Raw genomic sequence first — 71886 nt, 5'->3', positions numbered from 1 at the left:
AGAAAGCTAAAGGAGCTTCTTACCTAAAGTAGGAAGAGAAATTACATATTCTGGGTCATCTCATTTTAGCAGAGGTTAGTGATATTGTATCCTTATACTATCAGAAACAAGGACCACAGGACATAGCTGTTTGTAATATTAATCACAGCTATTTAAAGCTAAAAGGGCAGTGAAAAAGAATAAGAAAGATGGTGGGAAAGGAAATGGATTAAGGGGGAAATAAAGGAAAGTGGGAGGAGAAAGCAATGAAAGGTATGGAGATTAGATATGTGGGCCTGGTCTACACTGGAAAATTAGGTCAGCATAACTACATAGCCCAGGGATGTTGAAACTCCACATGCTTGAGTGGCCTAGGTAAGCCAACATATGGTAAGTCTTGAGTAGAAAGTGCTAGGTGGACAGAAGAATTCTTCCAGAGACCTAGCTACCACCTCTCGGGGAGATGGATTACCTATGCTGATGGGAGAATCCTTCTCTTCTGTGAGCGTAGGTGGCATCTACACTGAAGTGCTGCAGTGGTGCAGTTGTGCTGCTGTAGCATTTTAAGTGTAGGCAAACCCAAAGTGACTTGAGGAAGCAGGAAGGAAACAAGATAAATACGTAAGGGCATATTTTCAAAGGCATTCAGGTGCCTAAAGATGCACATAGGCATCTAGTGGAATTGCAAAAGCACCTCCCTTTAGGCACCTGAATGCCTTTGAACATTTGTCCCACAATGACTAAAACCAAAGAGAAGTGGAGCAGAGGGAAAGCAAGACAAGAAGAGGAAAGATGGCACCAAAGGAAGGCAGCAGGCTAGAAGATAAATGAGAGAAAAATTAAACCCTTTGTAATTTTAGTTTAAAAGTATAAGACCAGATAGAGTCTGGCTCTTGTGTAGGTGTGCAAAGAATGGGGAGAATACAGGAAGCCTTCCCTTTCCACATGTGGCTTGTATATAGGCCAACCACAATTGCAGTGAGCACAGGAACACCTGTTATCTCCCACAGGTGGCAGGGCAGAGCCCCACCCCAGGTACACCAACTACCAGAGGTGGTTTGTGGTGGTAGAATGGTACTTTTTCTACACTTTCCTAAGGGGTGTAGTAGTGGATGTACTCCTCTTGCCCTGGAAAGATATTGTCAGCTGCCCTTAAAAAAGGTACTGGGATCAGCAACAACAGAGCCCAAAATGTTGATTTAAACAAACTACCACTCTGTATTGGGTTTATGATGTAGGTACTTATTTTAAACACATGCAGATAGTATATATCAGCCTTGGGTGTTTGTCCCTCCTTTTTATAGTTTCAGTCCCTACCTTGAAAGGGATTTCCAGCTGAGACCCAGGAGACAGAGTCTAAATGGAAGGATGTTCTCTGCTGGTTTTCTCACCTGTTTGAACTTCATTTGTTTTCCCTTCCTGCTTGATTATCCTGATTACTGCTTAAATGCAAATTAAGGCAAGCACACATTCCTTCCTCTGTCTAGGACAGACCTGACTTCTGCTTGGGTAGGACTGTGGGGTTTGGAACATATAACATCACACAGGGAAATCTAGCAGATATGGGTAGTGTTAATCCACAGGTAAGCCTGTGTGTGCTTTCCACACATTTTACCAAGACAATACTGGCCAACAAACTAGGGTTTTCAAATGATACTTTACAAGGCATACTTTGTACAAGGATTACTACAACAGTGTGTAGGGGAATATCAGGGTGTATTCGGTTACAATAAGCATCTATGCTGGAGACAAAACCATTATTCCACGTTAAGATGTATTTAAGAACTGCATGAAGTAACACTCTTAGCTAAAAGTACTTTTGAAAGATAGGAAGGTCATGCACTTTAGCTGACAAGGAAATAATTGTTTATAATCGCAAATACTATTAATCAGTATGGATAACTTTCCTTGTTTTCCTAACCACTTGTGCAATTTTAAAGTGACTTTTCTTCTCGAGATCCTGTTTGCCCTCATGGCAAATAAAGAACTATTAATATGAGTCAGCAGTAAAGGATATCTATCAGAGAGTAACTCCTTTGTAGTCACTTCCTTTAGTGTATTATGCACATAAAAAGGCCACTGACCAGTGGTATGGCACAAATGTTCTTTGGGTTAATACAGCAAGTGATAATTTTGAACACAATGAAGACACCGTAATTTACAACACATGTTCTGTTTGCCTAGAGAGATCTGTTTGTGTGGACTGATTGTGAGCAGGCTTATGCACTGATCCTTTTAGCAGATATGGGTAGTGTTAATCCACAGGTAAGCCTATGTGTGCGTAGTAACACCACGCCTAATTCTGGTTCTTCAATCTAGGATAGTTTTCCTGTTTTACTATCAGAAATAATACAGGCCAGAATAGTAATTGAGTCACATGCCTCAGTTTTTCCATTTGTAAAATAATACTTTCCTCTTTTGTAAAAGTGCTTTGTGATCTACAGGTATAGTTGCCAATTTAGGTTGGACGTATTCCTAGAGGTTTCATCACATGAAATAATCTTTAATGAAAGATTAATTTTAATTCCTGGAGACTTCAAAGCAACCCTATCTACAGATGAAAAGCACCATATAAGAGCTAGGTATTTTTAGGGGCAAATCCAGCCCCTACCCCTGTAGCCACAGATATCCACCATCTGCCCCACCCTATCCACCTTCTCCCTTATCTTGAAAATAGAATGGAACAGTTCCACTGCACAGCAAGAGATTGGAGCCCTTTAAATCCCAGCTGGAGCTGCGGTGGGGATTTAGAGGGCCTGAAGCTCCACGGTGGCCAGAGCCCCAGGCCCTTTAATTTGCCCGTGAGCCCTGGGTGCTCCCAGCCACCTCTTCAGCTGGGAGCCCTGGGTTGATTTAAAGGCTCTGGTCCTCCCAGCCACAGCTGTTGCCCCAGGGCCTTTAAATCTTGAGGCCTTGCCTCTTTTGGTTGAGGCCACGCCCCCTCAGGACTCCAGCAGTACCGGTAAGTCACTTTCACCCCTGAATAGGAGTCCCAAGATTTAGCTGTGAGAACAAAATATTCAACTGAAGTTGAAGGATCCAAATAGAATAGTCTACATATAAGTGCATAGCACTGATCCATAAATACTCTACATAGAACAATTTTTTTCAAACAAGCAAAATATAATCAGTATGTCTAATTGTCAGGATATTTTCATACATCTAGATATTGGACTTTAAAGTAGGAACCAACTTTGGACACCAACTTTTATATTAAATTCTTTAGTATTATTTTTCTTACTATTCTCCATGTCACTTGCATTCATGAACTGAGAACCTCACTTTACCTTTAGCTAAATATGGATTATATATCAGTATAATAAAGTCAATGTCAATCCTAAATTCATGCTGAATATGTATGACTTCTTGTTTTATTTTCTTTGTTTAGTCTTGTGCAGTTTTAAATTTTATCTATATACTTATGGTGATATAGTTGCCATTCAAAGAACTATTTTTTTTTTAAAAAGATATAGGGCCTTATCCTACTCTCCTTACTCAGGCCAAAGTCCCATCAATCAAAGTAACTCACCCCAACAGCTATTGTTCTGGCATATCTAGAAGTTGCTAAAGTATCTGACATTAGGAGATCTATGCTACCTTACTTGCAATGTGGCAGACTCACTCCACAGGAGAAGAGTTGGGGAAGTGTTTTTCAAAAGAATTCTACTTGGAATTATTTTAAACATTAATACAGAGTATTTCATAATCTGAATTAAAATAAATGTTATTTTAAGAGGCTTCTGTGCCACACCTTCCAAGTTTTACTTCCTCTTTCGTTCTTAACTATTTGCAACACAGGGACCTTTCTTCTGGCAAAAGAGGGTTGTTCCCTTCAGACTCCATGAATGTCATATGACAGGGATTTCTCAAGAGTTTCTCAAGACTCTTCTTTCACAGCTGAGTGTGTATATATGTGTATTTATTTCAAGTCTTCCTACTGGGACATGACTAATTATTTCTTCCTGGGGTTTGAACTCCAGGCTAACTACTTATTTACAGTCACATTCAGTTAATTTTTTATATCAAGTGTCAGATCATAAAATTCTGAATGACACCATCATAGCCCTTATGGGTGCGAATTCTCAAGAAAGTGAAAGTGTTCTCAGGAGAATAAAAATGTATAGAAAATAGCAAATAGAAGGGGCAAATAATACCACAGAACAAACACATGGCTTGTATTCTAAAAAGTATTAGCAAATCATTTCTTTTTCAGTCATTGCCCAGCTATAGTTATGAGTATATATTAACCACTCTGAGCCAAGTACTTCTCTCATTTATAGTGGTCACTTGATTGGCATTACTGTGGATTTATACAGGTGTAGATGAAAGTCAAAGACCTGATGCTGGGCCCCACTCCAGCCAGGGATCAGTTAGAGTAGCCTGGAAGCTGCTCTAACTTACATTGGAAATCAAACCTACCCCCTTTCCCTCCCACTGTTAGATTATAAAAATGTGAAACTGACTTAAAAGCCATTTACAGCTTACCATTTTCAGTCTTGCAACAAGCAGTCTGGCCAGATCAGAAAATCTGAGCCAGCATGTAACCCTTCTTATTTTTATTATACACATCACTTTTGCATCATTTTCTTGTTTAATACTGTGAAAGGGCACTCACCTTGAGTGCCTTCTTGTGGCTGGGTGTGATATTGCAGTCCTTCTATTGCCCCTGGTGTCTCCTGTAGGCTGTCAGCTGATCTTGGTGGGTCTTCATTGGCTTACCCCCTCCAGCCAAGTCATCAACTTCAAATGAACCCCTTTCATGGTAATTAAAGAGCCCAATTAAAAAACCTATCTGCCCTTGCTAGTGTGTACAGCACTGGCCCTGAGCCCTTTAAATTCAGCCCAGTGTTCAAGCTCCCAAATAAGCTACAGCCCCTTCTTGGGATTTATGCCAATTTACCAGTGGCTGGTTGGGAAATCCAGGCCCACCCACTAATCTGGGTTCCAGCCTGGGGACCTATAAACAATAGCTACTGATAGGGAACCCCCCCTCCCAACCCCACCTTACCCAAGGCCCCAGGCTTTTTTCTGAGAATAAAGTAAGAGTAGGCCCTTAGCTAGAAGCAAGAGTTTTAACTCCTGCTAAACTTGTTTTTCTGTACAAAGGGCACGCTGAGGCAAAAAGATGTGGTTAGGGCCCCAAAAAGAGGAACTAGAATTGGATAAAGGGGAACCAGAAAATCTGTTAAGTTATAACAGCTTTTGGTTTATTATAGTTAAGTTGCTTGCATGAGTGTAAAATATAACTCATGATCATTTGACCAAAGGTACACCAATAGGTATTTTTGGGTACAAGTTCCTCAAAAAGGCTCAAGCAACGTGTAATAGCTTAACTGCAAGTAGGAGAAAAACACCAGGTGTCAATGACCTAACACTTACAAAACTTTCTATAGGGAAGTAGAAAGAGAGCAGACTTGCAATTAGCTCATAAATGATATATTAATAGCAATTGTTTTTAGCAGATGTTTAGAAGATGTCATTGTATTAGCCAAATAAGGTATCATCGGATGTATAAGCTCATACGATAATTTGTGGTTTTCAGCTTTATAAGCACAGGTATCACTGCTGTAAGGCAGAGCGACTTGCCCCTTGCTAGGGGACCTGTCGTCTCTCCGTGCATATGCATGTATTCTCTGATTAATCAATAAAGGAGCCTCAGGCTGTCTGATCAACTCAACAGGGTGGTGATCATTTCCACAACACTACATACTGCTTGATTCAATTCATTGCTGCTGCTTCCCTGGGCCCCTTTCTACCTGGCCGCTTTAGCCTCACTCTTAATTCAGGATTAAGGTTTTTAGGTCCTTTCTCCCAGCAAACCCACCAATGTAAAACCCAGCCAGAAAACTCCAACTAGCCTTCAGGTGCCTTTGGCCAAAGAGGAGCACCCTCCATTTATCTGGGCTAGCAGGGCCCTGATAAGCTGTTAGTAGATCTTCTAGCTCTGGAAGGATCAGATCTCTGGTTTCCAAAATGACTGCTCCAGAGATTCCCTTTTTGGCAAGTTTGGAGGACCCACCTTTGCTATTCTTTTCTTCTCAGCTGGATGCTTCTTGAGATGCAGTATAGGATGGCTGCAGGGCCCCAGCAGGAAGCAACAAAGGCTGAGTACATCTTGTCACATATTTACAGATATACTCAAACAATTGTTTGATCAGTATGTTCTGCTTTGAACTCCGATTCAAACAGAGCCTTGGCTGCTTATTTGCTCCCGAAGAGAGACAATAACTGCATTAAAGTATAAGCCAACTGTTCTTGCAAGAGAAACTGTTTGAGGCCCACGAGGGAACTGAGAGGATGGGATTAGTTTAGCACAGCATGTGAATTGGGCAGAGACTGGACAAAGATTTGTCACAGTCAAGAACAACAAAAAATATACAGCAGATGGAGTGATGCAAGTGTTCAAACAGTAACTGGAGCTCAGAGGTTCAAGTTCACACAGATGAATTGCCATTATTTTAACAGCTCACAAAAAAAAAAAAGAGGGTGGCTGTGCTCAATGACTCATTGAAATACTGTTTGAACTACTCTAGTTAAAGCTCTAACACCACTTCTGTTAAAGTCTCGCACTAACAATTCTACAGTTTAGCACTTTTATGCCTGTGTTTTCTGGTAATTTATTCCTTTTTAGGGACAAATCTTTGGACTGAAATTTCTTATGCTTGTTTTCATTCCAAAAAGTTTGGAAGTTACAGAAGGTTTAAAAGTTACCAGAGTGTGGTAAAACTGTTCTTTACACAGAGTGCAACGCCTACATTGCAATGTCAGTCAAGGCTCATCCTCAGGCTTGAGCCCAACCCACCGCCCTTCCATCTACACACAAATCTCTCAGACTGGGTTCCTAGGACCCTGTGGGGCTGAAGGGTCTGCTCCCATGTCAAGCCATGACCCAAGGTTTGAGCCCTATTTTCTTGCAGTATAGATACGTCCCTGTTTGACATGTGTCCTGGGAGTCAGTCAAAAGTATTCCACAATCACATGGGTCCACTTCCTTTGTCCTCTCTATCCCATCAACTTCCAGTCGACTCAATTGAAAATGGAATCCACTTCCCTTGGCATACACCAGCAGCTCAGTGAGTCAGTATTAACCTTTCCATTGTCTTCTGACCACTGAGCTGCAAACACACCGTTAAAGAGCCTTCTGTGTTTGTAATGGAGACCAAACAGAACAAGCCTTTTGCAAAGCACGCTGCTTCATGCTTATGGGAGCACAGCCAGATTTTGGTGAATCTCTGTAGCAAGGCCAGCAGAACTGTGGACTTTAGCAAAAGTACTAGGAATGACCATATTTACCAGCAGATAATTTGCAAAGATACCAGATTTTTAGCTTTTTGGACTGGTGAGCAGTGAGTGGATTTAAAGACTGACAAGCAAGTAGCAGAAGATGAGGGATCAGAACCACACCTTGGGCAATTTACTGACTGCATGCCCATTTTATAAGGAGTTTGACTGGACGCTGGGCAATCCCCAGCATGGAGTCCACCATGGTGCAGGATGACCTGGTCAGCCAAGATGGTGCCCTGCTGGCCTCTGAATCCAGCAAGGGCACTGGTGGGACACAGGCTCTGAGTGAGGACATAAAGTGACTCTCTTTCTAAAAACCAGTCCCAGAGCATGTGTAACCTGGGTCTGAATGAACGTTCCCCAGACAACTAGCTGGGAGGTGGAGAGACTTCAGGAGCAACCTGTATTCATATGAACACATCTACTCGGCTCATCAGATAGAGCTGTGTTGCTCAAAGTAATCAACTTTGGCTGGTGTTGGGTTACAAATCACTTTAGTACTGAATGTAGGAGTAGTGAAATGCAGTTATCAATATTGTTGTCATTACTGTATGAATAAATGAGAAGAACTGTGCTTACCTTGTCCCAAATGAGGGGGTCACCCTCAGCTGAAAGGACCTAGTTAAGCCAGGGGCTCGAATGCCAGACCCTTGTGAAAGTAAGAGTGGTGGGGACAGTTGTCCCAGCAAGGAGGTGTGGCCTCTCCCTAAGGGTTCCTGGTCTGGTTTAGCCTGTTTCTCCTATGATGGACCCAGACCAGTTATGAACAGCAGAGTAGTCAAAGGGAGAGATACCGGCCACCGGATAAGCAGTCTTCTGTTCCCTGAGTGCCCAGAGCAAGGGCTGCTCCAGGCTAATGAGAACACCTGACTCCAATTAACCTGCTAAGAGTCAGGTGAGGCAGTTAAGCACCTGACTCTAATTAAGGCCCCTCTGATGTTATAAAAGGGCTCACTCCAGTCAGGCTAGAGAAGAGGAAATGTATGTGAGGAACTGGGAGCAAGAGGTGTGCAAGAAGCTGAGTGTGAGTAGGCATACTGCTGGAGGACTGAGAAGTATGAGTGTTATCAGACATCAGGAGAAAGGTCCGGTGGTGAGGACAAAGAAAGTGTTGGGAGGAGGCCATGGGGAAGTAGCCCAGGGAGTTGTAGCTGTCTCACAACTGTACCAGGAGGCACTCTAGACAGCTGCAGTCCACAGGGCCCTGGGCTGGAACCTGGAGTAGAGGGTGGGACCTGGTTCCTCCTCCCGCCCCCCCTCCACTCCTGATCAAACACTAGAGGAATTGACCTGGACTGTGTCTTGTACCAGAGGGGAAGGTCTCTAGGCTGTTTCCTGACCCACAGGGTAAGTCTGTGAGGTCAGAAAATTTTGCCAGTAAGCACAGGATCCACCAAGGTAGAGGAGGAACTTTGTCACACTCCCCACTGTTCAAAGATAGAGCTAAATAGGCTTTATTAGGAGCCTTTTTGTTATGTTAAGTACTCAATGAGAGCTGAAATCAGTTGTGATGGGGCAGTGTTTCTGCCCAGCCTGCTGAGAGCTAAAAATCACTAAGAGACTGACCTACAGAGGTCACAGCAGAGAGGCAGGTGGCAGCAGGAGGAGACTGATGGGTGGCTGGTGGGAGCAACCAGCAAAAGTGGTAAGCAGTCAGGGGGCAGCAAGAAGCAGTGGCTGGCAGGGTGGCCAGGCAGTGAGGAGCAGTGGCTGGCAGGGCAGCCAGCCAGATCAAGTGCTCAGATGGTGGAGCAAGCCAGGTGTCTTCTTCCCTGGGTGGGAGGTGAGCTCACAGATGAGCTTCTGAAACCTGGACCTTCACTGGCAAGGACAACCACTGTGAGTGGGGTATGGTGAGGGAGCAGAGAGGGGCACAGAAAATGAACTTTTGGTTGTAGAATTCAAGAACATGGGGCAGAAGACTCTGCCCAATGCACTCTGGGGTGGGTGCCCTGCTCACAGTTTTAGGTTTATGAATCCTGCTACTGAACAAAAAGGGAAAAAATATATCTGGAACTCGGGCTTTTTGCTAGATCTTAAAAGGAACAATTACAAAAATTAAGCACCCAAAACAGCTTTCTTGGGGGTTCAGCTTAAAGGTTACAAGCAAACAAATGCATCAGGGGTTAGCACAGAGAAGATCCACAAGCCTTAAAAAATAAACAAAACCCTGAAAGCTCTAGCTAAACATTCTGATTTACTTAGGGCATGGCTACACTGGAGAGTTGCAATGCTGGTGATGGGGTTACAGCACTGCAACTCACTCTGTGTCCACACTTGCAAAGCACGGCCAGCGCTGCAACTCCCTGGTTGCAGCGCTGGCTGTACACCTGATCTGCCTGGGGTGTAGCAATTCCAGCGCTGGTGATGCAGCACTGGTCATCAAGTGTGGACACTAAAAGCACTTTTATTGGCCTCCAAGGTATTAGGAGGTATCCTAGCATACCTTTTCAGCCACTCTGCTCATCATTTCACACTCCACTGCCCTGGGCTCAGGTGACCTGCCCTTTAAATGCCCCAGGGAATTTAAAAAAATCCCCTTCCTGTTTGCTCAGCCAGGTGTGGAGTGCAATCAATCAATCAGTGACCATGCCTCCATGCCCCAAACGAGCCCCAGCATGGAACACTTCTGAGCTGCAGGACCTCATCAGTGTTTGGGGTGAGGAAGCTGTGCAATCAAAGCTGCACTCCAGCTGTAGAAATTGATACCTATGGGCAGATATCAAAGTCCTTGCTGCTAAGGGGCCATGAATGGGACGTGTTGCAGTGCAGGGTAAAAGTAAAGGAGCTGCGCAGTGCCTATTGCAAAGCCTGTGAGGGAAACCGCCACTCAGGAGCTGCCCCCACAACCTGCTGTTTTTACAAGGAGCTAGATGTCATACTTGGGTGTGACCCCACTGCCAATCTGAGGAGAGTTCAGAGCAGGGAGAAGTGGGGGAGGGTGTAGAGGAAGCCAAGAGTGAGGCTACTGGGGTGGAGGGAGACATCCCGGAGTCCCGGGAGGCATGCAACCAGGAGCTCTTCTCAAGCCAAGAGGAGGCTAGCCAGTCGCAGCAGCTGGAACTTGTTGGTGAAGAAGAAGCAGAGGAGGGTGTTCCTGGTAAGCACATTTTATTTTTAGGATGGAAATGTTTTGGGAGAGGAGGGTGGGGGTTATGGCTGCCTGCCTAAATGTGGAATAGCCCATTGATTTGGTCTATCACGTCTCTGTAATCGGCCTCGGTAATCTCTTGAAAAGTGCCCACGCTCTGGCTGCAAATGTGCTTGCGCAAGTTTATAGGGAGAGCCACCGTGGTCCTTGTCCCGGTCAGGCTAACTCGTCCATGCCACTGTGCCGTGAGGGGTGGGGGACCATTGCTGCACACAGGCAAGCTGCATAGGGACCAGGGCGGAATCCACATTGCTGTAGAAGACCTTCCCTCTCTTCCCAGGTAACACGCAACAGTGATACCTCTGGCAGTAGAAAATCCTGTTGAAAATGTAGGGATAGTGTTCAGTGCAGGTCCCCAAGTAGCTGCTCTCTGCTTTCCCCAATGCACAGAAACCCCAGTGAGCCCTCAGGCAGTTCCCCTTCCCAGGTGAAGTCGCGGCAGAAACACTCACCCCATTGCTCGCCATGCCTTCGCTGCCGTGGCCTCTCTGTGCTATGTTTGGTATGTGTAAATGATGCTACAAATAGTCTACAAACTCCTTCACTGTGATAATAAACAATGTAGCCTCTGTATTATATGTTTCTATTTCTGTTATTTTAAGTGTCCTTGAATACTCCAGCCCTATCACCGCCTGCGTGAAGACTACAGAACTTGAGGAAAAATCCTAGAAAATCAAAAGAAGATTTGATCAAAGCAGTTATGAATCAGTATGCCAGAGACAGTAAGAGGCTGCAGGACTGGAGAGAAAAAATGCATGAGTGGAGACAAACATAAAGCAGGAGAAAGGAATTGGCTATCAAGAAAAGCACAAAGCAGCTGATAAGCCTCCTGGCTCGCCAAACAGACTGTATGCAGTCTCTCATAGCCATGCAGGCAGATCAGTACCGTGGTAACCCCCACCCCTCCCAAAGCTCTCTCCCTTGTTCCCCAGTGTTTGCACAAAACACCTTTCTCCAGCAGCCTGGATCTTACCACCACCAGCTGCCCCCAACACCTGTACATTCACCTACCAGCCCTGAGAACTACAACTCTTACCCTATGCGCTCAACCCCCATCATGATGCAGCACATTAATCCTGAAGTGCAGCAGGCATTGAACAGCAATCCAAGCAGGACATATTCAAACCTCTGTATGTACAGTCCACCACCCTGCCCTTTTATGTACTGTATTTTGAATAAATGATTTTTTGGCTTTTAAAACACTTTTGTATTGCAGATAGTGAGAAATACTGTACCCCAAGGGAAAAATGGGCACAGCAAAGGCACCAAACATTACTGTTGGCTTTCAGCCTCAAATTGCTCCCTTAAGGCATCCCTAATCCTTGAAGCCCTTTGCTGAGCCTCTCTAGTAGCCCTGCTCTCTGGCTGTGCAAATTCAGCCTCTAGGCGTCCAATCTCGGAGGTCCATTCCTCACTGAACGTTTCACCCTTCCCTTCACAAATATTATGGAGGGTACAGCAAGCGGATATAATAGCGGAGATGCTGCTCTCCCCCAAATCTAGCTTCCCGTAGAGAAACCTCCAACGACCCTTTAAATGGCCAAAAGCACACTCCACAGTCATTCTGCACTAGCTCAGCCTGTAGTTGAACTGGTCCTTGCTCCTGTCAAGCTTCCCTGTATACAGTTTCATGAGCCATGGCATTAAGGGGTAAGCGGGGTCTCCAAGGATCACAGTGGGCATTTCGACATCCCCTACTGTGATCCTGCGGTCTGGGAAAAAAGTCCCGGCCAGCAGCTTCCTGAACAGGGCACTGTTCTGAAAGATGCGTGCATCATGCACCTTTCTAGGCCATCCTGAGTAAATGTCAGTGAAACGCCCACGGTGATCCACAAGCGCTTGGAGAACCACAGAGAAATACCCCTTGTGATTAATGTACTTGGATGTCAGGTGGGGTGGTGCTAGAATAGGAATATGCATCCCATCTATTGCCCCTCCACAGTTAGGGAAACCCATTTGTGCAAAGCCATCCACAATGTCCTGCACGTTCCCCAGAGTCACGGTTCTTCTTAGCAGGGTGTGATTAATGGCCGTGCAAACTTGCATCAACACTATTCCAACGGTCGACTTCCCACTCCAAACTGGTTCGCCACCAATCGGTAGCTGTCTGGAGTTGCCAGCTTCCAGATTGCAATAGCCACCCGCTTCTCCACAGGCAGGGCAGCTCTCAATCTCGTGTCCCTGCGCCACAGGGTAGAGGTGAGCTCAGCACACAGTCCCATGAAAGTGGCTTTTCTCATCCGAAAGTTCTGCAGCCACTGCTCGTCATCCCATGCTTGCAGGACGATGTGATCCCACCACTCAGTGCTCATTTCCCGAGCCCAGAGGCTGCATTCCACGTTGCTGAGCATTTCTGTTACTGCCACAAGCAATTTAGTGTCTTGCACGTCAGGCGAATCAATATCATTGTCTGACTCCTCACTGTCACTTTGGAGCTGAAGGAATAGCTCCACTGCCATACGTGATGTGCTGGCAATATTCATCAGCAAGGTCCTCAGCAGCTCGGGCTCCATTTGTAACAGAAATCACGCTGCAGACTCACAATGGTGCCAAACTGCTTGGAATATGTAGCAAAGCACCACGGGGCGTTGGAAGAGGAAGTGGAAAGACCCGTACCCTTCCGTCCCCTTCCCACAACCCACAGCGCCAAAATGGGACAAGGTGCTCTGTGGGATAGCTGCCCACAATGCACCACTCCCAACAGTGCTGCAAATGCTTCAAATGTGGCCACACTGCAGTGCTGGTAGCTGTCAGTGTGGCCACACTGCAGCGCTGGCCCTACACAGCTGTACGAACACAGTTGTAACTCCCAGCGCTGCACAAATGTAAGTGTAGCCATACCCTTATTGGAGTTTAGATAAGTAGTTCTAAGCATGATCTAATGACTTATAACCATACCTGCCTTAAGCTGCTTATAGCATGGCTGCTCTGTCCCTTCAGCCCATAGAAAACAGAAAAAAGGAAAGTTTCTTTCCACATTTTAAAAAGTTCTACCCTTCCCATTGGCTCTCTTGGTCAGATTCCCACATTTGTAGCATGGCCACATGGTCATCCATACATGCATTTACAGATCATTATGCTATTACCTCATCTTTCAGGGCAGACACAGGCCTCTGAAGGGTGGTCTTGGGATCCCTCCTTTGGTAGACTGAGACACCCCCGCCCCACTCCTGGATGAGGTACTGCTTGTGAGTCACCTAATTAGAATACATAACTGCATCTATTCAAAGAAGAAAAGGTTACTTACTGTAACTCTAGTTCTTTGAGATGTGATGAAGATATGGATTCCACAATCCACCCTCTGTCCCTTCTGCATCGGAATCTCCTCTCATGGTCTTTTGGTGCAAGAATCTGTGTGTGGGGGAGGAGGTTGGGGAGCCGCCACCTCATGTAGCCAGGGGAGGGGCAACAGTCACAAGGTGTGAACGCTGTCCCTCTATGGGTACTGCTAGTCACAAGTTTCCAGCACTGGGCACGCGCACACCTAAGTAAAATACATGTCTGCATCATCTCAAAGACCCACAGTTACCATAAGTAACCATTTCTTCTTTTCTCTCCCCTTTTGTATGTATTTGTCTTGTTTTGTCTACCACGTAATGGGATCTGACTTCAACAAACACCCCCCATCTCAACTAATTTTTTTCCTCTTCCCTCACAAATAAAGACAGTTATTACCATCCCTAATACCATTTAAAAGACTGACAGCTGGGCAGTGGGGATTGTTCCTATGAAACCTCCATATAGTTAAAGGGAAATAGAATAAGGGATATTGTGAAAATTACAAGTGTTTTAGCTGTTTTTATTTTTCCTGTATCTTTAACGACTTTTAAAAAAAATTATTGGTGGTTGTTGCCCTGAGACTAAGCAGGCAGAGGTATCTGTGCTTAAAACCTCAACCTTTTTTAACTGTTTAATATTCCACACTGACAGGGTCATGTTAAAATTTTTGATTGCCTGTGCCCATTTATTCCTCCTGTAACAGGGTTCCTCTCTGATCCTGTCTTCAATTTATCCATAAAAAAGTTTTCTGCAGGCTGAAACTTGTCAATTAGCTTTTTTGTACAAAGAAGTCTGCCAGCTAAAGGTTCTCATCAAACTGGAATGCCATGTCACAATACCTACAGGTCACTGATCTGCAAACCAAGAAGCATTGTCTGTGGGTAAACATCATGCAATTTCTAAATTACTATTCATGCTGCAGTAAATCCTTTCATGACAGATTAATTATTTTAATCAAGCCATTGTGGAGTATTGAATAAATACCTAGTGTGCGCCAAAACAATGATAGATATAATGTGTACTAGAATAAATATTTCTTTGATATATTGCACTAGCAATATATATGTAATTATCTGGGATAAGCAAACAGAGCTGGATAAAATAGGGACTAAGTAAGAACTTTTGAAGTAATTAGCCTTTTGTTTGCTATTTACCGTATATACTCATTCATAAGCCAAATTTTTTTAGTAAAAAAGGGAAGCACCAGAAACGGGGGTCAGCTTATAAACAGGTATAGAGACGGAGAGATGAGACACAGCCCCTCCTCCCAACAGAGGGAGCAAGGAGATAACACAGCCAGCAGAGCCAGAAGGAAAGAGGCAGGGCCAGAGTCTCTCCGCTTCTGGCCACTCTGCTCTCCCCTGAGCCTCCGAAGCAGCTACAGCTCCGCCCCCTGAAGCAGGCTGTGGCCACGCTACCCGGCCCGCTGGAGCACATTGCGGCCGTGCTGCCCTGCCCAGCCCGCTGGAACATGCTGCGACCTTGCCATCTAGTCTGGTCTGCTGGAGCAGGCTGCAGCTGCACTGCCCAGCCTGCCAGAGCAGCTCCAGCCAGGCCAGAGACATCCTCCCCTTGTTCTCCCCAAGGTGGGATCCCAGACCCTGAAGGCAGAGAAGGCGCCTCTGGTGCGTGCACATTTGTAATTACAGTACAAGGTTTAAAAGCAATAGTGTTTAATGTTTGGTTTGCCCTGAAAACTTGTGATGCATTTGTGGCCAGTACAGCTACTGGAAAAGTCTGTTAATGTCACTGGAGGATTCCCGCTCCATCCCCAGACACATCTCCATGAAGCTCTCCTGGAGGTACTCTGAAAGCCTTTGCAGAAGGTTTCTGGGGAGAGCTTCCTTATTTCGTACTCCATGGTAGGACCTTTACGACACCAAGCCAGTAGCAAGTAGTCTGGAATCATTGCAGCACAAAGCATGGCAGTGAATAGTCCTGGGTTTTGGCTGCATTCAAGCAACATTCAGTCTATATCTTTCTCTGTTAGCCTCAGGAGAGTGATATCATTCATGGTCACCTGTTTGAAATAGGGGGATTTTTGTAATGGAACAGTAAAAGGACCCTGTTCACGCTGGGCTGTTTGCGCTTGGCTAAACGGGATCATCCCTGAAAATAGTCACACGGCAGGGAGAGGGGTGAAGGCATCAGCCCAAATAGCCATGCCAGAGGGGTTGGGGGAGGTGTGTGCTGGCATTGCTTGCTATGGGAAAGGAGGATGCTGCAGTTCGAAAACATTCTCACATGTTATGAAAGCGTTAGAAGACAAACCCACATATCCTTTGGTTACCTGGAAACCGAATTCTGTTGCCCAGACATGTGTGATGTGTCACCATACCAGCAGGTGCTCAATATAAAAGGCAAAATGCAACCTTGTACCTAAAGCACATGTGCTGTCTGCTGTGAATTGTTTGATTCTCTGTGAAAAAGCCTCTCTTTTGTTCTCAGAAATGTATCAAATTTTACTCTCCCTTTTTATCCCCCTGTAGACAAGTGGACTCACCTCTGCGGTACCTCCTGCTGGTGATTTCTGGGAATTAGCTTGTTCTGGCTCCAGAGCACCCTCTACAGGCTGGTGATCCACCTGTCCTCTGGCCCCTGTGTCCCTCCCAGACCTGATGCCCTTTTACCTGGGGTGCTTCCCCCTGGCAGTAACACCTCAGTCTTAGGGTCTCCCCTCCCTGGGGAACCCCCACCCACTAGTCCCACCTCACCTCAGTATAAGGCTACTGCCAGTCATCATCTAGTCCCCATGCCCTGGGGCAGACTGCAGTATCAGCTTACTCATCACTGGCAAGGATGGGTTTGAACTTGCTGCCTTGTCCTACCCCTGGGCTGCCCTCTGCAACCCCCAGTACCTGTTGGCCTTATGCTAGGCCACAGCCTGGGGCTTTCCAGGCTGGAGCTCCCCAGCTCCTCTGCCTTTCCCCAGCCCTGCTCCACTCAGGTACTCAGTCTCTAGCTTTCTGCAGCCAGGCCCTTCTCTCCCTACAGGCAGAAGGAGACTGTCCTGAGCTCGTGGCTTCCAGCCTCTTTATACAGGTCAACTGTGGCCTGATTGGGGCATGGCCCAGCTTAGCAGCCCCCAGTCACAACCTTTCCCCACTTCAGGGCAGAAGCAGGGTGTCATAAACAGATAGCTAAGGGTTAATGTCTCTTACACCTGGAAAGAGGTAACCTGAAGCACCTGACCAGAGGACCAATCAGGAAACCAGACTTTTTCAGGTCTGGGTGGAGGGAAGTTTGTGTCTGAGTTCTTTGTCTTGAATCTGTCCCTCTCGGCTATGGGAAGGATTTTTCTGTCTCTTGCTTTCTAATCTTCTGTTTCCCAGTTGTAAGTACAAAAGATCAGATAGTGAGTTATATGTTTTTTTGTATTTTACATGTGTGTAGTTCCTGGAGTGTTTTGAATTGTATTCTTTTTTAATAAGGCTGTTTATTCATATTTCTTTTAAGCAATTGACCCTGTATTTGTCACCTTAATACAGAGAGACCATTTTTTATGTATTTTTCTTTCTTTTTACATAAAGCTTTCTTTTTAAGATCTGTTGGAGTTTTTCTTTAGTGGGGAACTCCAGGGAATTGAGTCTGTGCTCACCAGGGAATTGGTGGGAGGAAGAAGTCAGGGGGAAATCTGTGTGTGTTAGATTTACTAGCCTGACTTTGCATTCCCTCTGGGTGAGGGGGGAAGAGAGATTAGCTCTCGGTACTTCTGTTTTCCAAGGCTGGAAACGGGGAGGGTGGAATCCCTCTGTTTAGATTCACAGAGCTTGTTTCTGTGTATCTCTCCAGGAACACCTGGAGGGGGGAAGGGAAAAGGTTTATTTCCCTTTGTTGTGAGACTCAAGGGATTTGGGTCTTGGGGTCCCCAGGGAAGGTTTGGGGGGACCAGAGTGCCCCAAAACACTAATTTTTTGGGTGGTGGCAGCTTTACCAGGTCCAAGCTGGTAACTAAGCTTGGAGGTTTTCATGCTAACCCCCATATTTTGGACGCTAAGGTCCAAATCTGAGACTAGGTTATGATACAGGGTAACTAGCACTGGCGGTTTACCCCTGTCCCAGACACCTGCTCCTTCTGCAGCGTGAGGGAGACCCTGGCGCACGTCTACTTAGAGTGCGCCAGGTTGCAGCCCCTATACCAGCTCCTCACTAATCTTCTGTTGCGTTTCTGGCTGCACTTTTCCCCTCACCTCCTTCTCTGCTCACTCCCTATCCGTGGCCTCACGAAGTCCCAGGACCTCCTGGTCAGCCTCCTCCTCGCCCTGGCTAAAAAGGCCATCTACACGACCAGGGAGAGGAGGTTGGCCAATGGAGGCTCTGGTGACTGTGGGGCTTGTTTCCGATCCATGGGCGGAGTTCCTTTGGGTGGTGTCCACTGGCTCCCTTGACGCCTTCGAGGAGCAGTGGGCGCTGTCCGGGGTTCTCTGCTCAGTGTCCCCGTCAGGTTCCCTTCTTATGACCCTTTGACTGCACTCCTGTCCCTGTTCTTTTATTAGTTGTCCCCCTTAATCAGTGGGATCTGTGGTCCTGTGGGTCCTCCCCTTAGGCTGCGGGGGGGGATCCTTTAGCAGTGGGCGGGCTTTGCCCGCCCACTTCCCAGACACCCAATAGTACACCCCCCACTGGTGCAAATATTTATATGCTCCCCCTATCATCTCTGTCCCTGAGATTATTGCAGATTAGAAGGTGAAAAAAACACACTTGCGATGACATGTTTTCCAAGCTCATGTAGTCCTCCCGCACTGATAGGAAGCAGCTGAATGCATGGAGGCAGAGTCCAGGAAAGCATTAAGTGAGTGTGATGAGAAGAGGCAGGAGGCAATGCTGAGGCTAATGGAGGAGCAAACGGACATGCTCAGTCATGAAACTGGTTTTCAAAGTCTCTCTTATGTGTATTGTGCTTACCTGTGCTCTTCTAATCACCCTAGTGTCTGGCTGCTCAAAATTGACAGCCAGGCAATTTGCCTCAACCTCCCACCCCACCATAAATGTCTCCCCCTTACTCTCACAGATATTATGGAGAACACAGCAAGCAGTAATAACAATGGGAATATTGGTTGCGCTGAGGTCTAACCTAGTCAGCAAACTATGTCAGCGAGCTTTTAAACGTGCAAAGGCACATTCTACCACCATTCTGCACTTGCTCAGCCTATAGTTGAACTGTTCCTTACTGCTGTCCAGGGTGCCTGTGTATGGCTTCATGAGCCATGGGGGCAAGGGGTAGGCTGGGTCCCCAAGGATAACTACTGGCATATCAACATCCCCAACAGTAATTTTCTGGTCTGGGAAGGAAGTCCCTTCTTGCAGCTGCTCAAAGAGCCTGGAGTTCCTAAAGATGGGAGCGTCATGCACCTTTCCCGGCCATCCCATGTTGATGCTGGTGAAATGTCCCTTGTGATCCACCAGTGCTTGCAGCACCATTGAGAAGTACCCCTTGAGGTTTATGTACTGGTTGGCAAGGTGGTCTGGTGCCAAGATAGGGATATGCGTTCCGCCTATCACCCCACCACAGTTAGGGAAACCCATTGCAGCAAAGCCATCCACTATGACCTGCACATTTCCCAGAGTCACTACCCTTGATAGCAGAACGTCAGTGATGGCATTGGCAACTTGAATCACAGCAGTCTCCACAGTAGATTTGCCGACTCCAAATTGATTCCTGACTGACTGGTAGCAGTCAGGTGTTGCAAGTTTCCACAGGGCTATCGCCACTCGCTTCTCAACTGTCAGGGCAGCTCTCATCTTGGTATTCCTGCGCTTCAGGGCAGGGGAAAACAACTCACAGAGTTCCAGGAAAGTGCATGCATGCGAAAGTTTAGTAGCCACTGGGAATCATCCCATACCTGCAACCCTGTGCTTGTTTTCCAGGCCCAGAATCAGCGTTCCACTGTATCAAACAGCCCCGCTGCTGCCATGATGTCCCAATTGCCACATCCCGTGCTTTCAGGAATGTCTGTGTCCATGTCCTCCTCACAATTGTCCTCGTGCTGCCATCTCTTAGCCAGGTTCTGTACATACTGCAGTATAATGCATGAGGTATTTACAATGCTTGCAACAGCAGCGGTGAGCTGAGAGGGCTCCATGTTTGCCGTGCTATGGCCTCTGCTTGGGTAACCCAGGAAAAAATTTGCTTTCATAGAGGGAGGGAGTGATGGAAGGAGGAAAGGCAAACTGATGACATGTACCCAAAACCACCTGTGACAATGTTTTTGCCCCATCAGGCACTGGGAGCTTAACCCAGAATTCCAATGGGCAGTGGAGACTGCGGGAACTGTGAGGTAGCTTCCCATACTGCACCACTCTGTGAGTCGATGCTAGCCACTGTAGTGAGGACATACTCCACCGAGTTAATGCGCTTAGTGGGGACATACACAATTGACTCTATAAAATCAATTTCTAAAAATTGACTTCTATAAAATCGACCTAATTTCGTAGTGTAGACATACCCTCAGCAGAAGCTGTTTCTTGCACCTCCACCACACTCTTCTCTGATCTACACTTTTCTTCAGGAATGTGCATGGTTACATCCATTTGAGATGGAGATATGGATGCTGCAGTAGCTGCCAGGTCACCTGCACTCTGACTAACTGGAAGATCAGGCATCTCCCCACCACTCACATCCTCACTGGGGCTGTGAACATTTGTGTTATGTATCTCAGGAGAGCTCCTTCCTGCTTAGATTGAAAAGCTTCCTTTGTTTTCTTTCTTTTTCTGAATGCTGCCCCAGAGGGGCGTTTTCATCTTTCATTCATGACTGTTGTTCTGTGCCAGCTATAGTGGCTCTCAACACTCAGTTGAAGGGGACAAATAAGCTGGCTGGTAGCAGGGCCTGAGTGAGGGAAGATATCAGTGTCTTAAGGGCCTAACTGGCTCCTACTACTTCACTTGACTGCCTGTTCTCCTCAAGTGGGTTCAGGGAAGTAGCAGGAAACAGGAAGCTCCCTGAGAAGCTGGTGTTAATCAGTCCAGGCTCCTGGGGGTGCTAGAGAGGTACATAAGAGGCTCCTCCTCCTCTCTCTCCCTGCAGCTCCTGTTACTTTCTGTTATTCTCTTTCACCTTTTCTCCTGCCTGCCTATTATGTCTCTTGTGCTCTCCTTCCTCCAGCACAGCACTCCACCATCTCTGTGCATCTAGAGCAGAGAGAATACATATGCACCAGCAGCAGACACAATTTTCTACACTCTCGGCCCTAGGGGCGCCTCTCCACAGTCTGGCACCTGAGGCAGCCGTCTCAGTTTGCCTCATGGTAAGGCCAGCCCTGGGTTTGGTGGGCGGTTTGTGGATCGCAGTAGAGTCTAAAACTGGGAGTCAGGTGTCTAAGTACCTTTGTAAATCTGGGCCTAAGACACCCTTCTGAAGAGTTCAAGACTACCTAATTTGACTTTTATGACTTTAAGTATGATTGACATTACCTGCAGTATTCTTGATTAAGGTTATATTTTACTCATGGGTATTTTTAATAAAAGTCATGGATAGCTCACAGGCAGTAAACAAAAATTCACGGCCCGTGACCTGTCCATGACTTTTACTATACACCCCGACTAAAACTTTGGCGGGACTCGGGGGACTTGGGAGGGCAGCCTGGGGGCTGCCACAGGTGCTGGGGGAGTGTGGCCCGGGAAGACGCCATGGGTGCTGGGGGTGAGGGATAGTCATGGTCTGGGGGCTGCCGCAGGTGCTGGTGGGGCTGGGGCAGGCTCTCTACCTGGCTCCTGGGAAGCAGAGATCCTAGCTCCATGTGCTGCCTCTGCTCCTCTCCAAGGCCTGTTTCTGCAGCTCCCATTGGCTGGGAACCATGGCCAATGGGAACTGCGGGCCCTGTGCCTGCAGGTGGAGGTAGCACATAAAGCTAGGAGCTGAGGGAAGGAAGTTCCTGTCACTCTTCCGGGGACCCCTCCCAGGTAAGCACTGGTAAGTCTCAGGCCCCCTCAACCCCAGCCCTGAGCTTCCCCCCACCCCACCCCACCCTAAACTCCAGCTGCTGTGGGGCGGGGGGCCTGAGACTGCCCCAGCAGCAGCCTATGCGCCTGGCCCAGGGACTGCGCGAACTGCTCAGGTGGCCCTTGGGCCAGGTTCACTGGCTGCTGCAGAAGTCATGGAGGTCCCAGAAAGTCACGGAATCCATGACTTCCGTGACCTCCATGACAAACACGGAACCTTATGCATGATTCATATTCTGAAATATCACCAATAGATATTTCTGTAAGAACATTAGATTTTGACTGTTAACGAAACCTCACTTAAAGGAAACAGTCTAATTTACATGTTAGTGAAGTTTAGTTATTCTCTGCACTGCAAAGTGTTACCATTTGTATGCCTAATGACATCAGCTCAGAAGCTTTCACAACAGGTTTTCCCCCTACAGTTTCTGGTACATTTACATGTACATTAGTCACTAGTTTGTCTATGAACTAATTCAGCATTTCTCAAATGCGGCCACCATGCCCGCATTTGGCCACCAGTGGCTTTTCTTGCAGCCACAGCCTCTGGGCTGTGATGGAGGGGTGGGGGAGGAGAGAGAGAAGCAGCAGCCCCTCCCCCTCCCTGTTGCTCCTGGATGCACTGCCTTGGTGTTGGCTGCTGGGGCTGCAAGCAGAGGTATGGCCCTGCCCCCTCTGGAGACAGCTGGGGCACAGCACTGTAGGAATGGGCAGCTGGTGAGTTCCCCACCTTCCCAGGGGCAGTGGGGCTCAGGTTTTGGGCTCCACCCCTGGGGTGGCGGGGCAGCAGTGTCTGGCCATTGGTCTTCAGGCTCTAGCCCTGGGCTCTGGCTGCACAGTGGCAGGTTCTAGGCTGTGGCCATGCAGCTTCATCCTCCATCCCCAGTTATGGGGCTGTCTCCCCTGGCTTCCCCACCCCAATGGCTCCTGCTGTCTTCCCTGACTTATTTACTCAGTCCTGGCTTAATTTGTCTCCAGGTTTGCCAGGGCGGTGTAATTATGCTGTGAAAAGTGATATTTGTATGTTTGTTAATATCACTTTTAACAATAGACTTATTAGCTAGCAATAAATAAATTACAATGATTTGGATGTGTATATTTGCATATTTATTTGTTTTTCCTAAAGTTACTCAAGTATTTTAGGAAAAAATGTGAGAGCAGCCACCAGCAAGAGTTGGTGGCCACACTCTGAGGCCACCAAAAAATCTGTCCTGAACTAACTTCTGATTCTGAGGCAGTAGCTCTACCTTGTGATGGTAAATAGTAACTGCATCCCTTGCACTTTAGAAGTCCTATCCTGTACCACTGAAGTGGTTGTGAAATTTGCCATCAGTGGCAACAGAAGCAGGACCTATGTGCCAAAGTAGCTTTATTGGAGTTGTGTCCATTATTCCGTTTCTGCATTTGGCTTTGTCTGTAAGTCTTTGGCTCTTTGTTATACATTTGTGGCCTGATTCAGCAGTCACAGCCTTATACAATTGTCTCTCCAGCTGTGAGAGTTTGTTTTTAACAGTATATCCATACAAATGAGTGGAACATCAAAGGGATAGGTGCATCCAGCTGCAATGGAGGAGTGAACTGAAAATTTTATTTTGAAGTTAATTCTCCCCTATTAAGTGAAATAATTATTCTAAATGCTAGTCCAGATGGTCTGCAAATCTTTTCTACCCTTTTGAAAGAGTACTATGGAATTAAATAGGCATGAAACCAATATTTTTCTACAGAAGTTACTCTAAAGATTTGTAGAATATGAGAATTCTTCAGGTTTTTTTAATTATCTAATAGAAAAATAGACTTCAGATATGGACTGGAAAATAGACTACTACATCCTATACAGTGGTTAAAATAAAATAAACGAAAAGTCATACAGAAGAGTCTTTTTTTATTAACTTCTGTAGGACTTTTCCATAAAGATAAACTCTTAATTAGAGGCTACCATTATTCTGTTAGAGTTTACACTCTCTCATTTCTCTTTATTCTAGGCCCTTGTCCACACTAGAGCCAGATGATATGCTTCGACCAGGCATGCAACACACACTGTATCACCTGCACATCTAAGCTCTGAGATAGCTCTTGTTTACATTATAGAAATTTGGGGAATAAACAAAAGGGGGGGAGACAGTTGCAAGAGGGGTAGTCTTATCATGTATCTGTTAACTAGTGTTTTCTCTTTGACACACTTCAGGCTAGGCAGGTTTTGTCCCACTATTACTGGCTTTAGTTCAGTCCCACCAGTGTTCACATATGCAGCCAATGTTTTAAGTATCATGACCTCTAACTGTCACAGAACTTAAAATTGAACATTGAATGCTACCACCAGGTTCCAAAGAAGGGAAATGATTAAATAGGCAAATATTATAGCAGTTCTAGATGGCAGACATTGCCACCATTTACACCAAAGGCAGAAGTCTATCCTTGTGACTATAACATTTTATTTTTCTGGGTATCAACCATTTCCCCCAGTTGAAGAGATTTCTGTTAGATTTCTTTTAAGCAAAGGAAAGACATCGAAGAAAACTTATCATACCCTCATGAAATATATTTATATAAATATTCCCATTGAAACCGTAGTGGAGTGGCTCTAGGAGAGAGGAGGACTCCAGCCTACTCTGCTGGCTGAAGTCCCAGTCTACAACCTTAAAGTTCAGATAGTTCTCCAGGTTTCTTTCTCCAAATGTTTTCCTCTTTGAAACTAAAATACAGCACAGTAGCCTTCCTACAGGCATACACTTTGGAAGCTCTCCCTTTCCCCAAACAAAATAAAGCAAGGCTAATAGCAAGCAAACACAGCTTTTTTCCCCTCAGAACAGTATAAAGTACAACCTAAATACCCAAACTAAAACAAATAGTCGCAATCCAGAGTAGGCTTGCAGTTAGGTCAGCGGTGTTACTTTGGTCAGACACAAACCTCTCCCTTAGTCCAGTCATTCCACATAATGCCTAGTAGCCGATTTCCTCTTCCTTATAAATGTTTCATGAAAACTGATAGACCCCAAAGTCTTTCTGGCCCTTGTGGTTAACGCATAACCTCCCACTGTGGAGCTCTCAAGCTATGTGACCCAGCAACCCTCTTGCCCCATCAGATACCATCTTCATCCTAATTATTTGATTACTGCCATCATGCTGTAAAACAAAAACTTCCTTTAAATTTTAAGACTTCTCCAGGCAGGGATTTTGCTGCCTTTTAGGGTTGTCAACTTTCTAATTGCAGAAATCCGAACATCCTTGCCCTGGCACCTCTCCGCCCCTTCTCTGAGGCCTCACCCCTATTCACTCAACCCCCCTGCCTCCATGGGTTGATCTCCCCCATGCTCGCTCACACTCTCATTTTCACCGGGCTGGGATGGGGGTTGGGATGCGGGAGAAGGTGAGGGTGAGTGCTTGAGGTGTGGGCTCTGGGGTGGGGCTGGGGATGAGAGTTTTGGGGTGCATGAGGGGGCTCCGGGCTAGAACCGAGGGGTTCAGAATGTGGGTGGGGGCTCCAGGTTGGGGCAGGGTGTCGGGGTGTGGGTTAGAGTAAGGGCTCCGACTAGGGGTGCGGGCTTGGGGATTGGGGGTTTGAGATGCAGGAGGAGGCTCCAGGATGGGGCCTAGGGGTTCATAGCGGAGAAGGGGGTTCTGGGCTGAGGCAAGGGGTTGGAGTGTGGAAGGGGCTACGGGCTTTGGACTGGGAGTGAGGGCTCTAGGATGGGACCAGAAATGAGGGATTCAGGGTATGGGAGGGGGCTCTATGCTGGGGCAGGGGGTGGGGGATGCAGGAGGGAGTGAGGGCTCTGGCTGGGGGTGTGGGATCTGGGCTAGGGATGAGGGATTTGGGGTGAAGGCTGGGACCAAGGGGTTCGGAGTGTGGGCTGGGGCTCTGGGCTGGGGCTTTGGGCTGGGGCAGAGGGTTGGGGGGTGGGATGGGGTTCAGGGTGTGGGTTCTGGGCAGCGCTGACCTCAGGCAGCTCCCAGAAAGCAGCCAGCATGTCTCTCCGGCTCCTAGATGGAGAAGTGGCTAGAAGGCTCCCTGCACTGCCCCTGCCTGCAGGGGCCACCCCCACAGCTCCCATTGGCCATAGTTCCCCGCCATTGAGAGCTGCAGAGCCGGTGCTTGGGGCAGGCGCAAAGCACGGAGTCCCAGTGACCGCCCTGCTGCCTAGGAGTCGGAGGGACATATCGCTGGTTCCTGGGTGCCAAGCAATGCTGGGCAGGGAGTTGGTCAGACCCATTGCGCCACCTACCGGACTTTTAACAGAGCTTCCAGGGTCCCTTTTCAATCAGATGTTCTGGTTGAAAACCAGACACCTGGCAACCCTACCACCTTTCTCTTTAGACATCACCTAGCGCATCATGGCTGCTATCAGAAATAAACAATAATAATGTTATGGTAGGTAATCATCAGATGGTGCTATTATATATTCTTTCAAGTTCCTTTTCGGCACTTCTGAGTAAACATTTATTCTTGGAAGAAATGCTGTGTTGTCAGTTTTGGGAGGAGCTGTGGCAAACCCCAAGGAAGTTTGGTTTGTGCCTTAGGCCTCTCTATCTGGAGTTAATGCTTGAGGCAGTGTTGCTGGGAATTAGACACTGGTATTTGGGCTGAGATCCTTGAAAATGGGGACTGCATGCATGCTGGTTTTGACTAACTGTGTTCAAAGACTGGTGTCTATAGTGTAATATAAACAAGTTGCACTAAGAATATACCCAGACTGTCAGTAATTTTTCTTATAACTGGCAGCCGCCTTGGAAGGCTCTCACATCTACTACCAGGGCTGTCTCTAGGCACCAGCAAAACAAGCAGGTGCTTGGGGCGGCACATTTGCAGGGGCAGCAGGGATCCAGCATGGGAGCTGAGAACCAACAGGGGGTCCTGGGAGCTGTAGTTCCTTGGTTAGCTCCCTGCCTATAGAGCCAGCCCTGGAGCAGGGAAAGAACTATATTTCCCAGCATTCACTTGGCAGTGATCAACAGGAAAGGGAACCCGGAAGAGTGAGGTAGCTGAGACCTCATGTTGCTGCTTGCTGTGAATGGAGAGCTCACTGCTAGAACAGGGTGGCACTGTGAACGGGGGAACAAGTATGCCCAAGGAGTATGGCCCAGATATCCCCTTCAGAAGACATCCCCAGACTGGATTAGGGATACTGGTGTGACCTCACCTTGCAGCCCCCCAAAAAAGAATTGGGTGGACTACGTGGACAGTACACTTCTCTATCTGAAGCCTAGCAAGGGAGTTACGTGGATCCCACTATAGTTTAAAATGAAAAGTAAGGGAGGGGAAGCTCTACTAGAGGACCTGGGCAGCTTTAGATGCAGTACCAGGCATGTAGGAGGTTGTCCACTTCTGGGCCATGGAAACAGAAATTGACTTTTCCTTGCCAGATTTAGCTAATATTCAGAAAGGGAATCTAGCACCTGTCTTCCAGATTTGAACACCCTCAAAATTCAGGAGTGCTCAAGCTCAGTTTGGACAGCTATTACTTCATTTCTCCCAAATTAAAGATACCGATCCACTGTAACTTGCTGTAGAAAAAGTAGGATAAAATTGAGCAATAAATGCTTCCAGTGGTTATTAGGACTGGAATTACTATTTTCAAGAGCCATTGCCTTTTTTGTTTTTTTAAGTTTTATTTGTTTCAAAGGAAGACAGTGATATTACATTGGAAAATTCCCCACAGAAACAAAGAGTGGAACAAAAGAATAATAAAGGCACCTCAACTTTTCTTCATTTATGTAGGACAGTCTTATAATATACATCCAGGTAGCCTCCAATCACGCAAGCTGAAAATTGTTCCACTTCACTGCAGTTCTGTAACCATATGGGAACCAATCCTGTCTGTGTTCTGTGCACATCCAAAATTCCTGCTGAATGACTCGCCCTGGGAGCGAGTTACTAGTGACCCAGGGCTGGAGTGGCAGGACGGTGCAGTGGGGAGGGAGACCCCAGGGCTGGGGCAACAGGGCGTGGAGGTGGTGCGGGAGAGCCCAGAGCTGGTGCAGCAGATGGGGGGGGGAGCCCAGGGCTGGGGTGGGGGGCAGCCAAAATTTTTTTTGCTTGGGGTGGCAAAAAACCTAGAGCCGGCCCTGTCTACTACCACTTTGCACTGGGGTGCCTATAATAATAAATGATGGGGAAAGCAGCAAAGAGTCCTGTGGCACCTTGTAGACTAACAGACGTATTGGAGCATGAGCTTTCGTGGGTGAATACTCACTTCGTCGGATGCATGTAGTAGAAATTTCCAGGGGCAGGTATATCTATGCAAGCAAGAATCAGGCTAGAGATAACGAGGTTAGTTCAATCAGGGAGGATGAGGCCCTGTTCTAGCAGTTGAGGTGTGAAAACCAAGGGAGGAGAAACTGCTTTTGTAGTTGGCTAGCCATTCGCAGTCTTTGTTTAATCCTGAGCTGATGGTGTCAAATTTGCAGATGAACTGGAGCTCAGCAATTTCTCTTTGAAGTCTAGTCTTGAAGTTTTTTTGCTACAGGATGGCTACCTTTAAATCTGCTATTGTGTGTCCAGGGAGATTGAAGTGTTCTCCTACAGGTTTTTGTATATTGCCATTCCTAATATCTGATTTGTGTCCATTTATCCTTTTCCGTAGGGACTGTCCAGTTTGGCCGATGTACATAGCAGAGGGGCATTGCTGGCATATGATGGCGTATATTACATTGGTGGACATGCAGGTGAACGAACCGGTGATGGTGTGGCTGATCTGGTTAGGTCCTGTGATGGTGTCGCTGGTGTAGATATGTGGGCAGAGTTGGCATCAAGCTTTGTTGGATGGATTGGTTCCTGAGTTAGAGTTACTATGGTGTAGTGTGCAGTTACTGGTGAGAATATGCTTCAGGTTGGCAGGTTGTCTGTGGGCGAGGACTGGCTTGCCACCCAAGGCCTGTGAAAGTGTGGGAACATTGTCCAGGATGGGTTGTAGATCCCTGATGATGCATTGGAGGGGTTTTAGCTGGGGACTGTATGCGATGGTCAGTGGAGTCCTGTTAGTTTCTTTCTTGGGTTTGTTTTGCAGTAGGAGGCTTCTGGATACACATCTGGCTCTGTTGATCTGTTTCCTTATTTCCTCATGCGGGTAGTGTAGTTTTGAGAATGCTTGGTGGAGATTTTGTAGGTGTTGGTCTCTGTCTGAGGGGTTGGACCAGATGCGGTTGTACCTCAGTGCTTGGCTGTAGACAATGGATTGTGTGGGGATTAGGACCTTTGGAAATAGTTTTTGTGGGATAATGGTATAACTGTGCTTTCTGATCAACTTTAATTGTATCTACTCGTGTATAATGATAAATGGCTTTGCTCACTATATAATACCATATGTCTCTGGCTGGAATAGTTATAGCCTCCCTGCTTTCCTCACAACTGGATACACCATTAGTGTGCTATGCTCATTGTATTTCATCCTAGCAAGGACATTTTTTTGACACTACTGTTTTAATATTTGTATTTAATCCGGCACAGAACACGTGTTTTGTCTATGTGCCTGTGAGCGAGTTTGTTTTCTTTCCGGAGAAACGTTCCCTGTGAACAGCCTGCCAGGCTCCCCTCCCCTGCCCGCTTTACGGGGAGGCTCAGGAAATGGCTGGCGGCAGGGAACCACCAGGTGCTCAGCAGAGCAGAGCAGAGCGCAGCGCCCCTCCCTGCCTGGTGGCGAGACTGGAGCGGGCAGCATGATGAAACCTCGCTCTGTGTTTCAGCAGCAGGAAGACACCGGGAGGAGGAGCCAGGTTTCACCGGCGCTGCTTGCAGGCCAGGAGGGGCGGGGAAGGCTGTCGCCTCCGTCTGTCTGTCTGGTTAGCAGCATCCTGACCCTCCGGAGGGAGCAGGAGCCTCCCTAGCAGCATCTGGCTGGGGGTTACTGGCGCTTGCCCGGCGCTGGAGGCGGAGCAGAGGTAACGGGGCAGGGAGGGCGGCGGCGGCGGTTTGCTGTGCGCGGCAGCCGCTGGCTGTCCCCGGGGAGCTCCTCCCTGGTTTGTGCCTGGCCGAGGTGTGCCCTGCTCCCCGCCTGCCGGCTTGGGTTCCCTCCCGGAGCGCGCCCTCCGGCTGCGGGGAATGGCGCACGCCCAGGGGCAGCTGAGCATAAAAGCCGTTTCTGATGGTGGCATTGGTCACTTCCGTTAAGCATGTTAATGTCTATCTTTTGCCAGCTTCTCCGGTAGGCCCCGATCCTCCAAACTCTTACCCGCCTGCTTAGGGATTGCTCATGGCACGTGACTGGAGGAATGGGGCCTTACTGCGTGTGTTGCATTAGTGCCTAGAAGACCGGAAGGTTGATGGCCCCATTTTGCTAGGCGATGAGTACACAGGGGAAGACACTGGTCCCTACTAAAGTCCTGATCCTGTAAACTGATTTGTGTGGGCAGTTCCCTCAGCCCACATGGAACCTCAGCCACTGGGGCTTCATGTGGGCTATGCAGTCCTTAAGAGGAGAGGCTTACTGAGGGCTTGTCTACATCAGAAAGTTGCAGCGCTGGTGAGGGAGTTACAGCGCTGCAACTTTGAAGGTGTACACATCTGCAGGGCATCACCAGCGCTGCAACTCCCTGTTTGCAGCGCTGGCCATACTCCCGTTTTGTCTCGGGTGTAGAGGATCCAGCGCTGGTGATCCAGCACTGGTAATCCAATGTAAACACTTACCAGCGCTTTTCTTGACCTCCGTGGAAGGAGGAAGCCTCTGGTAATCAAGCTGGTCTCCTTCCCTGCGGTTTGCTGGGTGGCTCCGGGAACGCGAGAGCAAACCGCGGCGAAGCTGGTCTCCTTCCCTGATTTGCTCTCTCGTTCCCGGAACCCCGAGCAAGCAGGTCTCCTTCCCTGCGGTTTGCTGGGTGGCTCCGGGAACGCGAGAGCAAACCGCGGCGAAGCGGGTCTCCTTTCCCGGTTTGCTCTCCAGTTCCCGGAGCCCCGAGCAAGCAGGTCTCCTTCCCTGCGGTTTGCAGGGTGGCTCCGGGAACGCGAGAGCAAACCGCGGTGAAGCGGGTCTCCTTTCCCGGTTTGCTCTCTAGTTCCCGGAGCCCCGAGCAAGCAGGTCTCCTTCCCTGCGGTTTGCTGGGTGGCTCCGGGAACGCGAGAGCAAACCGCGGCGAAGCGGGTCTCCTTTCCCGGTTTGCTCTCTAGTTCCCGGAGCCCCGAGCAAGCAGGTCTCCTTCCCTGCGGTTTGCTGGGTGGCTCCGGGAACGCGAGAGCAAACCGCGGCGAAGCTGGTCTCCTTTCCCGGTTTGCTCTCGTGTTCCCGGAACCCCCCTTGAAGCTGCCCAACAGCGCTGCAGTGTGGCCACATCTAACACCACTTGCAGCACTGGTTGCTGTAAGTGTGGCCACTCTGCAGCGCTGGCCCTATACAGCTGTACTAATACAGCTGTAACAACCAGCGCTGCAAAATTTTAGATGTAGACATGGCCTGACTCATTGCTGTGCAAAGCTGTACTCCTCTAAGAATTGCATCAGAGGAAGACACCAGAATTGCATCAAGCAGAGGATATGAAGAAAGCAGTACGTGTTACTTGGGCTGTGTATCACCGTTGAAACTACTGGGGAGAGGAGAGGTTTTAGATGAAATTTTGGTGAATGAAATGGGGTTACCTCCTACCCCCCGCATAAATTCACTGCATGGTCAAAACATTTGAAAAAAGTTGTCCTGCAGTGTTAAAGAGAGACTGCCAATTTGAAATCTAGTCAATTAAAAATAAAGTGAAAGTAGTTTTGAAGTACTTACATCTACCTCTGTGTCTGCCTGCCAATTTTTGTGCCTTGGCAACTCCATTTCTGTTTTCTGTTCACAATTCCCCGCCCCGCCGTTGCTATGTGGAAGACCCACACAAACAATAGAGGAAATACAAAATAGTGAAACAGCTGAATTGACTATGCAGAAAGTACGGTCAAATACACAAAGTAAATAAGAGGAAAAACACGTTCTTCTGTTTTTCAGTTTATCTCTTTTAAAATAGGGTATGTCATCACTGGCAACGTTAAAGCACTGCTGCGGCTCTCTCCCAGTGCTGTAAAAAACCCACCCCCACGAGGGAAGTAGCTACCAGCGCTGGTGCACTGTCTATACTGCCACTTTACGGCGCTGAAACATGCAGCGCACGGGGGTGTTTTTTCACACTCCTGAGTGAGACAGGCCATAGGCTTGGTAATTGTTTAAAAAATTAAAGAAATCCCAAACACTCCTCCCACCCTACTCAATGGACTGAAGAATGGTTTTTAAGTTAAAAGAGTTGCTTGAACTGTTTGTGCATTATATATGATGGAACACAAAATGGACATGGTGTAGAATCAAGCAGGTGGGTTTGTTATGCACAATGCTGGTGGAGTATCACCTTGCTTATTAGTCTCAGAGACACTGCCAATCAGTTGATTACAGTAGATTATATGGATTTTCCATGGGTGGAGGAAAGTGATGGGGTAGGTAGTCCCAAACCTCTGGATAGGTCTAGCAGCAAGACAAAATAAGCACAGTAGCCAGTAGTCAAAGATTACATAATGTCTCCGCCCATGGTTTCAAGTTAGTACTTCAAACAATGTATAAAATAAAATATATGTTGAATTCTGATTTTGGGGTTCATAGGAATGAAGTAGCCATTTTGATTGTCCAACAGGTACATACCTAGGGGTTAAAACAAAAAGACATTTGAAAAGTACATGGTAGTAGAAATTGTTTTTCAGTTGCTCATTTGTGCTTTTAAAGGCGAGCACTGGTATCGGTGGGAAGTAATAGGGAGGATGTTATATCTCATACTGACATGCTTGAACCTTTTCCATAAACTCAAGGTTGATATGTGGGGAGAACATCTCCTTCTACAGAAAGAATGGACACAGGCATAATAGGCCTCTTTCATTCCTTTGGTCTGTTTGCAGCTTCAGATAAAGACACCAATTATGGCTCCCCTCCTGGCTTTTTGCTGACCAAGCTTATTTTAGCAAAAAGCAAAGTTGTCTTTTGTTTGCTCTGTCTTTCTTAGCTAGTATTGTTCACTGTTTACTAGGTCTCTGGCTTCTTGGCCAAAATCTAGACTTCATGCCTGTAAAAAGAACTAACCCAGTCTATATCAGGTTTTTACATAAACAGCACATGGATTCTAGCTGTTCAATATACATGTGATTTAATAATAACCATTAACAAGGAAAACAGGAATAAAAATATTGCATATGTGGAAAATGTCTGTTTGCCAGATACACCTTGACATTTGGAATGTTTTGACTTGAGTGGTTCATTTCATAAGTTAGATTCACTAGATACACGTCTACCTCGATATAAAGCGACCCGATATAACATGAATTTGGATATAATGCGGTAAAGCAGTGCTCCGGAGTGGGCGGGACTGTGCACTCTGGTGGATCAAAGCAAGTTCGATATAACGCGGTTTCATCTACAATGCAGTAAGATTTTTTTTTGGCTCCCGAGGACAGCGTTATATTGAGGTAGAGGTGTATTTGCATTTGCCAGCAAGATCTTTTAAGAGTCTTCAGTCAAATTATCTAAACTTAGAGTAACTAAAGCTCTTGCTTATCAGACTCAGAAAGTCAGGTATGTCTGCCAAGTTAGGACCAAAAGTAATTCCTACTTCTTGACCATATCTGATCAACCTATGATACTGTACTTGGAATATGAATTTGTGTTCTATAAGCAAGAAACGTCTAAAATAAGCCACAAACATATTTACTGAATCTAAAACTGAGCTTAAACTTAGTTTCTTGGGCTGTGCAAGGTATCCTGAAGTTTTCTTTCTGGGTTTTGTTTTTAATCAGCCTTCTGTCAACAAGGCCTAAAAAAGTTACTTTCTTCATAAGACAGTGTTCAATTATTCATATTCAGTAAATTAAAATATGCTTCCCCTAATAGGTATCTGCTGTAGCTAAAACACATTGTATGATGACATATCTTTCTGTTAACAGGTTCTTCATTTTAAGTAGCTGTGACACAGCCTGCAAGAGATTTCAAAATGTGTGGTATCTGGGCCCTTTTTGGAAGTGATGAATGCCTTTCTGTCCAGTGTCTAAGTGCCATGAAAATAGCTCACCGAGGTCCTGATGCATTTCGTTTTGAAAACGTCAATGGCTTCACCAACTGTTGTTTTGGTTTCCATCGTCTGGCGATTGTTGATCAATTATATGGCATGCAGCCTATTCGGGTGAAGAAGTTTCCATATTTATGGCTGTGTTACAATGGAGAAATCTACAATTTCAGACAGGTAAAAAAAAAACAAAAAACTGTGATCTGTAGTAACTCAGTGCTGGTGAAGATTTGGAACTTCTCTAAAACACTGTGGACTAGAATGTCAGAGCAAATCAAATGATGCAACTTCAAAAACAAACTGTTTGGGTGAAAATCTGGAGTCAATTCATAAGTACATGAGAGAGACTCAGAATACAATAGTGCTTCAAATATTTATAATAAATAGTGATTATGTATAAATGGAAAGAAGAAAAATAACTTAGTAAAGAAATCTACTCCAATTTTAAGCTTCCAAGGGGTAAGCACATAGTCAGTGCTTACTAATAAAGAATTTGGGAGTTAGAAAAAAAAAATGTAAAATCCCCTGTCCCCCCCTCCACCTAGGGTGACCAGGTGTCCCAGTTTTATAGGGACGGTCCTGATTTTTTGAGCTTTTTCTTATATAGGCTCCTATTACACCCCCCCCCCCCCCCCCCACTCCCTGTCCTGATTTTTCACACTTGCTGTCTGGTCACCCTACCTCCACCTCCCCCCACAAAAAGTCCTCTTAAATTTGGTATTCTGCAGATTATTTTGGGGGAGCTCTACAACTAGGACAGTAGAGGATTATTTATGTTTCTGTTTAATCTCATATCAGATGAGGTAGGACATGTCTTAAATATTCTTAATATAGATCAATACAGTGTTCACGATGGGCCAGATTTTCAAAAGTATTTAGGCACCTAAAAATGCGGATAGGGATCTAGTGGAATTTTCAAAACCACCTAAACAGGTTAGGTGTTGAAGGGTATGTCTACACTTAAAGCGACGCAGCTGTACTGCTTCAGTGTAGATGTGCACTGTAGCAACGGGAGGGGTTCTCCTATCCCTGTAGTCAATCCATCTCCCTTAGAAGTGGTAACTAGGTTGACGGAAGAATTCTTCTTTTGACATAACCCAGGGTTTACGTCTGCATAGCTGCGTCTCTCAGCGGTGAGGATGTAGCTTTGCTGATGTAAGTTCCTAGTGTAGACCAGTCCTGAATCTCATTGAAATGTTTGGGAATTGGGTACTCAACTTAGGCATCTAATGGGATTCTCAAGAGTGCCTATCTACATCTTTAGGTACCTAAATACCTTTTGAAAACCAGGCACCACGGCCCTAATTTATTGTCGTTCTGTCCGTATCCTTAAAGTTATGCACGTTCATAAGTACCTTCCTGAATTCAGGCCTATATATAGTCAGTGGCACCAGCATGTTAAATATGGAACGTATGGGTAAGTAGCAGCTGTGATTGTTAGCATTACAGAGTTGGGCCTTTTGCTAACTCAGTCAAGCTCCCACTGATGTCACTGGCAGTTTGACGAACTAAGTGCTGCAGAGTGTGGCTTTTTCAATGTCTGATTTTTTTGCTGTAAGCTACTGAGAATCATCCAACATACTGCAGAGCAAAGCAATGCTGAGTCCCTTGTATCATCATTCTGCAATACTTGCTGTGTTCTGCAGTATGTTACGGTCGTTTTCAGTAGCACTTACTGCTTTCTAAAACAGACTTTGAACATGAGTCCGCAGTTTTTAATCAGGCAAAACTTGCATTGCCATCAGTGGGAGTTATAAACTGATGTATGCACTGATGTAGTTTTAAAAACAATTTGAGTAAAGAGAGTGATTTCCAGATGGCAAGTATGTTTTTGGAGCTTATTTGTTAAAGAACCATAGGTTAGCTCCATGGTGACCAATGACAAAATTCCCTTTGACTTCAGTGAGGCCAGGATTTCACCTCATGATTTTAAAAGTATTATTAAATTATCAAAAATATAGTGATAGTAACCTGTAAGACAGCAACTGTAAAAAAGAATATTTTTAGATGATTTTCTACCATCCAGTAGATGGCTGAAATAATTTAAAAAAGTAGCACAACAAGGGCATGAAGCATACTCATGAGTCATAGCTGCTAAAACTTCTGGCATCTGAAACTGCTTTTTTTGCTTATGGAAGAATCTTAAATTTCACCGAACAAACATTGGTTTGTTTAACTGAAGGAATTAAAATTGGCAAAATGAAATTCTCAGTCAAAGTATTATTCCTGTATTACGATTGTATTATATAATTGAAGCAAATATGGTTAATTTCCAAATGGCTTTAAAATTATTAATGAATTAAGCAACCCACACCCCTGTAAGGTAGATAAGTATTATTGTTCCCATTAAGAGATTTAATTTTAGATTAAGTGAGCTCAATGTCTCTCAAAATCAGACACAGGGTGTCTCAAATTTTACACCCAGCAACTGAAGTGCACACAATTTTAAGCTACCTTTGAAAATTTGTCCCTGATGTGAGTTGCAGAGGAAGTTAGCGGCAGAGCTGCAAATAGAATAGAATAGATCAGATCTGAAACACAAGTGTATCCTTACCTTTGCTTATATGAAAACATCTATAAAGTTTTCAAACTCTTATTCACAAAGTAATCTATATTCTTTTTTTAATTGCAAATAAGTAAATGTTCCTTTTTATTTTAGGTAAAAATGAATGCAGTCAGTGTCTGTGAATGCTAATCTCTTTTTCTTTCTAATTATTTTCTTTAGCTGCAAAAGCAGTTTGGATTTGAATATCAAACTTTAGTAGATGGCGAGGTAATCCTTCATCTTTACAACAGAGGAGGAATAGAACAAACAGCCTCCATGCTAGATGGTGTGTTTGCGTTCATCCTATTGGACACTGCAAACAGGAAAGTGTTTCTGGGAAGAGATACATATGGAGTCAGACCATTGTTTAAGGTGCTGACTGAAGATGGATTCTTGGGTGTCTGCTCTGAGGCAAAAGGTAAAATCAATAACGTTCAGTAATCAGCTTCATCATCACCGCTGTTGAGTCAAAATATAAAAAATCTTGGAGGAACACAGATTTCATTCTCTTAATGATTGTTAAGGATATATAAAAATGAACAACAAAATTATTGGCAATTGAATCTGGTCAGTACCAAATAAAATCGTGTGGTTCCCATTTGTTTTTTTGTTTTTTAAATGTAAATAGAACTCAAGATAGACATTTTATAAAATAGGAAGACTTTTTAGAGTTGAATAAATGACCTTTTAACATAGCTAAAAATCAGTTTATCTACTTTTACATAGTTATGACTGCCAGGTATCTTTATCTAATTTCAGATAATATTTGAGGTCTTGATTCTGATCAGTTATACAGGAGTCAGCTGAAGTCAGTCTCAATTAGACCTGATACTTTCACCTAGGGTGACCAGATAGCAAGTGTGAAAAATTGAGATGCTTTTTTTTTCTTGAGTGTAAGAGGGGAGAGGTGGAGAGGGGTATAGTTGCCTATATAACAAGAGAGGCCAAACTTACTGAGCCTCCGAGCCGTATACAAGAGGTTAGAGAGCCACAAGACATGCACAACGTGACCTGCAGGGCGGTGCCTGCTGTGGTGCAGGGCTTCTGCACCAATTTGCCCCCACCCCCACTGGGCTAAAGCCCCTACACCCCTTCTCCCCCCTTGCAGGGCAGAAGCCCCTAGTCCCACCACCCTGCCACAGGATAAAAGCCCCAAGCTCCCACCTGCCCAGTCTTATGGGCGGAAAATGAGAGGGGGGTATGTTGGGGGCTCTGGGAGCTGCACTTCAACTGTAAAAGAGCCACATGCGGCTCACGTGCTACAGTTTTGGCCACACTTTCTATATAAGACAAAGGCCCTAATATCAGGAAGGTCCTGATAACATTGGGATGTGTGGTTACCCTACTTCTACCTGTTCTTTATTTTTAGAAAAACAATGAAATGCTGGAACCATAGACATTAATATGTATAAACACTATCAAACTGGAATAGGAAGGGAGTTTATTTGAACAAGATACAAATAAATCTCTTGTCTCCTCACATTTACCCTTGAACTGCTATATGTGTGTTTAGTTGTTGGCACCCAAATTAGCTCGATCATTGTAATGATGCAATCTCAGAGACTCATTCCTATAGTCTTTTTTTATTTGTGCTTAACTGCCTATGATATCTTTTTCTCCAATAAGGGCTCCTGGATTCAGCTCTCAGTTCCCTTCCGTATCACTGCTGAGATAACTTGATGTTTTGAAATTCAGCTGGCTATATCCAAATAACCATGTGGGACATTCCCTGTTCAGTTTTTGCAAAATAGTCCCTGTGATTTCACCAGAAGTTTGACATGTAGAATTAAAGTAAAATATGGCCCTTAGCAATTTTAATGCAAGTCTGATCCTGAGGCCTTTATTAGAAACAACATGTTCAGGTTCTGAGTCTATAATTTAGTAATTATGGAATTACTAAATTGATATAAATATTACTTATTTTAATATCAACTCTGTAGAGACTTTGGCCACTTACTGATTTTTGTTAACCTCTTTTAGGTTTTATATGTAAATTTGTTAATTTCTCTCTTTCAAGCTCACACAGGCAGTAAATGTACTGCACTTGACCCTGTCACTGTCTTCAATTATGCCATATTTTCCCTAAAACATCCCAGTAGTAAAATACTACTTAGCAGTTAGAAGCTGAGTTACAGTAAAGTTTGCCCTGCGGCACTGAGACCTGATCCTGTGCCATGCAAGTCAATGGGAGTTTTGACACTGACTTCAGTAAGCACAGGACTAGACCCTTTGGTGCATTAGGGGACAAAGTGAGTGTCAAGAGCCTCTTTCCCCACACAGGCAACAAGGTAGGTAGGGTTTCTCCATAGAGTGAAGAGATAATACGGTAGCCTCTGAACCATGACCCCAGTGAGGTTGTTGTCTGTTGTTTTGGTGGCTTGATCATAGCTAGATGGGGGTATCATGCTCTGCATGCTGCTGTTAGCAGCAAGTGCTAGTTACAGGGCACACCCTATCTGTGTTTGCAGTTCACTTTGTTGCAACTCTAAAACATGTCTCAACCCAATCTGTTGTTGGCAGGACTCCTGCACCAGAGGAGGTCTCAGGCAGCATATTTTTTTTCTCATCCTTGTACCAGCCAGGACAGAATTAGACTATAACAGATAATCTGGAGAAAAATATTTTGGTTCTAATTATAAGCAGCTCAGGAACTATGATGAGGGACATGGTAAATACTCAAACACCTGAAAATTTCTTCTCCATATGTTTTCATGTCTGCAGGTCTTGTCAACTTAAAGCACTCCATGTCCACTTGTCCTAAAGTGGAGCCTTTTCTTCCGGGACATTATGAAGTTTTGGATTTAAAACCATCTGGCAAAGTTGTGTCAGTGGAACTGGTAAAATTCCATAGCTGTAAAGATGAACCTCTGCATGCTGCTTATGATACAGTGGAAAATCTGCCTGCAGGTAACACAGCAAAGAACTGATTTTTATAACCTTGTTTTAAATTAATCAGAATAATTCATTGCTTAATTTTTCATGAATATGTAACATGTATTGTGTGGCGTAAGTGGTAGAATTATTTGACAAAGAGCTGAAAAGAAACCTTATACTGTACGAGTGTGATGCTTGGGAGCTCTCTTTGTGTGTGACTGCCTGCGAATACATTGGAGCTCCTGCATCCTTGTCTGAAATTTATTTGATAGCAAAGAATGTTGTATTCTTATTTAGTTTAGTTCAGCAAAGCCTTAATAGAAACCCCTGAAACAAAGCTGTTTGCTTGTTTCCTGTTGTGGCAGGTTTGGATCTCGAAACGGTGAAAAACAACATTCGGCTGCTGTTTGAAAATGCTGTTAAAAAACGTTTAATGAGTCACCGAAGAATCGGCTCTCTTTTGTCAGGTAAACAGCACAACTTAGAATGATTATACTTTTCTTCCCTGCTCTCTTCTCTTGTTATGCTCATACAAAGCACATAGGATCATTTCAGGAGAAGGCAAATACGCCACATTTATTGAAAATACAACATTTAGCATATGCTACTCCCTCTCCCTCTCCCTCTCCCCCTCTCCCCCACCACTTGATGTTTATAGTTACCAGTCTGTTGTATCTCGAGTCAGTTTAAATTGAGCATGAGTGAGGAGCTGGGCTCTTGTGGGACGGGATCCGATGCTCCGAGGCTTTGCAGGACTAAACCCAGAGTTCCATGGAAAACACCTCAGCTTTATAGTTGTAAATTCCCATTTGAGTTGATGCATTTTGCAATGTCATCCTGTAATCATTAGTCCTTAAATGGTGTTAATCTTGGGGTTTTCTGCTGTTATCATTTGATGGTTATTGCCGTGCTTCCCATCATTATCTTCTATTTGTTGTCTTGCCTTTGGGGGTTCCTGCCTCACCTCTGAGGTCGTCAATTCTGCTAACATGTTTAGCATTGGATACAATGGATGTTTTCTGATTGTCTCCTGGTCTTTCCAGGTCTCTCACTTTTTCTTGACGATCTGGACATTTGTGATGGCTTTCATACCTTATCTTTTCCTGATGCATTTATTCCCCATTCACACAAACAATCTCTTACAGAAACCTTCAAAGGTATAAGACAGCAATGTATAAGACAGCATTTTATATTCAGTGGAATACATTGTAAATCAAGCCTTGCTAAATCTTATAACTAAAACACTTCACATTGGGGCTTCAGGCCTTGAACATTTCTTCTAATCTCCTTAACATAGATACAGTACTAGATCCTGTTTCTTACTTACTAAAACCTCAAAACAAAGAAATATATATTTAACTAGAGTGCCTAATTTGTAATACATATAGGAAACCATAGTAGACATTGTAACTTATCGTAAAACAAAAGAGTGACCATAATTAGTTGTTCTGGTCTGTCATTCCTTTCTGCTATTCAAAAAGGGTGTCTGACAGGGTAAAATAAATCATATGTTAATTCTCATAGTACAATTATAAAATCCTGCTCCTACACTCCCTCTCCCCTCCCCCACCAAATAAATAAATAAAGTGCTTACTTACTCTGGTCTGTCTGTGATGCATCTAAAATAACAGGACTTTTAATGTACTTTTTCTACCAAAAATTTTAACAGAAATTTGAAGGAATTTTTGAAAATTGTTATGGTCTTTATTGAGCCTCTTACTGTATTATTATACCTAATGGAACCTGAGCTGGGATGTTGGATTGCAGAGTGCCTGGCCAGCTTTCACTAAGAAGATACAAAACCAACACTTTAATCAGTGCTAATCTAGTGTACTCAAAACATTATAGGGGTTTTTAGTAAGGGTAAATATCTTATAAAAATGAGACATAACTGTACTATTACAAGGTAAATCTATAGAGAGGTTTCTGTATACTCCAGAAAAGAGGGGAAGTTGGAAAATTTGGTGTGGAAATGGTTTCTTTTCTGCCTTTCACCTCCCCTCGTGTATATTTGTGGTGGCAGAGAGGGAGAAGGCATATCCTGTGAGTACTGACTTCGGGGTATCTGGGCCAGAACTAATACTAAGTTTTTCAAAGGGGGTAATCTAAAATCCGGAAGGAAGTTCAGTGTCTTGGCTGGGAGGCAGTGTTCTCTAGTGGTTAGGCATTTACTGTAGAATCCAGGTACCTGCTGTCTAGTCTTGGGTCTGACATTTGGTTCACTACAGTTTTGGTTTTTTTTTAAAGAGTTCTTACTGACAGAGTTAAGGTAGGTTGTGCATGTGTGTATGCATGGCATAATGACACATGTTCAATATGTATCTTATTGTATTGGAATGAGGCAGGGCTCAATAGAAGCCATTATTAGTTTGACAAGTGCTGCTAACTCCTTTCATTTACATACCCTTCCCAGCTTTTATGTATTATGGTGCTGGGGATGGGACAGTGTCCATCTCTTTCTCCCCCCCCGCACCCCCCAAAAAAACAAACAAACAAAAAAAACTCGAGCCCAAACTGTTTCAAAATATAAAATTCTTCTTCGAGTGATTGCTCATATCGATTCCAATTACGTATGTGTGCGCTGCGTGCACGTTCGTTGGAAGACTTTTTACCCTAGCAACACTCGGTGGGTCGGCTGGGCGCCCCCTGGAGTGGCGCCATTGTGGCACCAGATATATACCCCTGTCGACCCAGCCACCCCTCAGTTCCGTCTTACCGCCCCTGTCGGTCGTTGGAACAGTGGAGCATGGCTTAGCTGACCTCCACTTCCCTAGCTACTCTTAGTTCTCTCGTTCATTATTGTGTAGATAGTTGTAAACTTTTTTATATAGTTATACTTAGTTTCTGTTTATAGCATAGTTAGTGTAATATAGTTAAGAGGGGATTAGCCCCGTACCCGGTGCCGGGGCCCATGCCCGGTTCACCGGGTTTCAAACCATGCTCGGCCTGTTGCAAGCCGATGCCGACAAGAGCTCCACACGACTCCTGTCTGAAGTGCCTCGGGGAATTGCACCTGACAGCTAAGTGTCACATTTGCAAGGCTTTCAAGCCACGAACAAAAAAGGAGCAGGACTTCAGATTTAAACAGCTCCTCATGGAGGCGGCTCTCACCCCTCCGCCTTCGGCACTGAGTGCTGGTCAATCGGCGGGCAGAAGCGCCTTCTCGGCACCGGCCGTCGCTGGCACCGAAGTCGGCTCCACGCCGCTCTCTCTCTCCGAGGTCGAGAGAGACTAAGACTCCTGCTGCTTCGGTGCTGCCTGCACCGCAGCCAGAGAGCTCATCTAAGTTGGATCGCCCGGCGCCGACACCCGCCGCGGCACCGACAATGTCGGCACCGTCGATTCTGGTCCCATCGAGTCTGGCGCTTGTTAGCTCCCCGGCGCGAGCCACGGTAGAGCTTACTATCCCATCCACGTTGGAGACGTTCTCAATGGTGAGGGATCTGATTGCCATGACAGAGTTGATGCTGCCTCTACCCCCGGCACCACCGATGCGGGTAATAGAGTCTATAGGCAAGCTGGCCTTGATAAGACCACCTTCTGTCAGACCAGCACCGTTCACGATCACGGTCCCGCAGACGTTCTAGGTCCCGACAGCGCTCCTGCTCCCGACGCCGCTCGCAGTCCTGGCACTGTTCTCCTCCTCGGTACCGGTCGCACTCGCGGCACCGGTTGGTATCCCATTCGCCAGCCCGCTACTCTCGGCACCGTTCCAACTCCTGGCACCGCTCCAGGCACCGTGACTCCCGTAGCCACTCCCGACGTCGAGCCTCGAGATCTCAGTCAACCTCCCAGCACCACTCCGGTCACAGGTCCCGATCTCGTTCCCGGTACCAGTATGCCTCCCGGTATCGGTCTCCGGTGCCGAGCAGAGCAAAGTCTGCTAGAGACAGAAACTCTGCCCAGGGCTTCTCTGCTCATCCATGGCCATCCAGACACACTTCAGCGTCATCCCACGCGGACAGCTCTTATGCTCAGGACTGCAATTCTGATGTGCCCACTGGAGTCTTTCAAGAGGCCCAGACCCAGGACCAAGGCCCACATCAGTGGTCCTTCTGGACACCTTGGGCGTACCACCAGGCCCAAGGTGCTCCAGTAGTTCCATCTCGCTCTGCCCCATCAGAGCACCAAGTGCCAGAGGCAACAGCTAGCCGTCCCCCTCCGGCTAGTACGGAGGAAGCACCAGTCCACCCACCGGTCTCCCCGGTCCCACTGGAGCAGGAGGTTGCCCAAGAGCAAGAGGCCACACAGGACCCGCTCGTCCCCGGCATTTCCTCTTCTCCAGATGAGGCGGTGGCAGGAACATCTTCCTCAGGCCCTCCTCCAATCGACCTGAGAGCCCATTTAGGACCTCCTCAGGAGGGTAGCACTCAATATGAACCTCCAGGTCCCAGAGGTAGAGGACCCAATAGTGAGCATTCTGTCGGTGGACACCCCCACCAGAGTGGCCCTACCATTTATACGGACCATCCAAGCCAATGCTGACACTATATGGCAGTCTCCAGCCTCTATCCCTCCTGCGGCCAGGGTAGTTGAGCGTAAATACATGGTACCCTCTAGGGGGTATGAGTATTTGTATGTCCATCCTCCTCCCTGCTCACTAGTTGTTCAGTCCGTTAATGAGAGGGAGCGCCATGGCCAACAGGCGCTAGCCCCAAAGTCGAAAGAGGCTAGGCGAATGGACCTGCTCGGCCGCCAAGTGTACTCGGCAGACGCCCTACAGCTCCGGGTGGCAAATCAACAAGCCCTGCTCAGCCGCTATGATTACAACACTTGGGCGGAGGTGGGTAGGTTTACGGAGCTACTCCCTCAAGACTCCCGCCAAGAGTTCTCTGCCTTCTTGGAGGAAGGGAAAAAGGTGGCCAGAACTTCCCTCCAGGCCTAGATGCAGCCGACTCAGCAGCCAGGACTCTGGCCTCGGGTGTTGCCATGAGATGCATCTCATGGCTGCAGGTTTCCAACCTCCCACCAGTGCTACAGTATACCATCCAGGACTTGCCATTTGATGGTAAAGGTCTTTTCTCGGAAAAGACTGACCCTAGACTGCAAAGCCTGAAGGACAATAGGGTCATAATGCATTCTCTAGGCAGGCATACACCGGTGACCCAACGCAGGCCTTTCCGTCCCCAGCCTCACCGCCCATACTCTGCGCCTAGACAAAGACAAGACTTTGGCAGGTGGTGCAGACGAGGTGGGCGTAGATGCCAGTCAGGACCCCAAGGGGGCCAAAACCAAGGTCCCTCGAAACCACCAGCGGGACCGAAGTCCAACTTTTGAAAGTACACCCGAGGATGGCGTACCAGTTACAGGCCAGGATCCTTTTCCTCCCTTCTCCAGCCGTCTCTCCTACTTCCTCGCGATGTGGTCCCAGTTAATCTCAGATCTGTGGGTCCTACACACGGTGGAATATGGATACCACCTCCAATTTGTTTCAGTCCCGTCCCTCTTCAGGGACCCCTGTCACGAGCAATTCCTCTTGCAAGAGGTGCGGATGCTCCTCGCCATGGGAGCGATAGAGGAGGTACCAAATGACGAAAGGGCAAAGGGTTTTACTCCCGTTATTTCCTAATCCCCAAGTCAAAGGGAGGTCTCAGACCTATCCTAGACCTGCGAGGACTCAACCAGTTTATGATAAAGTTGAAGTTCCACATGGTATCCCTGGGGACCATTATCCCATCCTTGGATCCTGGTATGCCACCCTCGATATGAAGGACGCGTACTTTCACATCGCCATTTTTCCTCCGCACAGGAGGTACCTTCGCTTCGTAGCCGACGGTCAGCACTTCCAGTTTACGGTCCTGCTCTTTGGCCTTTCTGCGGCCCCAAGGGTTTTTACAAAGTGTATGGCCGTAGTCACCACATATCTCCGCCGACGTCGGATACACGTTTTTCCGTATCTGGACGATTGGCTAATCCAAGGAACCTCCGAGACACAAGTCACCCAGCATGTGGGCATCGTCAGGGACCTATTCACACGTCTAGGACTGATGATCAATATGGAGAAATCCATTCTGGTTCCCACGCAGAGGATAGACTTCATAGGAGCTACCTTGGACTCCAATCTAGCCAAGGCCTACTTACCACAGCCACAGTTTCAGGCAATGGCAACAATCATCCGAAGTCTACAGAATTTCCCGACGACCTCGGCTCGCACTTGTCTCGGTCTCCTAGGTCACATGAGTGCCTGCACGTTCGTGACCAAATATGCCAGACTCCGCCTCCGTCCTCTCCAAACTTGGCTCAACTCGGTATACCGCCCGGGCAGGGACCCAATAGACACGATAGTCACCATTCCCCCGAGCACTCTAGGCTCCCTAGACTGGTGTGTGCAGGGCTGCCGTTCCATGCACCCCAACCTTCAATGTCCCTGACGACAGACGCGTCATCTCTCGGCTGGAGTGCTCACCTCGGACGCCTTCGTACTCAAGGCCTCTGGTCATCTCAGGAACTGGCGCTACACATAAATGTCCGAGAGCTGAAAGCAGTCCGCCAGGCTTTCCAGCAACATTTACAAGGCCGTTGTGTCTCAGTGTTTACAGACAACACAACGGCCATGTATTACATAAACAAACAGGGAGGGACTCGATCTTCCCCCCCATTTTGTCAAGAGACCATCCGACTCTAGGACTTTTGCATAGCCCACTCGATAGACCTGGTAGCGTCCTTTCTCCCAGGGGTTTGGAACACTCTGGCGAATCAACTGAGCAGGTCCTTCCTTTGCCACAAGTGGTCGATATGCCCGGATGTTATTCATTCGGTTTTCCAGAAGTGGGGATTTCCCCCACATAGACCTGTTCGCTTCCCGCGCGAACAGGAAATGCCAGATGTTCTGCTCCTTCCAGGGTCTTTCACTGGGATCGATCTCGGACGCATTCCTAATGCCATGGAAGAACCGGCTGCTCTGTGCCTTCCCACCATTCCCGCTGGTTCACAAGGTCCTGCTAAAACTCTGCAGGGACAGAGCGCACCTGATCATGATCGCTCCAGCGTGGCCCAGGCAAGACTGGTACACCACGCTGCTCAGTCTGTCGATAGCCAACCCAATTACTCTGCCACTCCACCCAGACCTCATAACTCAGGACCACAGCAGTCTTCGCCACCCAGACCTGCAGGCCCTTCACCTCGCGATGTGGCTGCTGCGTGGCTAAACCAGTCAGAGTTGCGTTGCTCTGCCTCAGTACAACAAGTACTCCTGGGTAGCAGGAAGCCTTCCACTCGGTCAATGTATCTGGCCAAGTGGAAGCGTTTCTCCTGATTGGTGCGGAACGCAGAATGTTACTCCCACTGAGGTCTCGATCCCTACCATCTTGGACTACCTCTGGTCTCTTAAGCAGTAGGGCCTGGCGTATCTTCACTGAGGGTGCACTTGGCGACCATCTCTACCTTCCATCCAGGGGAGAGTGGCCGCTCCGTGTTCTCGCACCCTATAGTTACTAGATTTCTCAAGGGCCTGGAACGCCTATACCCCCAAGTACGCCGCCCTGCCCCAACATGGGACCTCAATCTGGTTCTAACCAGACTTATGTCTGCCTCATTTGAGCCGTTGGCAACATGCTCGTTGCTATACCTGTCCTGGAAGACAGCTTTTCTCGTGGCCATTACATCGGCCAGACGAGTTTCCGAGCTTCGTGCTCTCACGGTGAACCCACCGTATACTGTGTTTCACAAGGACAAGGTGCAGTTGTGACCACACCCGACATTCCTCCCTAAGGTGGTTTTGGCCTTTCATGTTAACCAGGACATCTTCTGGTCTTCTTCCCAAAGCCCCACTCATCACAACGGGAGCAACAATTGCACTCCCTGGACATCCGTAGAGCGCTCGCATTTTATGTCGAGCGGACAAAACCATTTCGTAAAACGCCCCAGCTCTTCATTGCAGTGGCGGACAGAATGAAGGGTCTCCCTATCTCATCCCAGAGAATTTCATCTTGGGTGACGGCGTGCATCCGTACTTGTTATGACTTGGCTCATGTTCCCTCAAGCCACCTCACGGCGCATTCTACCAGGGCTCAGGCTTCGTCTACCACCTTCCTGGCTCGTGTATCTACCCAGGAGATATGTCATGCAGCTACCTAGTCTTCGGTCCACACCTTCGCTTCACATTATGCTCTGGTTCAACAGTCCAGAGATGATGCAGCCTTTGGCTCAGCAGTTTTGCATTCTGCAACATCTCACTCCGACCCCACCGCCTAGGTAAGGCTTGGGAATCACCTAACTGGAATGGATATGAGCAAGCACTTGAAGAAAAGACGGTTACTCACCTTTGTAACTTGTTCTTTGAGATGTGTTGCTCATATCCATTCCACACCCGCCTTCCTTCCCCACTGTCGGAGTAGCCGGCAAGAAGGAACTGAGGGACAGTTGGGTCAGCAGGGGTATATATCTGGTGCCATAGCGGTGCCACTCCAGAGGGCGCCCAGCCGACCCACCGAGTGTTGCTAGGGTAAAAAGTCTTCCAACGAATGTGCATGCGGCACGCGCACACCTAATTGGAATGGATATGAGCAACACATCTCGAAGAACAACAGTTACAAAGGTGAGTAACCGTCTTTTCTCAAGTTACAGCAGCATAGTCAAATCTCCATAAATACAATCTAGGTACACACTAATTGTGTGTTATTTATACAACTATTGCCCTGTGCATTCAGTTTCAACAGTATATTTTACCAAGGGATGTGGCATTAAGTGAGATAGGCATGAAGAGTTGTACATTGTGCTTTTAAAATGGTTAGAAGGATAGTGAAGTTGAGGGCGGGTGTGCCAGATCACTGGAATGGTAGCTGCAAGCAGAAGAGAGAGTTGGGGACTGTGAGCAGGCCAGAACTGTCAAAGCTGAGGGAGCAAGTGGAATCTTAGGGAGAACAATTATTAGCAGTAGGTGGAAGCATAGTCATGAAGGAGATGAGAACAGTTTTATATTTGGGGGTGGGTGGGAAATCAGTCCAATCTTGGCAGGATGGGCAGAGAGTAGGTATTTATTTGGAATTATACCACGATCGAAGATCTATTTGTGTGTTAAGAAAAAATTAGTTGCAGTTCCTAGACAGCACATAAACTAGTAATTGCTACTACAGCTGTTCCACTGAAATTGTACAGTGCTGTCTCTTTCTTTCTAGAGCTCTGTTCCACCCTACTTTGTACATCGTGTCTTGGATTCACACACAATTTAAAAAGCAAGACCTATGTAAATCATGTTTCCATTGTACAGGTGCTTGTACCTTAAAAACATAACGAAATAAATTGTTTTGCGGATAGGGGGCTTGGATTCCAGTTTGGTTGCTGCGATGCTCCTGAAACTGATGAAAGAAGCAAGCATCAATTACCCTTTGCAAACCTTTGCCATTGGAATGGAAGACAGTCCTGATTTATTGGCTGCCAGAAAGGTATAGTAATATTTTTGTCTTCCATTACAGTTAGTGTGCTCAAGCTGAATAGAGAATACTGCTTTTACATTACCTGTATAAGGTCACAATGCGTCCTGGATGTAGTCTAAATCCTCTTTTGGATGGAATCAGATTTTTTGGTAAAACCAAGTTTGCACAGCACTGGTTTTGCTGCTTAATTAAATCTTAATTAAATTACAGAAATAGGTTGTTTTTATTTTTGTTCTTATGTATTTTAAAAATCTTTTTGTGACCAAAACTGTCACTGAGTTATTACTACAAGAGACAGATCCAGGGAGTTCTGCCATAATTCCAGGAGTGGGTAAAATGTGCTTTTGTTGCAGGCATTATTGGATGGGCCAAAAAAAAAAAGACTGCGGAAATTTGTGGGACATCACTAAATGGTTTAAGCATGATTTGTTTCATTTTTTTAATGGTAACATTGTTTTTATAATATATAAAAATATTAACTCTTTTTTTGGTAGCATGGGGGAATCTGTCTTTCTTGCAGGATCTAATGTTTTTGCGGGTGGGAGGAGGATAAAAATGCAAGAAAAAAGTGTGAGCAGGTGGAAGTGGATATTGCAGGAAGCTATGGGAGCAGGATTTAAAAAATAGTCTCATGCAGGTCTCTGCTGCAAGGGCCATGCTTTCAAAGATTCCTCAATTCTGCCCCCATTTGTGGCTGAGTCCAAGGCTAAACCACTAAACTTTTAGATCTTGGAAGAATCACTGGAAGTGTCTCGTCTAGAATCTGTGAATGTGTTACTTGCCAATGAACTTGTAGTTTAGACAAATCTTTTGGGGGGCACTGTGCTGTGTTTTAGGCCATGTCGTACTTTAAAAAAACACGTCACAGCCATTACAGAGCCCACTGTACTTTGTGTAAACATTGGGGTTAGAATAAATTGTAATTTGGGAAATATTTTCCACTGCAGTTTATAGTGGATATCCATTTTATTTTCTTCCTGTTTTAATCAGTTATGTAATTTTTGTTGCAGAAGAGCTCTGGCATTTTAGTGATGTGTTGTGGATGTTTACAAAGCACTTTGGGTTAAAAGGCAAGTTAGTAATGTAATCTGTTATAAACAGGTTGCTGCTTATATTGGCAGTGAACATCATGAAGTAATATTTAATTCTGAAGAAGGAATTCAGGCATTAGAAGAGGTTATTTTTAGCTTGGAAACATATGATATTACAACAGTTAGAGCTTCAGTTGGTAAGTTTCTTTTTTTAATATACTCTTTATTAAGTATTGTTTTACACAAAAAGTATTATCCTTGTATACTGTCCAACATCAGAGAGGATCTGGGAGCCAGGAACCCTGATTTCTATTTCCAACTTCGTCATTGTCTCAGGGCTTTTCTGCACAAACACTTATTTCATGGCAAGCTGGAGTGTAAATCTACTTAATACTAGCCTGCCGTGAACTAATTGTGTGGATCCTGCTGCCGCGCACTAACAGTTCCTAGTGGTCTTTGATCTATTCTTCTTTGAAACAGGAGTAAATCAGCAGTCACTAGGGAACTGTTAATGCATGGCAGCAGGGTCCGCGCAGACACTTATTTTGTGGTAGGCTAGTGCGGGCTAGAATTAGACTACAGTTTGTGGTGAACTAAATGTTTTTGTAGACAAATCCTCCGTGTGGGGCCATGGCAAGTTATTTGTCTTACTGGTAAGACATGTATAACAACATTTACATTCCTTTGAGGTTTATTGAGGCTTTGAGATCCTTAAATGAAAGACAGAGATTCAGATTTTAAGGCCAGAAGGAAATATTAGATCTAGTCTGACCTCCCGTAAAACACAAGCCGTAGAATCTCATCCATTTACTCCTGTTCTGAACCAAAAACTTCATGTTTGGCTAAAGCCTGTCTTCCAGAAAGGCAGGCACAGTTTTGTGAATTCAGAATATACGTACTACTTTGCCATAACAAATATGGAAACAAATAATTTTTCCAATTTTTTTCACATTTTGTTTGTATTCAAATGTGATTTTAGTATGATAGTGTAGTAGAACTCCTTGAAATAAACACCTGTTAATGAACTCGGTCTTAAAAAAAACAAAACAAAAAAATAAATAAAACCAAAATTATTCTATTACTAAATCATGTGGAAAGGTTCAATGGGGAGAAGGCTGAATTCATTGTATGTATATGAAGAGAATAGAGAGAATTTATTAGTACAGTGCTTTGGAAATGAAATGGACTATACAGTATAACTGTTAAGATAAACTTACAGCAGTAATAAATATTTGATTGGTTATTTTTATTCTTACAAACATAAGCCTTAATTCAGGAAAACATCCCTATTCAGGATAGCTCTCAAGCATGTGCTTAACTTTAAGCGTGTACTTAAGTCCAACTGACTTCACTGGGACTTAGCTTTCCTGAATCAAGGCCACTTATAGATATATTTTTTCCCTTCAATTGTTTGAGTTTGAAGGACTAGTTATAGGAAAGCATGCACCATAAGAACAATTTAGATACAGAAAATATACCTAAAATGATATGAGTTAGTGATATTTTAATGGCATTGAAAGGCAGAAAGAGTTGCTGCTGTTGTGGATTTCAATTGTTTCCCCCTCATTTCTAGTATGTAAGAGAAGCACTGAAACACTAAATCAAAATAACTGTGTGGGCTGTACTTCTGAAATCAGAATTTTGTTCAGTTATAACTGAATTTACAATAACTTTGTAAATCTGATTTTATTGTTTTAGGTATGTATCTGGTTTCCAAACACATACGCAAGAAAACAGACAGTGTGGTCATTTTCTCAGGGGAAGGCTCGGATGAGCTTACACAAGGCTATATCTATTTCCATAAGGTAAGAACAACATTTTGTTCACAAAGGAAAAAGGGTTCTTGTTTGTGCATGCCCATATTGGGCCACAATAATCAGAAAAGAGTCCTTGGAATACATTAATTCTTTCTGGTGCTGGTACTTTATATCTATTTACAAGTAAATAATGTATTAAAGTAGATAAATAAGTATTCAAAGCCCCCTGTGCACATGAGTACAGGCAAGTCGCATCTTAGGCACATTTAACATGTATGAATTCAGCTTTGCACAGTCAGCAAAAACGGAAAAAAAAAGAAAAATAACAATATAAAAACTGCATCTGTAGTGTAGGTGATTCTGCCCGCCATTCAACTCAATGAGTGTTTCACAATATGCGGTTTTCGCTTTATAGAACCCCGGCGTCAAATAATACAGTTTTAAGAGCACATCACCAGCTGTGTCCAGGGTCCAGACATTTCCTTTTTCCTCCTGTTATAGAATCTTCCTTTTGGAGATCGTTATGCATTTTTGTAATAATTTTAAATTCAAACATTTTTTTCTACATTTTTAAAAGCAAATTTAGAGCTGGTTAAGGTGCCAGCTAGAGACTGAAGGACTGATCTTCAGCGGTGTAAATTGTCATAGCTCACTGAGTTCAATGAAGCTCTGACACTTTCCACCATCTGAGGATCTTCTCATTAATTCCCGTTTATTTTTGGAATCGGGACAGTCCTGTCGTAGTGCAGGTTTTCCCCATACTGTCCTGCTAATGTGTGCGCCAACACTGACTTGCGGAGACCACTTCTAAGGGTAAACAAACAGTTCAGTCATCTTTCCCTGCAGTTCTTAGCCTCTGTATTGAGACTGCCAAGTGTGAAGTCAAAGGAGCTATGCTGATTTACATTAGGTGAGAATCTGGCATAAACATTTTCTACTTTTTGTGCAACAAATATCACTTGCATCCTCTTGGCTTGTGGTGAGAACAATCATAGTAACAGATGTACAATCGTAAACAATCTTAAAAAAAAAAAATCAGCATCTCCATGTAACTGCTTCCAAAACAAGTTTTATTGAGGAGGTTCATTATTTGAGTCCTTATGGCTCTGTTCCGAGATCACTTATGGCCTTCTTGGATTCCTGAGACATTTGAATAGAAAGAAGATACTGGGGCAGTTTTGTTCAAATCCCCATAGAATGTGTTGTAGCTTTTGGGAAATACATGGGGCACATGCTATTTGTACAGTATCAGAGTAAGTTCATGAGTATGAGCATGCATGTTGCATGCTTCTACAAAAGTGAGGAAGGTTGGGGAAAGGAGTCCTAATCATCCAATTGTATGTATTCTCCTCAAATGTTTGCAGATTGTGAAATAAGTTGGCCTGCAGTGTAAATTTGTGTACCGGTTGCTTCAACATTCATGCCCTAAAAGTGTGTAGCGTATCGTTGTATTATGGAATACTCTGCAGAGTACAACTTCTCCTTCCGTGCAAAGAAATCACTGGAAATCCATATATGCTACAGAAAATTCTAAAAGTAGCAATACAGCCGTGCAATATATATGTGTCCACTACGTATGCATGTATGTTACAGGCTCCATCTCCTGAAGAAGCTATGGAAGACAGTGAGCGGCTTCTGAGAGAACTCTACATGTTTGATGTACTTCGTGCAGACAGAACTACTGCAGCTCATGGGTAAGGCCTGTTTAGGCTCCCACACACCACAGTTATACGTGCAGTTTAAGAATCTAAGTAGACTAGAATCTTAAAGATCTTGCTGTCCTCTGTGAAATAACAAACGTCTGAACAATGGTGCATTTCGTAACATGTAGAGGGAAATACTACCTTCAATTGCCTTCATCTATAATTCAGTATCTTTTAAGGGACAAGTGTGTTAGCTGTTTATTGGTGGGACCAGGATCTGGCCATAAAAACTCGTGTGAGCAGGAAAGCAATATCCTTTTTTGTGGTTTCATGTAAGAAAAAACAAACAGAAAAATATGCTCGTTAAAAGTCTCCGATAGAAGGCTGGAGAACAGTATAAAGTTACATACCAAGATTAAATTGGATTTGTATCCTGAAGGAATCCACGTGGAGCATTCATAGCATTGTGCATAACTGATCATATCAAATGCAGCAGGTTGCTATTTTGGCAATTGATGCAGGAAAGGCCTTTGTCTGGAAGGAATGATCTTTGTTGTGAGCAGTACAAAATATTTACTATATTTAGAAATGTTAATATTTGGGGGGGGGGGAATGGCCTTTGTGACCAAGATTAAAATCAGAAAGTTTTAAAAATAACTAAAGAAATTAGGCAATATGTTTATATACATTTTGGACCTCTGGCATAAACAACAGGGATGCATCTGAACATTAAGGAATGGAAACTGGAAGGGAAAAAAAACGGAAATAGAGTATTAATAAAAAAGCTGGATAGATATGAAGGGAAGGAGGGTCTTGTGACTTAAACACGAGACTTGGGCAGTCAGGAGATCTGGGCTCTGTTCTTGCTCTGCCACAGATTTGTGTAACCATGAGCAAGTAAACCTCCTTGTGCCTCGGTTTCTCCATCTTAATAATGGGGAGACTGCATGTTGCGCCGATGACTGGCTGCTTACTCAGGTTTGTTTATTTTCACACTTTGAATTGCCTTTTGCTTGAAGAGCTGCAGTTGCCTTTTCCTGTTATACAAAAGCTTGTGAAATGCTTTATAGAATAATTGGAAAGACAAGGTCCCTGCTCTGATAACTTATAGTTAAATGTAGATGTGATGTGAGAAATAGGGGTAACAGTCAGTATGAGGGGTTGGGGGCAAAGAAGTATAAACAGTCAAAGATGCCTATCACCTGCAGAAAATATATAGCAGCAGATTCTCATTTATGCACACTGAACAATCTTTGGCTCAAACTGAAAAGCCCTAACCTCTTACTCGATATACAAGGATAGGAAGTGCAAGCCTCTGCACTCAAATATTACTGAACCGTAGTCATTCTTCAAGGGCATACTGTACATTACCTGCAGTAGGTGTTTTGTTTTTTTTTGTAAGGAGAAAAACTAAGAATAATAAACTCAGGTTTGGAATGCACCAAGTTACACTGGACCACTTCCCCAGCTGACTTTAAGTGTAGCTACACTGACTTGCACTGGCTGAAGTCCTGGCCCATTACGTTACATGCTTTAAACTAACATGCCCTGCTGCAAGTACAGGAGTGATTGATGCAGTTCCTCTCTTCCAAAGGCAAAATTCTTATCAACTCATTTGTCACCTCAAATATGAAGTCTTAGAAATGATACTAGTTATCTGGCTCCACAACATATTGGGCCCGAATATAAGCAGTAGGGGCTCAGTGCTTCTGCACATGGAACTCTTGCTGAAGTTAATGGAAATTCTGCATGAGAGCATTGCAGAATCATTATGAAATGTCTTTATGGTTTCCGCAGGTTCATCTTTATTGCTATCGTGTTTGAAAGCCAAACTCAGATATGCTTTTGGGTGAAACTAATGCATCTCCTCACAAGCAACTTGCCGTTTTTTGACAGATCTTTTAGGATTACAGGATTTTTTTTCAGTGTTTATATGCAAAATGCATTGTTTTATGGAGGTCTTTGTGGAACCTACTGTAGGAATTCTTACATTTTTGTATGATATCAAACTTTCCAATAGATGGCAGCATACACTGACAAAATTCTTGGACTTTTTTGGTTGATAAAATACTGTGCAGATGGTTTACTGGATTGTCCAGATTGATTAATTGGAAATTAAATTTTTAGCATAAGTGAAATATTCATATATTAAAGTACTAAGCCTTGTATTCCTTCTGCTGTTCAAAATAAGTGGATGTTAACAGTTCTTGAATTCTAAACTAATGTGTCTTGGGGTTGATGTAGTATGTTTTTTCTAATTTAATTTTTTTTTGTTTTGTTTTTTAGTCTTGAACTGAGAGTCCCATTTTTGGATCACAGGTTTACTTCTTATTACCTATCCCTGCCAGCAGAACTCAGAATTCCAAAGGTATTTAGACCTACACAGCACCCAAAAGGCATGTTGGAGATTTAAGGTTGTGATCTAGCAGAGCATTAAGCAGGAGTAATCGTATAGAATGTAATGGTACTGTTCACATGCTTGATTGCTTTGCTGGATTGGTGCCAATGGCCTGATCTTTTTATTGAATGGGCTTCTAAAGGGGAAGATGTGTTTTAAAAATCTAGCCTTAAAAATTGTCTTGTAGGGTTTGTTACACTTAGGTTCCTAACATTCACAGTACTGTTATGCGTCCTATCCATAGGATGGAATTGAAAAACATCTCTTGAGAGAATCATTTCAGGATTCCAACTTGCTTCCCAAAGAAATACTCTGGAGACCCAAAGAAGCGTTCAGTGATGGTATAACATCTCTCAAGAAGTCTTGGTTTTCAATTCTCCAAGATCATGTTGATCTCCAGGTACACCTATTTATATTAAAATTACTGCTTGTTATCTAAAGTATCATAGGCTTTCATGCTATGTTTTAAAGCCATTACTGGTATATTAGAAATTGCATCAGTCAATGAAAGGTGGAATTTGCACATAGTTCAGTAAATAAATATTTGAGTTTTGAAGTTCTTGAATTGCCATCTGTTCAAGAATATTACAGGAGTAAGATTGCTTTTAAGAAATGGAAGTACTTCAGGGTGTGAAAACTGTTGTAGTGTTAGGTGAAATTTTCGATGGAAAGAAACGATAAAATCTCATGAAAGGGACTGTGAAAGGCAGTTGATATGCTTAAGTGAAGGAAATAGCTGGATTGCAAATATATGTGTGTGTTTTAGTTTACGGAGAAACTTGCTGGATTCTGAGTTTCATGTGAGAAATGAATGCTGCAGCTGTGATACTGTGGGAAATCCTTCAGCTTAGGGCAGCTGCTGTAGTTTATACATTTATAGCACCTCTACCTGCTGTTCCCAGTTGCAGAGTTAGTGCAGTGTCAATTTTTGGTAGCCACACTTGGTTGTAGCATAGCTAGGCCCTTTTTGGAGCTGAAATCTCTTCTTATCAAGCCAGGCAGTGTAACTGCAGCTACACTTGCTTAGCACAGGGAATTGTGTGTAAATGATCACTAGTGGTAAAACGTAATGCCCACTTTACCCCAGCCTGTGGGTGAGATTCACCTTTGCTGGTGCCAGTGCAGTTTATACCCCGGTATTACAGGGAAAGCTGCCTTTCATGAAATGGAGGCTCCAGGAGATTTGACCTCTGCACTCCCACTCCTGGGCTACTTTCTGCCACTGGAAGACTGGGTTGTGCTGATTGGAGTGAATTGGGGTCCATTGAATGCAGGCAGAGGAGAGAACCTATCAAGAAGAAGATAACTGCATAGCCTGAGCTTGCTCAGAATCATTCAATAGAGAGAGAAAGGCAGGAAGGAACTGGGGAGATACTTTTGTAAGTTTACTAGAAAAGAATTTTAGCTTTAAAAAAGTTGACACCTACTGTGGCACCAGAAACAATATTGCACTAATAGGGCCATTTATGAAACTAAATCTCAATAAAGTTGTGCAGATCAGGCTCACCTTGAGCTCAGTGGGAGCTGTGTGCACATCCTAGGGCAGAATTTCACTTTTTAGAAAGCTTTTAATCTCTTTCTGGAATTTAAGGAACGGTGGAGTTAATGGTAAATCTTACTACACTGAGATGATGGTATTTCGACTGCAGCTAATGGTCTGGTGAATAATTTATAAAGCAACTTCACAGCTTAATTATTATTTCATTCTTGCCCATAGGTTGATGACCTTCTGCTGGAAAAGGCAGCAGAGAAATTTCCTTTTAATCCTCCTAAGACTAAAGAAGGTTACTACTACCGCCAGATCTTTGAGAAGCACTACCCTGGGCGAGCTGACTGGCTTTCCCATTACTGGATGCCAAGATGGATTGAAGCTACAGATCCTTCTGCTCGTACCTTGAAACATTACAAATCAGCTACCAAAGAATAAGCATTCCAGTAATTTTGAAACAGAAATTACTTGTTACCAAATTGCTCTATCTGCGCTAAAGCTGGTCATGCACCCAATAGTCTAAAGAATATTCAAAATGAATTTGGACAGTGGTATTTAAGATGGAAAAAGCACTTTTTAGCCAGTATAATAGTGTGAAATTCACCCCACTGCAGAGGGCTTGCACAAGGACCTCTGCCTCACTTAAACTACAACTCTGGTCTGAAAAACTGTTCTGTGAAAAGGGCACCGTCTTGCTTAGCAGCTCTGCCCCTTGTTCATACTCAATCAGACTGGCTGACTTCAGTTACAAACATACATGTATTTTTAACATAAAGCCTCCTTGGAAGACTTGAATGGCTCATATGATATGTGTTCACCCGAATTTCACCTTAGGGGTATAAAATTAGCGTTTATGGACTGGACATTGTGTCTAGGCTCTTGTGTTTAAAAACTGTAGCGTTCATGTAGTTACTGTAGACATTGGGCAAGATCTACAGAGATTTGCAAATTCCTACAGGTACAGAGAGACACCTAGTAGAATTTACATAAGTGCCTAAGCAAGTTAGGTGCCTAACTAAAGTCAATGGGAGATAGGTATCTAATCTGCTTAGGCACTTCTGAAAATCCCACTACATTCTCATTAGGCAGTGGTGAGTATGTCTACATAGGGATAAAAAACCTGCAGCTGGCCTGGGTCCACTGACTCAGGCTCCAGGACTGAAAAATAGCTGTCTAGACATTCAGGCTGGAGCTCGAGCTCTGGGACCGTACAAGGGTGGAACATCCCAGAGCTCGGGCTGGAACCTGAGCCAGAATGTCCACACAGCAATTTTTAGCCCTGTAGTCCCTGCCAGCAAACCAAGGCCAGCCATGGCCATGCTGTGGGACTTTTATCCTGCATTAGCATATTTGAAATATCTTTGTAGATCTGGCCTGTCTATACATATAGTGGTAATGGGTTTGATATAAGAATTTGAAACATGGAATAAAATTGGCCAGTTATATCCTTTTTGTTTCTACCTCAAAGGCCTGATTTTTGAAAGCTGTATGGGGTTTTAACTTCATGATTCTTATTGATTCTAATGTGAGTCAAGTCGCTACACACCTGCACAACATTTGGGGAAATTTAGGAGTGAGAATAAAAAGTGTCACTTACCAGGGAACGCGCAAGTAAGTGGAACCTCTGAGATATTGCTGGATTCACTCTGAACTCCTTTCTTAGGCACAACACATACATTGGTATAGGTTCTGGCTCCTACTCAGCTCTCTCATGCTATTCTAGCAGCATATAATGGCAGTACAGGAGCCACAACTGGTCAACGAATTCACCAGTAAGCAGCCCTATTCCGCCCCTTTCCCAAGACCTGGTGTAGTGGTGGGTTGGGGGTAGGTCCGTAGTGCACAGACCCATAGAGCCCACAGGCAGCCTAGGATGGGCTGGGATCTGTTTTGAGTGCCAGAGCAGCACCCCAGAATCCAGAAGGGTCTCCTTGCTTTATGCACTGGACCTCTTGGAGACAAATCACAGAATCCTACTCCCTAGAATTCAATGGGCATTTTACCTGAGTAAAGACTTCAGGATTGGATTCCTTGTCTGAAAGAGAATCTAGTTCTTCCTAAACAATGAGAGGTTTTTTACATACCCTTGTAGCATAGCAAATGCATTTCTACACAGCTCACTATTCCACTAGTAAATTGAATGGGATGTTTTTAAAAATGGGCTTTATATAATAGTGATCAATAACTATACTGTTTATAGATTAGCTGACAAACTCCAAATTGCATACTAAATTTAGAAAAGTGCTAAGACAGATTTGATTTTTTTTAACTAAAAACTGCTGATATTGAATAGAATATCAGAGAAAAATGGAGGCTTAAAATGAAGCACTAGGGTTCTTTGTAAAATGTCTGAGTGTTTGCTTGTTTTTTCAGTGCTCAATTTCTCTTCAGGAATCTGTACTGAAATACCACAGTGGCACCCTGGAGTTCATGAACAACTGTCTAGTGGCTTTATGTACGTGGCTGTGTTTTGACTGACACACATACACCTGTCTAATCAACATTATATGGTTTTGTAAGATTGTGTTGTGAGACTTCATAAGGGACCTATTAGCTTAGTTTCAGAAACAAAGTGCGCTTTTCTCAGGGAACATTCTGCAGATTCACAACATCTAAGAGTTCTGATAGATGCTATGGTGAAAAATATTTTTTGTCAAATAGCAGTTATATTAGAACATGGATTCTCAATTTAAGGGTTGCCAGCCACTCTCCATTTCTTTGTCTAGTTGGGAGAAAGGGGGTGTTGTTGATAAAATGGTGTTTTGGACCCAGCAGATGGCATGAGAGTTTAATGTCACAATGGAAGTACATCAGTACTGATTTAACAGCCAACATTGCCATCTCTTAAATATTTTATTAAAGACACAGAAGGAAGGAAGAAAAACACTTAGAATTGAAATGTAAAGGACTGAGAAGCTTTCATTGTAACAGTTTTCCTTCTCTTTCACTGTACAGTTGGGCTGTTTGTTTTTTTAATAGGGGGATCCCCTAGCTGGTAATCTTAAAGGGTATTAAAAATAGTATCAGTATTGTGGGGATGGGGGGGAGAACAGTTGAGGATAGATGGTTTGGAGTTATTGCTAAAACAAAAACCAAAACAGGACTGAAGTTTAAGACAAAAGGGGAGAAAAGAATAGCGAAAATGGAGTTTGTGGTGCTGATCCTCACTTGTGGCCTTTGCTGCTGGAGAAATGTAGGTCCTGTACTCAGTCTAATCACCCACTTGAGCTGGCATTGGCAATATCAGGCTGCTTAAGACGTTGCTTTTAGATGCTTTGCTGGTCATGCTGTTTTCTTGTCTGGCTAAGCCAGACTCTAAGGCCTGGTCTACACTGTGTGTGTGTGTGTGGGGGGGGAATCGACCTAAGATATGCAACTTCAGCTATGAGAACAGTGTACGGACTCACCTCTGCAGCACCTCCTGCTGGTATGTTCTGGGAATTAGCTCTTCCAACTCTGGAGCGCCCTCTGCAGGCCAGTGATCCACCTGTCCTCTGGCCCCCAGTGCCCCTTTTACCTGGGGTGCTGCCCCCTGGCAGTAACCCCTCAGTCTTAAGGTCTCCTCTCCCCAGGGAACCCCCACCCACTATTCCCACCTTGCCTCAGTATAAGGCTACTGCCAGTCATCATCTAGCACCACGCCCGGGGACACACTGCACAATCAGTCTACTCATCACTGGCAATGAGGGTTTGGACCTGCTGCCTTTGCCTACCCCTGGGCTGCCGTCTGCAACCCCTAGTACCCCTTGGCCTTCTGCTAGGCCACAGCCTAGGGCTTTCCAGGCTGGAGCTCCCCAACCTTTCCCCAGCCCTGCTCCACTTGGGTACTCTGTCTCCAGCTTCCCTGCAGTCAGGCACTTTTCTCTCTACAGGCAGAGGGAGACTGACTGGGCTTCTGGCTCACTGCCTCTTACAGGGGCTAGCTGGGGCTGATTGGTGGATGGCCACAGCTGAGCCTATTTTCCCCCAATAAGCCCAGGCTTTTGGAGCTGCAGCCCTCTGCAGGGCTACTTTTAAACCCCTTAGGGCAGGAGTGGGTAACCACCCTGTTACAGGATTAACATCCCACCTGCGCTTCAGGCATCTAGTGGAGCGTGGGTCCGCTGCTCTATCTCGGCGTTTACCTTTCCACCACGCATCTGTCTCCGCCGGAGAACTGGCACAGTTTGCAGGGCAGGGTGGCGGAGCGGCTCCGGAAATGGACAGGACTCCTCCGGTGCCTTTCCCTTCGAGGGAGGGCACTGGTGCTCAACCAACTGGTCCTGTCCATGCTCTGGTACCGGCTCAACACCCTGGTCCCGGCCCCGGGTCTCCTGGCCGACCTCCGGAAGGTGGTTCTGGAGTTCTTTTGGCCAGGACTGCACTGGGTCCCTGCAGGGGTACTCCACCTGCCCCTGGAGGAGGGAGGGCAGGGCCTGAAGTGCCTGCGCGCTCAGGTCCACGTCTTCCGCCTCCAGGCACTGCAGAGGCTCCTTTATGGTGCGGGTCGTCCAGCGTGGAGAGCCCTGGCGCACACCTTCCTGCGCCGCTTCAGAGGGCTCCGATACGACCGGCAGCTCCTTTATCTCGACCCGAGGGGTCTTCCGCGAGACCTCTCCGGGCTGCCGGTCTTCTACCAGGACCTCCTCCGGACCTGGAAGCTGTTCTCAGCGACCAGGTCCGTGGCGGCCACCGAGGCGGCCGACCTCCTCTCGGAGCCCCTGCTACACAATCCCCAGCTTCATGTGCAGGTGGCGGAGTCCCCCGCGGTGCGCCAGAGGCTGGTCCTGGCGGGAGCCACCAGGGTCGGAGACCTCCTGGACTACGACCAGGGAGGCTGGCTGGATCCCCTGACGCTCGCTCACCGCATGGGGCTCTCCAGACCTTGCACTCCCCGGCGCGTACTCCAGGAGGTGGAGGCCGCTTTGCCGCCCGCTGCTCGGGCCTATCTCGACCGGGTCCTGCGGGAGGGCACGCCCTGCCCACCCTCCACCCCAAGCCCTCCGGACCTTTTCATTGGGCCTCTGCCCCGTAGGCCCGACCAGCCCCCCCGTCCCTTCTCCGCAAGCCGGCTGCACGACCTGCAGCCGGTCCGTTTCCAAACCGCGCCGAGGAAACAGCTCTACACGCTCGTGCTCCACACCCTTCACTTCCTCACCCTCGTGTCCTGCCCTGATACGAAGTGACGGGACCTCCTGCCACCTTTGGAGGGTGAGGAGCCCCGGTGGGCCAGCCTCTACTCCACCCTGGTCCCAAGGCCTACTGGGGATATCAGTTGGCGGCTCCTCCATGGGGCCGTGAGCACGGGCGTGTACTTGGCGCGGTTTACCCCTGTCCCAGACACCTGCCCCTTCTGCGGCGTGAGGGAGACCCTGGCGCACGTGTATTTAGAGTGTGCCAGGTTGCAGCCCCTACACCGGCTCCTCACAGCCATCCTCTTACGTTTTTGGTTACACTTTTCCCCTCACCTCCTTTTGTATGCACTCCCTATCCGTGGCCCCACGAAGTCCCGGGACCTCCTGGTCAACCTCCTCCTCGCCCTGGCGAAAAAGGCCATCCACGCGACCAGGGAGGGGAGGTTGGCCGATGGAGACTCCGGTGACTGTGGGGCTTGCTTCCGCTCCATGGTCCGATCATGCATCCGGGCAGAGTTCCTCTGGGCGGCGTCCACTGGCTCCCTTGACGCCTTCGAGGAGCAGTGGGCGCTGTCCGGGGTTCTCTGCTCGGTGTCCCCGTTAGGTTCCCTCCTTCTGACCCTTTGACCTCACTCCTGTCCCTGTTCTTTTATTAGTTGGCCCCGGAACTCAGTGGGTTCTGTGGCCCTGTGGGTCCTCCTGTTAGGCTGGGGAGGGATCCTTTAGCAGTGGGCGGGCGAATAGATACAGGATTAACACCTCCACCTGCCCTTGGAGGAGGAAGGGCAGAGCCTGAAGTGCCTGCACACTCAGGTCCACGTCTTCTGCCTTCAGGCCCTGTAGAGGCTTCTTTATGGTGCAGGTAGTCCGACATGGGGAGTACTGACGAACCCCTTCCTGCGCCACTTCCGAGGGCTCCGATACGACCGGAAGCTCCTTTATCTCGAACCGAGGGGTCTTCCGCGAGACCTCTCCGGGCTGCCAGTCTTCTACCAGGACCTTCTCCGGACCTGGAAGCTGTTCTCTGCAATCAGGTCCGTGGCGGCCCGAGGGGGCAAATTTCCTTGCAGAGCCCCTGCTACACAATCCCCAGCTCCGTGTGCAGGTGGTGGAGTCCCCCGCAGTGTGCCAGAGTTTTGTCCTGGCAGAAGCTACCAGGGTCAGAGACCTCCTGGACTATGACTGGGGAGACTGGCTGCATCCCCTGATGCTTGCTTGGCATATTGGGCTCTCCAGACCTTGTACTCCCTGGTGTGTACTCCAGGAGGTGGAGGCCACTTTGCCACCCGCTGCTCGGGCCTACCTGGACCGGGTCCTGTGAGAGGGCACACCCCGTCCACCCTCCACCCCGGGACCTCCGGACCTTTTCATCGGGCTCCTGCCCCGTGGACCCAACCAGCCCCCCCACCCCTTCTCCGCAAGCTGGCTGCATGATGTGCAGCTGGTCCGCTTCCAAACCGCGCCAAGGACACATCTCTACACGCTCATGCTCCACATCCTTCACTTCCTCACCCTCGTGTCCTGCCCCGACACCAAGTGGCTGGACCTCCTTCCACCTCTGGAGGGTGAGGAGCCCCGATGGGCCAGTCTATACTCTACCCTGGTCCCAAGGCCCACCAGAGATATCAGTTGGCAGTTCCTCCTTGGGGCCGTGAGCACGGGCATGTACTTGGCGCGGTTTACCCCTGTCCCAGACACCTGCCCCTTCTGCGGCGCGAGGGAGACCCTGGCGCACGTTTACTTAGAGTGCACCAGGTTGCAGCCCCTATACCGGCTCCTCACCAATATATTGTTGCATTTCTGGCTGCACTTTTCACCTCACCTCCTTCTCTATGCACTCCTTATCCGTGGCCCCACAAAGTCACGGGACCTCCTGGTCAACCTCCTCCTTGCCCTGGCTAATATGGCCATCTACGCAACCAGGGAGAGGAGGTTGGCCAATGGAGACTCCTGTGATTGTGGGGCTTGTTTCTGATCCTTAGTCCGTTCATGCATCCGGGCTGAGTTCCTCTGGGCAGCATCCACTGGCTCCCTTGACGCCTTTGAGGAGAAGTGGGCGCTGTCCGGGGTTCTCTGCTCGGTGTCCCTGTCAGGCTCCCTTCTTATGACCCTCTGACTGCACTCCTGTCCCTGTTCTTTTATTAGTTGTCCCCCGAAATCAGTTGAGGTCCTGTAGACCCTCCCCTTAGGCTGGGGGGAGGATCCGTTAGCAGTGGGCGGGCTTCCACCCGCCCAGTACCCAGAAACTCAATAGGTACAGGATGAACACTTCATCTCATGATTGTTAATCAAAGGGAGCACAGTTTGGTGACTTCAACTACAAATGTTTTCTCTCAGTTCTAGGTTCATTCAGGTCATTGTTATGCCAACCTGTGATTTTACCAAGAGCCTTGAAGACCTCTTAGCACTGCCTAAAAAAAAATTAAGGAATTCAGTTTGTACCAGTCTGTTTCTAACCTTTGGTAATTTCATAAGTGCATGTATTGAGCTTTACTCTGATATGGTCTTTTGTTACCTTGGACCACTGGAGTATAGGCATCTGCACAACAAGGGTCCTGAAACTTTTATGTTGTAACAGATTCATAGTATGGTTTAGCATCACTTTGCTTTTTAATAAAGGTTTTTAACTGAAATTGGCAGTTTAAGCCTCCTGGTGCCTACCATTTTCCATATGCCTAGAAGTGAAGTTTCTGTAGGACCCACCCACGATGGGTTCTGCAACAGTTTTACCCCATGTTAAACAGGTGTGACAGACTGTGGTGGTGATAAGCATCTTGACTATGTACTGGGATGCAAAGGAAAGATGCGCTGTTCACTGAATTTTATGGTACTCTTAAGTTTTCCCTGTTACTGTTGACCCTGAGGGGGCAGCATTTGTCTGAGAAGAAGCTCTAGGGTAAAGAGAAGTTGTCTATCATCACTCTGATGTGTTTGTCACTGTAATAACAAGTTGCTGATTTGCTGCTGTGGGGCTTCCTGTCAGAGGTGAGCGCTATATTCTTCTGGGGGAAAAGTAACATAGTGGCAGAGCCAGTGTTAGAGGGAATGTAAAAGTAACTTAAGGGTGCCAGTCTCTTCAATTCTCCCTCCTACCTTTAATGAGAGTCCCACCACTTTGTCAGTTGTTGTTTTTTTTATCATAGTTCCAGGAGCCAAGTCCATCGGAACGAAGGGCACCATCTCTGTCTGCACAGTTCAAACATCCCTAGGACTGGCTGTCCAGGGATGCTGCAGAATGCCAGCAAGCCAGCCGTGAATATGGGGAACCCGACAAAGAGGCTGACAGACCTTCTGGGCCACATTTGTCAAGAATTGATGTGATACAAACTAAAATTCTATACAAATATAAATTATTTGAAATAGGGTCTCTTTAAAATTCACAGCAAAGAGAGGAAACTGGCTTGTCTTCCTTAAGCAAGGGCACACACATAGAGACCACCTTTTGGGAGAGAGGACCATTTCTATGGAAAAGAACCTTAACCTGACTGGGCTATGTAAGGATATGCATGCTTAACTGACACTTCCAAGTTTAAAAACAAAACAAAACACCTCTTCTGCTTGGCCTTCTTGGGCCCCTTGATCTCCATGCTGTGGGAGCCAGGCCATTGGCTGGCTGGCTGGCAGTCCTCCCTGCCTTGCTCCCAGAGCCAGGCCATCGCTGTGTGGCCAGGTGTTCTCCAGGCAACACAACTCCAAGCTGCCCCCCTGACATGCTCTTGCCTCTGCTGTGAAGGAGCCCAGCACAGGCTGGCAGTGCCCCCTGGAGCCAGAGATGCTCCCTACAGTACTCATTGCCCTGGGGCACCTGCCTCTCAGAAGCTTGATCACAACCCACTCGCTGCCTGGGGACCTGCCATTGTAGCAGGGTCACACCACACTCCTTGTGCACGGAGTGGAATGGCCCTTTGCTCCCCTTGGCTGCCCTGCCCCAGCTCCATGGCTGCCAAGCTTGCAGTCACACAGCCTGAGCCTGGCATCCAGCCCAGGTGCTGGGGGCAGGTGGTTGCTGCTGGCAGCGCAGACTTGCTCACATCAGCTCTGGAAACTAAGGCTAGGAGAATGGAGCAACTTGGCTAGGGTTACCATATTCAAATAGAGGACACTGCTGGAGGGAGGGAGGGTTGGGCAGGGTAAAGTTGTGGGGTGCTGAAGGGTATATTGGGGGGATGCCGGAGGGGTGTGTGTGTGAGTGCTGGATGAGGTGCCTGTGGCAGGGGTAGCCACAGGAGGTGGGGGGTAGTGTTTCACTCCTTGTCATGGTGGTAGGGCAGCTGGTGTGGGCCTGGGACACAGCTCCAGCCTGTCAGTCAGCACCTCCCTGTGGGCCTCTTCCCCCTCACCCCCCAGGGTGGAGAGCTGGTTGTACTCAGTGCTCTGCCCGCCTGCTACCACTGCCAATTTGCTAGCACTTGGGGGAGAGCCTGCTCCCACCAGGGTCACTGAGCCCAGATCCTGCAGGGAGGGGGAGCAACGAGCACCCTGGGCTCCAGTTTATACTGAGGAGCTTGATACTAGGGGGAGCTGAGCACCCTCTGCTCCAGCTGACACTGCTGGGCCCGAACCTATGTGTGTGTGGGGTGATCACTGGGCCTGATTCCACGCCCCTCCCCCTGCCGTTTTTCTGCACCTGCTGGTTTTGCACCCTGGTCAGCTGCCCTGCTCAGCCTGCCCTAGTTATGGCACTGCTTTATAGCTCCAGTAATCACCTCAAACGCACAAAGGAATCTGCTGTCTTCAACCAGGCACTCAGATACCATAGAATAGGCTCCAAGAAGAAAATATCGGATACCTTAATACATTCATAACCACCTTCACCATACAAGAACACTCCACCAAAGAAGTAGATCACATCATGGAACCTGCCACCCAAATAGTTCAAGACAGCCTGCTTCAATACAGAAATAAAACCCCCTCTGACCGTACACTCCAAGCTGTCATCTACCAGTGCACATAAGAACCCATATGGGCTATCATCAAACAATTGAAACCCATACTCAATAGGCACCTCATCCTGAGAGAAATCTTTCCTGAATCCCTTCTTCTGGCCTTCAGACACCCCTCCAGCCTCTCCATGCTCATCATCAGAAGCAAGCTCTGCACAGACCAGGACACACCAACTCAAAGCAGCACCAGACCCTGCCAAAACAACAGATGCAAAACCAGAAGACATATCTTGACTGCTACAATGATCAATACCCCCTACAACACACCTTTCAAGATCCCATGAGTCCTACACATGCCTATTACAACATGAGGCGTACCTCATCCAGTACACTAAATGTCCTAATAGCAACCATGTGGGTGAAACCAATTGTGATGGGTTGGGCCCCTTAGGATGCCACCTAATGTATTGGGATACCTCTGAGCCCACCTGTTATGCTAGCCTGGGCACCCTTTTAACCTGTTTTGCTGAGCTAGACTATTAAGCCTCCTTCTGCAAACACACTGGCAGGGCCATACCCAACTGTGGAACAAAACAGACACTGAGATCAGTTCTGGGAAGGCTCAGCTTAAGGCACTTGCCTCAGCGCTCAGATGTCCAGCTCCCTTGGAGTACAGACCCAAAGGTATATTATGAAATCTGCCTTCTCCCTCAGTGCGGAGGAAGGTATGCACAGCCTCTTCCCCACCCCCCCAATTATGAATTGCATAACCCTGGGTTATATTATAAACAAGAAATAAGTTTATTAACTACAAAAGGTGGATTTTAAGTGGTTCAAGGGATAGCAAACAGAACAAAACAGATTATCTTAGTAAATAAACAAAAGTTGCAGACTGAGCTTAACACACTAGATAGGTAGGATACAAATTAATAAATTCTCACCCTGAGTGATAAACAGGCTGGCAGATTCTTAAGGCACAAGTTGCCTTGGCTTTCCCAGGTTTTCTTACACAGGCTAAAGAAGTTAGCCTGGGACCATCACTTCTCACAGTTCAGTCTTTGTTCTTTGGGTATTTTCAGGTGTGTTGTTTTAAGGAAAGTGAGGACACTTCATGTTGTCATTGTCCCTCTTTTATATCTTCCCCACACTTGCTGGAAAGCTTTTTTGCTGTGACTTGAGTCAAACAGTTCCCATTGTAAAGAGTTATATGACCTGGGTCAAGCAGTTCCCATTGTGCAGAGCTATCTCTGAGAGGTTTCTATTGCACAGTTCCTGGGGTAATCCTTATGCTTGCAGGGCCAGCTTTAGGAAGTGTGGGGCCCAATTGGAACAGTTTTGGCAGGGCCCCGGCAGGGATGACCAAAAAAAAAAAAACCATGGAAAAAAAAAGGTGGGTGCGGGGCTGGCTGGAGACAGGCTGGCTGTGGGCAGGGCAGAGGTTGCAGGGCTGGTGCGGGCAGGGGGTGCAGCAGGAGCTGGCTGCGGGCAGCGGGTGCCGGTACAGGGGGTACAGCCCACTCTGTACAGTAAGTGCCCCCTCTTCCTCCCTCCCCCACTGGGGTCGCAGCAGCAGCCCGGGGCTTGGGGGCTATTTAAAGGGCCCAGGGGTCCCCTGCTTCTACCGCCCCGGGCCTTTAAATAGTCGTGGGAGCCCTGGGGAAGTGGCAGGGCTCCTGCGGCTATTTAAAGGACAGGGACTGCAAAGGCAGCTGGAGCCCCCGCTACCCTAGGGCTCTGGGGGCTATTTAAAGGGCTTGGGGCTCCCCTGCTTCTACTGCCCCATCCCTTTAAATAGCTGCAGGAGCTCTGAGGAAGTGGCGGGGGTCCTGCGGCTATTTAAAGGGCCGGGGCGATAGAAGAAATGGGAGCCCTGAACTTTTTAAATAGCCCCCAGAGCCCCGCAGCCCTTCCCCAGGGCTCCAGCACTCGTGCTCTGATGGCAATTTAAAGGGCCTGGGGCTCCAGCCCCTGCTGGGAGCCCCAGGCCCTTTAAATTGCCCCCTGGGGAAGCTAGGCCACCCCAGTGCGGTGCACTGGCTCTTGCCGGTACACAGTACTGGGGCTTGGGTGCGGGGCACTCTTAGACACAAGGCCTGATTCAGGGGAATTGGGTGAATCAGCCTAAAGCCAGCCCTTTATGCTTGTGTGCATTTCTTCAATAAGCCACTAACATTGTTTGTCCTCATCCAGGGTAGCCCATTTGAAATACAGAGACTTGGTCAATATTCCCAGCTTCAGATACAAAAATGATTCATGCGTATCAATTGGATAAACACACTCAGTAAATCATAACCTTTCCAATGATATCTTAGAAGGCCCATCTTGCATAAACTATATCTTAGTTATACCATATTCATATCATAACCATATTTCGATGAAGAATATGGGGTGTAATGTCACACCAATCTCTACGCTCCAGAATGAACTCACATAGGAAAATGGTAAAAGGCAAAAACACCCTGTCACCTTCAATTAAGACTTTTCACAAAGTGACCACTCTCTATCTGCCCTATTAGTCCTCATCCTCAAAGGAAATCTGCACAGCACTTTCAGTAGATGAGCCATGGCACATAAATTCATAACTTTACTAGATACCAAAAATCATAGACTGAATAGTGACACTGGATTTTTATATTACAACAATCTATAACTCACTAACAATCTGCACAGCTGCCTTCCCCGTCCTCCTCCCCTTTTTCCCCTCCCTATGACTGGAGAGGTGTTAAAGGGCCAGTTAACCTTGAATGGTCCCTTGAAATATGTGTTAACTAGTTATGCTCAACAATCTGTTCCACCTTGTATTTAGCTGTGACACTCTGATTACATTTCCCAGTCCTGAAGAAGAACTCAGTGTAAACTGAAAAGCTCATCCCTCTCACCAACAGAAGTTGGTCCAATAAAAAATATTACCTCACCCACCCAAGAATCAAAATTGTTTGCTCAGAAAATCAGCTACTCGATGTATATTATAATTTCATTCTAGACTGGGTTGGGCCATACCAAATAGACTAAAATCTTATGTACAGCTATGAATATTTTATTGTGGCAATGCTAGTGTTGTGGATGTTTTCCTGGCTAGTGAGATAATGATCAAAATTTCATCTTTGACTTTGGAGATCTGGAAATGACACACAGAGGGGAGGATCTATAGGGATGGGTCTCCGACATGCCGGATAGATTTACATTTGACAGAGAGACTATGGGAGATGCATGGGCTACTGAAACAGATGCTGAGAGACTGCAGCATTTTCATTTCCTGTTTTCTTGTTATGCAATTATAAGGTTATGATGCATGTAGATTAGTTATTGCCCAGTTATGGCTCTCCAGAAGTTTAAAGTTTTTATTTTTGATTTATTATGTTCTTCTAGCAAATTTTTAGTTTCATTTAAGATCCATGTACTTTTACACTGTTTAGAGAATATGCATAAAGTGCCAGAGAATGGAGAGAGAAAACAAATCTTCCTCTTTTATGGGGAGGTAACAAAGGGTTTGTAGCTTAAGCATCACTCACATTTCTAGTCAAAGGCTCAGAGCAGAAAGTCCTTTCCTATAATTGAGAGGAAGGATGTCTTATGGACAAGAAACTGGACTGGGACTGGGACTTTGGAGATCTGAATTCACTCCCTGTTCCTCAGGTCCACCTCTTTAAAATGGAGATAAATACACCCTTTCTCCCAGCCCTGACCCATCTTGTCTAGTTAGATTGCATGATCTACGGGACAGATTGTCCATTAGAACATATTTGTTCAACGCCTACCACAGGAGGGGCTCTGATCTTGTTAGGACTTGCCACCGAGGGTGCACCCCCCCCAACCTGCCAAGTGTTGTGGTGCCTTCTTTCCCCCCAAAAGTTAATGTGGGCATGCCACAGTTGGTTTTTAAATTGGTGCCCAGTGCAACTTCCCTGATTATCTGCCCCAAAGGCTGGACCTGCACATTCTGCGCCCCCTTTCATTTAGTAGCCTCGAGACTTTTCCATTAGGGGAATTTATAAACTACTGCAACTCATTTTTATTTCACTTGGGTCTTTAGGTTCATATCTTTTTTGCTGCTGCTCTCAGGTGGCTTAGAAACATCAATTGCTTACCACACCCTTATTTATTATGTATTAAGGGGCCTAGTGGGAACAGCTTCAGCACTACCAAGGTTGGAACTGTGCTAAGAAATCAGAGCTGATGAGTCCTGTATTTTTGTACATTGCTGCTCTGTGTACTGTACCATGTGCTTTTAACATAACTATTTAAATTGATAAAATGTAACTAAGGGAAACAGAGTGTTGTCAAATGTTTTCAGTAGGTGTTTAGTGCACTGCTTCTGTGATATGTTAATATTTGAGTTTGTATTTTGTTGATTTCTTTTGAAAAATATAAGTATGCAATCAAATGATTTTTGTAAGTGGCCTGCAGATGGCAGTAGCTAATAATTTGTCTGTTTAAAAGGAACATGATTGGCATGGAAGGAATGCGATTTTTTTTTCTGTTTTTTTTCATGTTCTCTCAAGTACAGTCGTTCTTAAGATTATTGCACTGGCTTTGGTGAAAGGAACATAATAGGCATTAGACTAGTGTCATTTGCAAGATTAGATTAAAAAAATAAAACAGAAAAGGCTTGTTAAATTAATTAGTTAATTAAATTAGGAAATTAGGAAAATAATCTAAATAGGTTTATACTGAATGCCAGAAAATTTACAGTTATATGTGATACTCTGTTCTGGCTCTAAACTGTTGAGGAAGATAATACACAATGGGATAAAATAAATGTTATTTTTAACTTTGAATTCCTGTCTTCTTCCAGATTGTTATAAATTAATATTTTTTCAGCAAAGGTTTTGGGCTATTGTTCTCCTCTTATGACCACAGTTACTAGAAGTGGGTGTTACAGGTGTGAATCAAAGAGGCAGTTAGAAACCTTTATCTTTTAAAATGCCCTGAGACCTTTCAAAAGAAAAGACATTTTTTCTTGTATGTTTTAAAACACAATATTCACAGTGAGTTCACAATACTGAAATGGTTTCTTCTTTCTGTTAAGGGTACAATTCTGCAGTTATGCATGCAGAAGTCCATTGACAACTGCAGTATAGTATATTCTTTGTAACTGATATTTTGTCAGGAATCTATGAACCCCAGAGCCATTCTGATATATCGGT

At 45.9% G+C, this 71886-nt stretch overlaps 1 protein-coding gene across 1 annotated transcript; it reads left to right on the top strand.

The window, feature by feature from the left end:
- Positions 1-29254: 29254 nt before the first annotated feature.
- Positions 29255-57631, top strand: ASNS (asparagine synthetase (glutamine-hydrolyzing)). Its single transcript, XM_030550634.1, has 12 exons — positions 29255-29509; positions 33513-33808; positions 36357-36594; positions 38898-39083; positions 39416-39517; positions 48306-48433; positions 49526-49652; positions 51154-51260; positions 52806-52906; positions 55142-55223; positions 55498-55653; positions 56971-57631. Exons 2-12 carry the CDS (start codon positions 33560-33562, stop codon positions 57178-57180), a joined length of 1686 nt encoding a protein of 561 aa, XP_030406494.1. The 5' UTR covers positions 29255-29509; positions 33513-33559; the 3' UTR covers positions 57181-57631.
- Positions 57632-71886: the final 14255 nt, after the last annotated feature.

Source organism: Gopherus evgoodei, chromosome 2 (genome assembly GCF_007399415.2).
Source record: "Gopherus evgoodei ecotype Sinaloan lineage chromosome 2, rGopEvg1_v1.p, whole genome shotgun sequence".
NCBI classification, from domain to species: Eukaryota; Metazoa; Chordata; order Testudines; family Testudinidae; genus Gopherus; species Gopherus evgoodei.
Note: the sequence above shows the minus strand (reverse complement) of the source record. Positions and strands in the feature narration are given on the sequence as shown.

Excerpts from the sequence above, each read along its gene's own strand:
- ASNS (XM_030550634.1), top strand. The coding sequence starts at position 33,560 with ATGTGTGGTATCTGGGCCCTTTTTGGAAGTGATGAATGCCTTTCTGTC. Across the intron at positions 49,653-51,153 it reads AACAGTTAGAGCTTCAGTTG|GTATGTATCTGGTTTCCAAA; the intron begins GTAAGTTTCTTT and ends TTATTGTTTTAG. Across the intron at positions 52,907-55,141 it reads AGAACTACTGCAGCTCATGG|TCTTGAACTGAGAGTCCCAT; the intron begins GTAAGGCCTGTT and ends TTTGTTTTTTAG.